Genomic DNA, 72,089 nt, shown 5'->3' on the forward strand with positions numbered 1-72,089 from the left:
TATTCATTACGAACTTCAAATACCAAATTTGAAACAGTTCCGGTGAATAATGTCGCCAAAATCATGAAAATACCGAATATCAGTAGGTACCGTTATATGGGGGCTATACGAAAACGTGGACCGACATGACCCATTTGCGAACTTAACCTGCGAATCTCAGTTTGTTCAAAATATAGCGTGATTACAACAGACAGACAGACGGACATCGCTAGATTGTCTTAGAATTTTACGCTGATCCAGAATATACATTTTTTGTAGGGTCTATTATGAATATTTCGAGGAGTTCCAAATGGAATGACAAAGTTAATATACCCTTCATAGAATGGTGGAGGGTATAAAAACCATTATTATTATTCATGATAATATCAAAAAATATTCTCAAAGATACCACAATTATGAAAAAATGCCCAAAAAAATCCACTATTATAAGAAATCCTTTTAAAAACATTCCCAAAAAGATCCGCTACTATAAGAAGTTCTTCGAAGAATGTTCAAAAAATCACGAAAACAAATACTCTTTTAACAATATTTATAGTCCTTCAAACAGTGTTCTCATATAATCCACGGTCATATAGACATTTTTAAAATATTCAAAATAAGTATATTTAATAAAATTTACAGGTATATATCATCTTTCAAAGAATGTTGTTAAAAAATAAAAACACTCTGATATCTGCAATTGTCTTTTTTTTGTTTGTTTCCCCAGCCATGTCGATAGTATTCATAAACAATAAGATTTGCGAATATGCGTATGTATGTGTCTTCCTCAATTAAAGTATCACCGCAGACATAATTAGAGTTTACGCCTGCGCCCCTTCAAGCTACAACATGTTTCCCGTTATTGTTTACAAGTTTGTATAACAGCTAAAAAAAACAAACATCAACACAGCTAACCAAACAGAAGTAACCAGAGTATCAACATCGAGCCGCGAAAAGCAGCACCACCCCACCCACAGCTATTAGAAGCTACGACCGTCGCCACCAAAGAGATAGTGTTGGAATCGAAATTACTTTTGCTATTCACCAGGTAGTGGTGCAGTGCGGAAAGTTGTGGTAATTGGAATTTACATTTATTCTCGTATATACGGTATGGGACAGATACATTTTCGGGCAATAATAGAAGTATTTATACCCTACGACACTATGTGTTCGGAAGTTTGATTGGTCCAAAAATTATGTAACACCTCGAAATTTTGGTCCCCGACATAGGAAACTGTATATGGATCTTTCTATCTATCCGTCCGTCTGTCCATGTTAATTTGTAGTCACGGTATAGGTCGCAATTATGATGTCTGTTAAGATAAATTTAATTAGCAAAGATACAAACCAATCTAAGTTTTTCTTCGGTTCAGAAAAGGTTTATGAAGAGAGAGAGAGAGAGAGAGAGAAAGAGAAATTTAAGAGTTTTTTTTAAATTTCAAAATTTCTGTAAAAAATTCAAATTTACAAAGAACTCGCTTAATAAAAAATTACGTTGAAGAAGTTTAAAACCCTTAACTCTATATTTAAACCCAGAATAGACAATATAACATGTAAAGAAGCAGTAAGCTCGGCCGGGCCGAACTTTCAATGCCCTTAACCATTTGGAACGAATAATGAAATTTTCGAAAAAAAAATAATAATAATAAATAAATAAAATCCATTAAAAATTCTGTTAAAATCTTAAAATTACCGAATATCGGAAGGTAGCGTTATATGGGGGCTATATGATATCGTCGACTATTCTTTTTCAGAGGGTCAAGTACTCACAAATAACTCTTTGTTTAGAATTTCAGACATTTCCATCGAAAAATGTGGCTAAAATCATCAAGATACCGAATATCGGGGTGTATCGTTATATGGGGGCTATACGATATCATGGATCGATATAGGCCATCTTCGAACTTGACCTGCCTGCAGACAACAGACAGACCTGTGCAAAATTTTAGCTTCCTATCTTAAGTCGTATTGACTGCTACGTGATTACAACAGACGGATGGGTCTAAAATTATTATTTCGATGAGTTACAAAAGGAAGGTAGGGGGTATGGAAATGAAGCGGTGTTGAGGCTGGGCACAAGTGAAAGAACTCGATGAGTACTTTCCGAATATATGGACCTTATAGGCAAAAACAGTTTCAGACTTAGGAATTTTTAGAATTTGCTGACAATCGATCGCTCAATTTGAAACGAATTGCCTATAAAAGGGTCCACTGAACAGAAACTAAGAATGAAACGGTTTTGAGGCTTGACACAGATAAAAAGTCTCGAGGAGTACTTTTTGAATATTTGCACCGAATTTTCTGAAAAATTATCGCTCAATATGAAATTGAAACTGGAAGTGGGTCAGAATAGAAGCCTGTTGTTTTTGGAATCGACAAAAAACAGAAAATTTTGTTGATTTTGCTTTTGGACTAGAGCCTAGGACAGGGCAGCAGGTCATCGGACAATATTTAGCTAGTAAAATAAGGCATAGCTTTTTTGTCAAAAAAAAAAAAGAAACATTTCTACTAAACCGAGAATATTTTTAATCCCTGCCAAATCACCTATGTATACATACATTAAAAATTCTGCTTATAAGTCCAGAACCGCTGGATTGATTTTTACAATGTTTATCAATTTTGAATAGTTTCTTGCCAGAAAAGAATGAAATCTAAAAAATACGCGTAAAAATATGACAATAAGAAGGTGAATATTTTTGTTATATTTCTTCGATTTTTGTCATATTTTTTATCGCATGCGATTTTTTCAATTTGACTTACAATTTTGAATTGTAAATTTTCTAAAATTTTACCCTCAGCAACACTAGGTGTTGACGGTATACCGATTGCAATTATCGTCCGATACTCTAACAAAATTTGCATGGAAGTAGGGCTTAGGTCAGAATTAAAGTCTAATGTTTTTGAAGAGGTACATTTATTGGTTCAAATGGACCAAAAAAGATACAATTTTTCTAATTTTGCAGTCGCTCTTCAAGTCATAATTAAAAATCGTTCGACACGGAATTTTTTATGAAAAGAGCGTTAAGGACAGGGCAGAAGTCTAGAATTTTGGTTGGATTGCATTTAGCTGTAAAATAGACCATAACTTTTCTGTGAAATTGTTTCGAATACCTTAAAACACGAGGGAGTGCGCAAATATTGTGCAAATGCGCCCCGATCAAAATGCTAATGGTAACATCTGGGAAAGGTCATATGACATAATTTCAAAAGCAAAATCTTCAAATTCAAATTTTTTTAACTTAAGTGTGCTTTAAACGTATTATTGTGTTGTAGGGTAACACATATTCGGCCCTTAACGTCTATAGCCTTTGCTTACTTGTGTTGGGGGTATTATAAGTTTGATTGGGCCAAAAATTATGTAACACCACGAAATATTGGTTCCCACATAGGAAAGAATATATAGGAAAGTATATATGGATCTTCCTATCTCGCCGAGCTGAGTCGATCTAGCTATGTATGTCCGTCCGTAAGTCTGTCCATATTAATTTGTAATCACTCTACAGGTCGCAATTATGGTCCGATCTTCACGAAACTTAAAATGTAGGTGGGGCTAAGGTCAGAATAGAACCCTATTTCTTTTGGAGTTGATCGCATAATAATATTGAAATGGACAAAAAACTGAAAAATTTCCAGATTTTGCAGTTGCTCTACAGTTCACAATTATAGACCAATCGAAGCGAAAGTTAGCATGGGGCTAGGGCTTAGGGCTGGGCAGAAGCCTTCTAATTTTGATGGTCATCGGATAATATTTAGTGGTTGAAATAGACCATAATATTTGTGATAAATAAAAGTCAAATTTTCCATTAAACCGCGAATATTTTTAAAGCCGGCGAAATAACAAATAGACGAACAGGTCAATATTGACCGTTATGTATATGCCGATAGTAAAAATATCGGATATATATGGCGAAATATATGCAATGTATATATAGAAAGGAAGGGGATGTTAGCTAGAATGCTTATATCTCCAGAATGTCTGGAGCGATTTTGACAAATTTTTCCAATTTAGAATGCCCTTTTGGCATAAAAGTATAAAATCTAAAAAAAATCGCATAAAAAGATGCCAATAATGATGTTAATATACATTTTGTAGTATTTTGTGAATTTTTTTATTTTTTCATATTTTTTATCGCATGCGATTTTTTCAATTTGACTTAAAATATTGAAGTGTATATTTTGTAATATTTTTTCACCTTACAACACAGGTTGGGGTTATTATATGCAGATTGCAATTATCGTCCGATCCTCACGAAAATTTTCACAATGGTAGGTTTGGGCTCAGAAGGGATAGGCCTTTTATTTTCAAAGATGTCTGCAATATATTTAGGGGTTAAATGGAACAGCAACTCAAAATGTTCCTGATTTTGCAGCCGTTATAAATGTCACAAATAGAAACCAAAGAACACGAAATCTTGCATGAAGTTAGAATTTAAGACAGCGGGTAGAATGGACCACTACTTTTGTGTGAAAAAATACCAAAATTACTGGAACTTCTGGCTTTATTGTCCTGATTTCGTTGACGAATATAGCCAAATATCGTAGACAAGCAAATCATATAGATGAGTCTAAATTTTGGAGACACAGAGGGGCCTCTTGCTTTTGGAGATGATCGCAAAATATTTTGGGGTTCAAATGAACCAAAAACAGAAAAAAATTCCTGATCACAAAATTGAAGCCAATCGACACGCCTGAAAAGATAGTTAAGCACTGGGAACAATTCTGGCATTTTGGATGACCATTGGATTATATTTAGCCGTAAAATGGACCACAAAAACTAACAGCACGACGGAGTGCATAAATATTGGGAAAATGTCCCTGATCAAAATGCTAAGGGTAATATCTGGGCAGTGCTCCGTGTCATAATTTCAAAAGCGAAATCTTCAAAAATAGATTTGGACATGAGGGGGCTTCTAACATATTGTAGTGTTGTAGGGTATCACATGGTCGGCCCCGCACGACGATAGCCTTTGCTTACTTGTTTTGGATATGTTTTCGGCTATAAGACAATTTTACTCTCTAACGAAACCCAAAGATACAAAATTTTAAAGTCTAAACAATATGCATTATTGAAAAAAGTTACTGTATACAACTGTAAGAATAGAATTGTAAAACTAATGACGTATACCATTTTTCGGAAAAATGTGGGGTTCAAAATCGTATTGCAACAGGTAAATTTTCCTCGTGCCAATATTTTGTCTCTATATTCATATTTCTTTGTAACGCATATCGTATCGCATATAAAGGGTTAAAACCTTTTGGAAAAATTTACTTATTTTCAGTAACTTATCTTTCCACACCATATGTAAATCATTCTCCACACAGCTTATTTCCCCAACCTCGTTCCACCAATACGCCCTTTTGCCAATATATGCCCATGGAATTGGTGTCTGAGGTGTAATCGGTTTTAACACAAACGACACCTTTTTTCGAAACTCCACAACCAAACAAATGCCAACGATAAAAAAGCAAATCTCTAAAACTAAAAAACAAATATTGATTCAATAACGTGTAGAAATCTGGGACATTTAGGCAAACAAACCAATAAATAGAACAGAAAAATCGAAAATAACAACAAGAGCAGCAAAAGCAGACCACAAGACCTCAACCAACGACGCCGAGGACATTTGCAGGTAAACAAACAACCCAACAAATGCTTTCAGGTGATTTCACAGGCAGACAGACAAAGTACGACAACCCACAATATTACACCACCATCAGCGAGCGACAGCTTTGTCCTGAAATTGACAATCTTATGTGGGATGAGGACTTTTAGCCAGAGTTGAAACACATGAACCTCAATTCAGACCACAGCCATACGTCTGCCAGAGTGACATCTAATGATTGCTGCCGCATACAAATAATAAAATTTATTTTTTGTCCGATCTTTTGTCATGTTAAGACCATTGACAACAACAGCCTCACCAAAAGCCATTTCAATCTCTGGAAACCATCAGCCTTTGTGGTCATGGCTTTTGAATTTCTCAACCTCCAGCCGTATCAGCAGTGCGGCTTAAAATCTGTTACGAGGGAGTTTAATATAAATCTGCCTCCTTTGCAATTCCACCACAAAAAAAAACCAGTAAGGAAAGCTCAAAAGTCGGGCGGGGCCGACTATACGATACCCTACACCACTATGCATATTTAGTAGAGCTCTCGTAAAAAGGTTTATACAGGGCATTTCAGAGCTCTATGAGATATTTGGTACAAAATCAAAATCTATCTAATTCTATCGTGCATTTTACGAACTATAGCTATATCTGAACCGATTTTCACCAAGTTTGATGTATTTGATTCTAGGCTGAATTCGGTCAGATTTGCCAAAACCCAGGACATTTGGGCTGATATTGGACATTTGGTGCGCAATCAACACGAAATTGGATGAATATATATATAGGAGGTATATCCAAATCTGAACCGATATTTGTAAAACGGAAAAAGAAGATATTTCTTGGCTGCATCTGATACCAAATATTATTCTTGTATCGTACATTTTTCGAATTTGAGGGACTTAAAGTACAAATCGGATGAAAGGTATATATAGGAGCTATAGCTGTATCCGACCGATTTTCACTAAATTTGATGTACCAATATTAGCCATTTGCTGCACATTTAATCCGAAATCGGATGAAGATATATTTGGGAGCTATAGCTATATCTGAAACGACTTTTACTAAAATTGGTGTCCTTGCTTCTAGGCTGAATTTGGCCAGATATGCCAAAATTCATGCCATTTCGGTTGATATTGGCCATTTGTTGCACAATTAACTCGAAATCGAATGAAGATACATATGGGTGCTATATCCAAATCTGAACAGATTCTGAGAAAATTAAAAGCGACTACTTTTGGGCTTTATCTGATATCTGGTACCAAATATCATTCCTGTGAAGAGTATATTACGAATGTAAGGGACTTAAAGAGCAAATCGGATGAAACATATATACGGAGCTAGATCTATATCTGAACCGATTTTTACTAAAATGTGTGTACTTGCTTATATTCTGGTTTCGGTCGGATTTGCCAAAATTCATGCCATTTGGGCTGATATTGGCCATTTGATGCACAATTAACACGAAATCGGATGAAGATATATATGGGAGGCATATCCAAATCGGAACAGATTTTAATAAAATTAAAATCAACTATTTTTGGGCTTTATCTGATAACTGGTACCAAATATCATTTCTGTGGAGTGCATATTACGAATGTGAGGGATTTAAAGACGAAATCGGATGAAACATATATATGGGAGCTATAGCTATATCTGAACCGATTTTTACTAAAATTGGTGTACTTGCTTCTATGCTGGTTTCGGTCGGATTTGCCAAAATTGATGCTATTACGGCCATTTGGTGGTCAATAACCCGAAATCGGATGAAGATATATATGGGAGCTATATCCAAATCTGAACCGATTTCGATAAAATTTAAAACAGCTATTCCTGTGCTCCATCTAATACCTGATACCAAATATCACGGTTGTGGAGTGAACATTACGAATGTAAGGGACTAAAACACTAAATCGGATGAAACATATGTATGGTTGCTATATCTGTATTTGAACCGATTTTCACTAAATTTGATATACTTGCTTCTAGGCTGAATTTGGTCCGATGTACTAAAATTCAGTCCATTTGGACTTATATCGGCCATTTGATGCACAATTAACCCGAAATCGGATGAAGATATGTATGGGAGCTATATCCAAATCTGAACCGATTTCGATAACATTACAAACAGCTATTTCTGGGCTGTACCTTATATCTGGTACCAAATATCACGGTTGTGGAGTGAACATTACGAATGTAAGGGACTAAAACACTAAATCGGATGAAACATATATATGCTTGCTATATCTATATCTGAACCGATTTTCACTAAATTTGATATACTTGCTTCTAGGCTGAATTTGGTCCGATGTACTAAAATTCAGTCCATTTGGGCTTATATCGGCCATTTGGAGCACAATTAACCCGAAATCGGATGAAGATATATATGGGAGCTATATCCAAATCTGAACCGATTTTCTCCAAATTTGTTGTATTTACTTTAAGGCTAATCTCGGTCACATGTGCCAAAATTCGGGCCATTTGGGCTGATATTGGCCATTTGGTGGTCAATTAACCCGAAATCGGATGAAGATATATATGGGAGCTATATCCAAATCTGAACCGATTTCGATAAAATTTAAAACAGCTATTTCTGTGCTCCACCTAATACCTGGTACCAAATATCACGGTTGTGGAGTGCATAGTAGGAATGTGAGGGACTTAAAGATCAAATCGGATGAAAGATATATATGGGAGCTATAGCTATATCTGAACCGATTTTCTCCAAATTTGATATACTTGCTTCTAGGCCGAACCCGGTTGGGTGTGCCAAAATTCAGGTAATTTGGACTGATAGTGGACATTTGGTGCTCATTTAACCCGAAATCGGATGAAGATATATATGGGAGCTATATCTAAATTTGATCCGATTCTCACCAATTTCAATAGGGTTCGTCCTTGGGCCAAAAAAATATTGTTTGGAAAATTTCATCTCAATCGGATAATAAATGCGACCTGCATTTTGTTCACAAGAATACATGGACAGACGGACGGACGGACGGACGGACGGACGGACGGACGGACGGACGGACGGACGGACAGACGGACGGACATGCATAAATCGACTCAGAAAGTGATTCTATGAAGGTTCTCAAAAGTAACTATGGGTCTATCTCGTTTCCTTCTCCATGTTACAAACAAATGCACAAAGACATAATACCCTTACCACTATGTGGTGTAGGGTATAAAAAGAGTGGTGTCGTCGTTATGCTTGACTTTTGGCTGGTTGTTCAATCAACCGCAAAATGCCAAAAAAGAGAAGAAAAACTTTTTTCAAAGTTTTATTTTCCCCCCTGTTATTTGTGTAATACTTGACAATGTGTTGAGGAATATACTAAGTCCGTCATTCGGTTTGTTACACTTTTAAATGAAATCTTCATAATTCTTCAAGTACAGTTTGTAATAATTCCGAATATTATTCCACGTTTTCGTATAGCCCCCATATAACGGCACCTCAGGATATTCGGTATTTTAGTGGTTTTAGTCACATTTTTTACGGATTTGTCCAAAAATTGGCGTTTGTAGTTTATAATGGGTTCTAGCTCCGGTGGAGAAACATTTCATATATACAGGGTGGTATAAAAAAAAATACAACAAAGTCCAACGCCATAATTTTTACTTTTTTTTTTTAAATTTACTTTTGGCACAAATTATGGTCTTCAAACAGCTAATGAAACCGTCACATGCTGCCCCAATGTTGCTCTGCGGTATTTTGGCCATTCCTGGCGAAGTGCTTGCTTTAGGTGATCGACACTTTGGTTTTTTTTAGTGCCAACCTTGCTTTCCAAAATACTCCAGACACAATAGTCAAACGGGTTGGTATCCGGAGATTTTGGTGGCCATTGTGCGCTGAAAATGAAGCGAGGAACCTCATTTTGTAACCATTCTTGGGTGGTGCGTGGTGAATGCTATGGTTCTGAGTCCTGTTTGAATGTCCAAGGTCTGCGGCCAAAATGTTTGCGAGCCCAAGGCTTTAATACACCCTCCAAAATATTTTAGCGATAATATTCGGCATTTATTGTGATGCCACGGTCGATTAATACGAGCGGAGAGCGACCATCGGCGGTTATGGCGGCCCACACCATCACCATGGCCGGCGCTTGAGTTCTGGTGGCCAACCGAAGGTGCACATTTTTAGCTGACCTCTTTGGCAAGTAAACACGATCATTTTGTTTGTTTACAAACTGCTGAAGAAACGAATGTTTTCTCATCGGAGAAACCCAAATTCGGCAGTTCACCACTTTCAGCCAAGCGAAGCAACTCTTTACCTCTTTTGAGTCTATTTTCTTTCCGTTGCGGTGTATGTTCTTGCACATTTTTAAATTTAAATGGCTTTACTCCGAGCTGATTTTTCAATATTTCCCTAATGGAATATTGAGATATGTCCAGCTCACGAACAATTTTTAGGTCACTGCGACGCGGGTTTCGATCAAGTCGCTTCTTTACTTTTCGAACCATTTCTGCCGATGTTGCTGCTTTTTCCGTCCATTTACTTGACGTCGGGCTACGCTACCAGTATCACGGTAACGAGCGATTATACGAGCCACAAAAGATTAATTCACATTTAAATGCTGGAGTGCTCTTACGATAGCTCCTTGTGGTTTTCCAGAACATTTTTCTGAAAAATGTATTTGTATCCTTGTAAAGAATATAATGAGCTATCACTGGAATAATTTTAACAGCTGTCGGACGAGTGGTGTGGAAATGAAAGCAGTCTGAAGTTGGTTGCAGATTTTTCATCTCACACTGTATATGTGTAGCTCCCTATTTCACCGAACTGAGTCGATCCATTCGTTCGTCTGTCCATGTTAATTTGGACGTCACGCTACAGGTCGCAATTATGGCTCGATGCTCACGAAATTAAAAATGGAGGTGTGACTAAGGTCAGAACAGAAGGCTATTGTTTTTGAAGATGTTCGCAAAATATTTGGAAGTTGAAGTGGGCAAAAGACAGAAAACATACCTGATTTTGCTGTTGCTCTGCAACCCACAATTATAAACCAATCGACGTGGAATTTAGCATGGAGTTAGAGTTTATGGCTGGGCAGAAGCCCATATTTGGACGGTGATCCGAGAATATTTAGCCGGTAGAGTAAATATTAATAAGTAGAAAGTAGAATATTTTTAATCCCGACCGAATCACAAATACATTAAAGGGTCACTTCTGACTACTGCAGTATTGCTAATAACTAAGATATCGGATATGTAGCAAAATATACCTTATTTGTTCTGAACCTCTTAACATAGTAAGAGGGTTTGGAATGGTCTTTTGCCAGAAAAGGCATGAAATGTATGAAATCTGAAAAAATCAGATGAACCAAAGAATTAAAATTTCCCTGATTTTGCAGTCGCTCTACAGGTCAAAATTGGAAACAAATCGACACGGAATTTTGCATGAGAAGAGAGTTAAGGACAGGGCAGAATGTAGCATTTTCGATGACCGTTGGATTGTATTTAACTGTAAAATGGATTTTAATTTTCGTGTGAAATTGTTTTGAATACCTTACAACACGACGGAGTGCCTAAATATTGGACAAATTTGGGCAGGGTATGACATTATTTCAAAAACGAAACTTTCCAAATTTGGACATAATATTCCAACGGAATGACAAAGTTAATATACCCTCCTTTCCAAGGTGAAGGGTATAAAAATTGTATTCCTTTTTCTGCATAAAATCTCTGAAGTGCATAAAAAATTCGTCGCATGCAAACTCCAAACAATATCTATACATATCTTCGTTCTCCCCTGTTCTCTTTTGTGCCTGCTATCCTAATGGCGGTAAACAAGATTTCTAGCGGTGGATTTGTTTCACTTTGACTGGAGCAAAAATCAATTGAAGGTAAATAAACTCCAATTAAATTTTTTCCCATCGCCAACTGCTGTTGTTGTGGTAAAGTGTTGTGCTGCTCTGCATGCTCGCTAGCTTGCTTCACAGACGTTGCAAACGGTTATTGTAACACCTGTAGCAGAGAAGAAATAAAAATAAATACAACAAAAGAAAACACTAACATTTGAAATTCTTAGCCACAAGGCTGGCAGACTGGCAACCATGTAGAAAGAGATTATGTGTGAGCTTATTTTTTTTTTTTTGGAAAATGGTCTCTTGGGATAGGATCTCAATTCGTTTTTGAAAATACTAAAATCTTGGTGTGAAGCTATGAGACTTTGGAAGCTTCCTCCAATTGAATTGGATTTGTAGGCGAATTGATTTTTTATCGTTTTGCTGGAGGTTCGTGTGTGTCTGACATTATTGATAGTGACAGGCTTTCGTGGAAAGGTTTAAAAAAAGGTTTAGATGCCGTAACTAATGGAATTACAATTTGAAAACCCAATTTGGAAAAGATATTTGTTAAAAACTAGCATAACAGGCATGACATCTAGTTATCAAATTAAATAATTGATGCACTGATGGCGTTCGAGAATATTGAAAATATTTTCGTCGAGTTCAAGCTCTTCTACGACTGTAAATTCATTACATTTTATAGGATCCATCACGTATCTCTGCCATAAGATTCTTAAATTAATAGAGGAAACTTTTTGTCGACCTCAGTACGATGCTCTAATTTTTATGGAGTAAAGAAGTTATGAGACATATTTATTATTGTATTGGATAATCACATCTCAATTTTATTATTTTTAATATGTAAATAATTCCTCATTTCACATAAATGTTTTCTGTTTCTTTCCAGGTACGTGGATTTTTTACTTTATTTCAACAAATATATTACGTAACTCTAATGGTAAGTTGGGTCTTGTTTAGTTAATTATACTAAACATAATATTAACAATTAAAAGAAACAAGTATCAGTCGGTTTTGCCGAGAGCCAATATTTTTTATTTTAATACCCTCCACCATTTGGTACAAATTTGACAATTTCCAAAAAAAAAAAAAAAATAATAAATAAAATCCGTTAAAAATTCTGTTAAAATCCTATACGACGACGTGGACCTGCATACGCAACTTTTGTCATAAGTTATTACAATATATAAATGCGAAACTTGAAGAAAAATCTGTTTATAATGTAGCTAAAATCATCAAAACACCAAATATAGGGGGTACCGTTATATGGGGGCTATACGAAGACGTGGACCTGCACAGACAATTTTCTGACATGGGCTGAAGTATCCATTACGAACTTCAAATGCCAACTTTGAAACGATTCCGGTAAATAATGTCGCTAAAATCATCAAAATACCGAATATCGGGGGTATGGTATATGGGGGCTATACGAAGACGTGGACCTACATGGCACATTTTCTGTTTTATGCTGCAGTATCTATCAAATATCTATTCAAATACGATTTCGTTAAATATTGTCGGAACGATTCCGTTGAATACGTGCACCTACACAGATTATTTTCTGTCTTAGGCTGTAGTATCCATTACGAACTTCATATGCCAAATTTGAAACAATTCCGGTGAATAATGTCGCTAAAATCATCAAAATACCGAATATCGGGAGGTAACGTTATATGGGGGCTATATGATAACTTGGGCCTACATGGCCCATTTACGATCTTAACCTGCCTACTGGCAAAATTTTAGCCTTCTATCTCAATTTGTTCAAAAGATAGTGTGATTACAACAGACAGACAGACAGACGGACAGACAGACGGACATGGTTAAATCGTCTTAGAATTTTACGCTGATCAAGAATATATATACTTTGTTGGGTCTGACATGAGTATTTCGAGGAGATACAAACGGAATGACAAAATTAATATACCCTCCATAGTATGGTGGAGGGTATAAAAATGTCGCAAATAGCATCAAATTTTAGAATGAGTTTAAATTTGTTCGGATTGGTAAACTTTGGCACGAATTATGACCTTCAATCGGCCAATGAAACCGTCACACGCTGCCCGAATGTTGCTTTGCTGTATTTTGGCCCATTTCTGGGGAAGCGCTTGCTTGAGGTGATCGGGACGTTGGTATTTTTTAGTGCCAACCTTGCTTTCCAAAATACTCCAGACACAATAGTGCAACGGATTGGTATCCGTGGATTTTGGTGGCCATTGTGCTCTGGAAATGAAGCGAGGAACCTAATTTTGTAACCATTCTTGGGTGGCGCGTGCTGAGTGCGATGGTGCTGAGTCCTGTTGGATTGTCCAAGGTCTGCGGCCAAAATGTTTGCGTGCCCAAGGCTTTAATACACCCTCTAGAATATTTTCGCGGCATTTATTCTGATGCGGAGGGCGACCATCGGTTGTTATGGCTTCCCACACCATCACTATGGCCGGTGCTTGAGTTCTGGTGGCCAACCGAAGGTCCAAATTTTCAGCAAATCTCTTTGGCAAGTAAACACCATCATTTTGTTTGTTTACATACTGCTGGACAACGAATGTTTTCTCATCGGAGAAATCTAAATTCGGCAGTTCACCACTTTCGCCCAAGCGAAGCAACTCTTTAGCTCTTTTGAGTCAAATTTCTTTCTGTTGCAGGTGTAAGTTCTAGCAATTTATGCAATTTCAATGGCTTTACCCCTTGTTCAATTTTCAATATTTGCCAAATGGAGTATTGCGATATGAATAGCTCACGACCCATTTTTCGGACACTGCGACGCAGGTTTCACTTCTTTATTTTCGGGTCATTTCTGCTGATGTTGCTGTTTTCTTCCGTCCACTTCCTTGACATCGGACTACGCTACCAGTATCACAGTAACGGCCGATGGTACTACACACAAAAGATTTATTCACATTTAAATGCTGGAGTGCTCTAACGATAGCCACTTGTGGCTGTCAGCCAAATATAAAAAAATCACACTATCGCGCTTGAATTCCATCACGAATAACTTTTTTCTGGAAAATTCCCACCAGAATGATTTTGTACGCCTGTAAAAAATATAATAAGCTTTCTCTGGCATATTTTTAACATCTGTCGGACGAGTGACTTAGAAATGGCAGTAGTCTGAAGTTGGTTGCAGTTTTTTCATCTCACCCTGAAATCGACAGAAGTATTCCATTTCCATGCTTCAACTAATACAATAAAAATATTGGTGTAGGTAAAATTACCATAGAATCGAACATTCATAAACAATTTTATACGAAATCATAAATTCCATATTCATATCTGGTTTCTGGTTGAGAGATATTTAGATATAGCAAATTGTATAGCATTGCCGACTTTTTTTCAGAGGTTATGACAGATAAAAATATTGAAAAATTTGAATTTTCTCAACAGATCTTGCGTTAGCAAAAATGTTGGTATTTGTGAAATTTGAAGAGAGTTGGATGTTTGTCAAATTCGTGAACCCTATTTGGGGGGATGGGGATCTAACAGATCTTAAGTTAATGAAAATATTGAGATGCACCACGTCTGGATGAAATCGGATGTTAATTTAGCGTTTTATGACCTTCATGGGTATTCGAAATGTTGTCCCTTTGTGGAGAGGTACCAGAAGGAGTGGACCGATATGTCCTATCTTCACAGCCCATCTTGTGTTAGTAGGAATAATGGTATGTGTGAAATATGAGGTGAATCGGATGCTTATTTCGGATTTTACGATAGTTTTAATTGTTCAAAACTTTCATCATTTGTGAGGGAGGTACCAGAAGGAATGGCACGATATCTACCATCTTTGTAATATATCTTGTGTTGATAGAAATATTAAGATGTGCCAAGTTTGAATGGAATGCGATGTTAATTTAGTGTATTATGAGCTTCAAAATTGACCCTTTGTGGGGAGGTACCAGAAAGAGTGGACCGATATATTCCATCTTCCCACCAGACCTTGGGTTAATAAAAATATTGCAATGTATGTAATTTGAAGACAATCGGACTCTTATGTGACATTTGATAATTATTCAAAATTTTGGAGGTTGTCTATTTTTGCACCTGACCTAGCACTGACCTTAATATTAAAATTTGCAAAGTTGGAGCAAAAACTGATTATCATTTGTCTTTCTGTGCACTATTTTTTATTTTTTTAATTTCGACGTTTTGTGAAGGATGTACTAGAAGGAGTGAACCGATATTGCCCATCTCCGAACTCGATATAAGTTTTATAATAATATTACGATGTACCAAGTTTGGACCAAATCGGATACTCCATTTGAGAGTTATCATGCGCATCAGCCAAACAGACAGACGGTCGGAAATCGGAAATCGTTAAATCGACTCCAAATGTGCTGAAACGAATTTGGTTCAAAGAGACTTTGGATCTAAAACCATTTTTTGATGAGGCACGTTTTGGCCGTATCAAATGATATAGGCTCCATGTAGCAATATGGCTGATGGTTTAAAAAAAAATTGTAGAGGGCTATATTGTATATTTGGTACCCCTACTTAGGATACGTTGCAATGTTATCCTTCACAACAACGATACGCGTGTCTACAATTTTCGAACGCTTCCCATCGTTCCTTGAAAAAATACTTTAACCAACAAAACTTCGAAATTCAACTTTCCGTACAATACAGGAAAACTCTCTAACATTTTCTTCATAGTATTGCATTTAATATCAAATTTATTTTTTCAATTCATTTTTATACATTATTTGTATTTAAATGATATTCCATATTTCTACTTATTTTCATTGTGTTTTAAATGTGAACGAAAAAAAAATAACATTTCCACCTCATGGACATTTAGACAGTTGTTGTTGTTTTTGTATCTCTTGCTGCTACTCTTCGCTGCAAGCCAAAACCTTGCCGATCGATAGAGGAAGAGGATGAATGTAGTAAGGCCATTGCAATAGCAATCGCAATATGGTTGGCCTTCATGCTGCATTTGAATGATATCTGCTGATGTTCAGTTGAGATAGGAAAACTTTTTCATATTTGATTTTTGTAGCGTTTTTGTTTTTTTTTTGTAGTTTTACAAGTTTGTGTTGTTGTTAATGTTTTCTTAAGATATGCAGATGTTCAATTGTTCTATTGTAAGTTTTTCTTTGGGTTTCGTTTTTTCTCTCCTTGAGTTTTTAGTTAAAAGCCATTATCATAGATTTCCAGTTGCCGTAGATACTGTCGGTGCGGAAAGAGCATAAAAAGAGATATTTTGTTAGGAAAGATGGCGAGCTTATGGATACATATGAAGGCCTTCCTTCGGTTGTCCGAGTTAAAGTTTTTTATGCATTTTTCTTTTTTTTTTTTTTTGTTTGGTTTTGTCTTCGAAAGTAAAGTTTAAATGCAAGCGAAATTTTGGTTTCACGTTATAGCGTATTATTTGTAATTTTTTATTTTGGAAAAAATTCCCTAAAGATAGGTTAAACCTAACATCAAAGATGCAGGAATTTTCAAATAAAAGAAATGCGCCAGAAAATCTGCTGGACTGATATTGGAATTTTTAAAAGAGGTGCATATGGAAGAAGCCGTATTTTTCACAATGTTACCAGACCCAGCTGTTTCCTAGGGAAAGACCTGTCAGTCTTCTATAAAAAGATCTGCCAGTCTTCTATGAAAAAAACCGGTCAGTCTCCTATGGAAAGTCCTATCAGTCTTATATGGGAAGACCAATCGGTCTTTAATGAGAAGACCCATTGGTCTTCTATGAGACTATCAAATGGGCTTCTGCAAAGAGATCCATCAGTCTGCTCTTCTATGAGAAGAGAAGACCTTCTGCTCTTCTATGAGAAGAGAAGACCATCTGCTCTTCTATGAGAAGAGAAGACCTTCTGCTCTTCTATGAGAAGAGAAGACCTTCTGCTCTTCTATCAGAAGAGAAGACCTTCTGCTCTTCTATCAGAAGAGAAGACCTTCTGCTCTTCTATCAGAAGAGAAGACCTTCTGCTCTTCTATGATAAGAGAAGACCTTCCTTCGGCTCTTCTATGAGAAGACCTTCGGCTCTTCTATGAGAAGACTTTCTGCTCTTCTATGAGAAGACCTTCTGCTATTCTATGAGAAGACCTTCTGCTATTCTATGAGAAGACCTTCTGCTCTTCTATGAAAAGACCTTCTGCTCTTCTATGAGAGGCCTTCTGCTCTTCTATGAAAAGACCTTCTGCTCTTCTATGAGAGGCCTTCTGCTCTTCTATGAGAAGACCTTCTGTTCTTCTATGAGAAGACCTTCAGTTCTTCTATGAGAAGACCTTCTACTCTTCTAAGAGAAGACCTTCTGGTCGTCTATGAGAAGACCTTCTGGTCTTCTATGAGAAGACCTTCTGCTCTTCTATGAGAAGACCTTCTGCTCTTCTATGAGAAGACCTTCTGCTCTTCTATGAGAAGACCTTCTGCTCTTCTATGAGAAGACCTTCTGCTATTCTATGAGAAAACCTTCTGCTTTTCTATTAGAAAACCCACTGGCCTATTATGAGAAGACTCATCGGCTATGAGAAGAGTTACTGGTCTTCTATGAGAATATCTACTGGTCTTCTATGAGACGACCCAGTTGACTTTGATCCTCTGTGAGACGACCCATTGGTATTCTATGGGAAGACCTATTGGTTAAAAAAAACAAAAAAAAAAAACAAAAAAAAAACATCGTCGTCTATGAGACGAAGATCCATTTGTCTTCTATGAGAAAAACCATCTGTCTTCTATGAGAAGACCTTCTATTAGCAGACGCAGAGACCTTCTATTAGAAAACCTTTCAGCCTTCTATGAGAAGACCTTCTATTAGAAGTCCCATCGTCCTTCTATTAGAAGACCCTTCAGTCTTCTATTAGAAGACCCTTCTATTTTCGATGAAGAGAAAACTCCTGTTTCTTCCTTCTACGAGGAGAACCGTCGGCCTTCTATAAGAATACACATCGGTCTTCTATGAGAAGACCCACCCGTCTTCTATGAGAAGTTCCATCGGTCTTCTATTAGAGACCCATCGGGTCATCAAAAGGCCCTTCAATCTTCTATGAAGAGAAAACTCCTCGGTCTTCCTTCTAAGAGAAAGCCTATCGGTCTTCTATGAGAAGACCCATTTGTCTTCTATGATAGGACTAATAGGCCTTCCCATGGGTCTTCTATGAGGAAACCTTCTATTAGAAGACCCTTCAGTCTTCTATTGCAATAACCTTTAATCTTCTATGAAGAGAAAACTCCTGCTTCTTCCTTCTGCGAGAAGATCCATCGGTATTATATGAGAAGACCCATCGCCCTCCCATGGAAAGGCCTATTAAAATAACCATTGCATTTTTTTGACTGCTTCTTCTTTGTAGTGATTTTTATGTTTGGTTCCTTGCCTTTGTGTTAATAATTTTCTTCCTTCCTTGTCCTTGAATATCCTACGTTTAAGATTATTGTCAAATATTTATCCCATAAAATAACTTTTTAATTGTTTGTTGGTGCTCTTCTACCAGTTTAAGTATTTCCCTATGAAAATTTATTAATTCGAAACACCAACAGAGGTAATATTTCAAAAATATTCCCCAGCATATACCGGTCTGTGCCCAAATGCACCCACCACCAGAGTCACATAAAACCATAATAAAGTGGCAGTAAAATTTATTTTGAATTTTTTTCGATACAACATTTAGGACAGCATATCACTCTCAAGTGTAAATATAATATTACGCCAGTGCTCAAATTTTGTTGGTTGCAATGGTCTTCTGGTATTTTTGGGGTGGAAGGGGGGTAGGGATGTGTCAACAATAATTCAATTTTATTTAAAAGAAACAAAAAAAAAAAAGAAATGAAGAAAACAAAATTTATATACCTTGGCTATTTTATGATCAAGTGTAATAAAATTAAAAATTTTCAGTACGTTGTAGGTGGGGGGAAGGAAAGGAAGACAGGCAGTGTCAAACCAGGACAAATTGCTAGAAAGAATGTTGGCAACAACAACAAAACACTTGTCCTGTGGAGAATTAACAGAAACAGAATTTTTTACAAGACACAACACAACGTCATAATTTATTGGTTTCTTTCTATTAAAGCTGTATAAAACAGCAGGAGTTGTAAAAAACCAATTTAAAGAACAATTCAAATTGCAAGGCGAAAGAAATTTGTCAATACATTTTAATAGAAATTTTGTTTTATTTGATGAAATTATTTGGCAAAATTGATTTCAAAAGGAAAGACATGTAAACAATTGAAAGATTTTATTCGTTTTCTTAATTTTATTAAAAATGGATATTTTTTTTAAAGGCAAGTGGAAAAAATTGTTGCTCCCCTCCCCTATTTCTGTATATCGTCCCTTCAGAATTTTTGTGCGACCAGTCGTTTTTGTTTTCTTTGGGGATTGTTTTTGACATGTTGTTACCCGAAACGGAGCTAGGAGGTGAGAGCGAGACCCTGCAACTTACAGCACACTATGTGTGGTGGTGTGAATGGAACACTAGCCATTGGTCATGGCTACCAATGGCATTTTTGTTTAATTTTCACCTTTTTTTTTTTGGTTGGTAAATTTACCAGTGCATGAAGTGGACCAACAACATTGAGAATAAATGAAAAGAAAACAATGTTTTTAATAAAAATTAAAAATGCCAAAAATAATAATAAAAACAATCAACTAAAATATTAAACAATGACGTGGTTGCTATATTCAGGGGGGATCAGAAGAATGTGGATAGTTTACATTTAATTAAGCATTAAAAAGTTGTGTTACAATGGATATTCTAAGGACAAGTACAATCAAGGGCTTTGTTGAGGATTTCAAGTGCTTATTTTGAAGAAGTACTCGAATGGAGCTTAGTTAAGGGATATTATTTTTTTGGATTATTTTAAGGAAGAGCAAATATGGAACGTAATTGTGGGGTACAATTTTGTATATCTCTATTAAAATTTAGTGAAAGTTTTTTTTTAGCATTATTTAGATCTTCACATTTTTCGATAAAAAGTGGAAATATTTTGCTCTGAGAAATACGATTGTTATGTTTACTTCCAAGTTCAATATTTAAGCCAGTAAAGAAAATCTTAAAGTCGGGCGGGGCTGACTTTATGATACCCTACACCACTTTGCTAATTTAGTAGAGCTCCACATAACAATTAAAAGTTTTTATGGGAGAATACAATCATACACGCTATGATTATAATTATAATTTAAAGTTCAAAGGACTAAATATGCCGAAGCATTTGTATCTTTTAAATTCGGAATTATATATCCCATTTGGTGCACAATTAATTTAAATTGGATAAAGATATATATGGGAGCTACATCCAAATCTGAACCGATCTCGATAAAATTTGGCAAAGATATTTCCGAGCTGTATTTGATATATTTCCCTGAATATCGTTGCTACGGAGTGCATATTACGGTTGTGGGTAACAAATATAAAAAATCGAATGAATAATATATATGGAAGCTATAGCTATATCTGAACCGATCTTCACCAAATTTGACATACTAGCTTCTAGACTCAATTCGGTCGTAAGTGCCAAATTCCATCCCATTTGGACAAATATTAGACGCTTGGTGCACAATAAAAGGTAAATCGACGAAGTTATATATGGGAGCTATATCCAAATCTGAACCGATCTCGGTAAAGTTTAGCAAATGTATTTCTGAGCTGTATTTAAAATATTTCCCCAAATATTATTGTTGCAGAGTGCATATTACGGAGGCGGTGGACAAAAATAACAAATCGGATGAACAATATATATGGGAACTATAGCTATATCTGAACCGATTTCGATCAAATTTGGCATTCATATTTTCAGGCCTTATTTGGGTGTATGTGCAAAATTCCATACAATTCGGGCTGATATTACTCGTTTGGTGCACAATAAATGGCAAATTGGACGAAGATATATATGGGAGCTATATCTAAATTTTAACCGATTATCTCTAATTTAATAGGGTTCGTCCTTGGGCCAAACAAATGATCTGTGCAAAATTTCATCTGGATCGGGCAATAACTGCGACCTGTACTTTGTTTACAAAAATACATGGACAGACGGACGGACAGACGGACGGACGGACATGCATAAATCGACTCAGAATGTGATTCTATGCAGATTATCAAAAGGAACTATGCGTCTATCTTGTTTCCTTTTGCCTGTTACAAACAAATGCACAAAGACATAATACCCTGACCACCTTGTGGTGTAGGGTATAAGAAGGCAGCTTCTTCTATTGACTATCTCTTGTGGCCGCAATCTTGTTATAGAAAACAATCCGGTTTTCCAATTGGCGTTCTCCAAAAACACCAATATTTATTGTCCTATTACTGGATACTGATAGAAGAAAGCAAAGACCGAACCATTTACTCAGGGAAGGCCAAGAGTCTTCTCAATAAAAATAAAGGGCTCTTCTCATTTAAAAGCAGGTGTCTTGTCATAAAAAGCAAGAGGTCTTCTCACTGATGATCAACAGACCATTATATGACAAATAAGCAGAGGCTAACGTCAGGCTAGCCGACTATGTAATACCCTCTGAACTATAATTTTCAGTAATGTTTCTGTATATTAACAAGTAAAAAAGCTGTAAATTCGGCCGGGCCGAACTTTGAATAACCTCCATCATTTGGAACGAATTAGGCAATTACAAAAAAAAAAAAAAAAAAAAATAAAATAAAATCCGTTTTAAATTCAGTTCAAATCTTAAAAATTCCGAATGTAGCCATATGTACAGGGTTACATAAAAAACTGCAACAAAGTCAAAAGCCATTATTTTTACATTTTTTTTTTTAATTTTATTGAGCGAAAGTAAAAAATATCGGAAATAGCATCAAATTTTAGTTCAAATCTTAAAAATTCCGAATGTAGTCGTATGTACAGGGTCACATAAAACAAGTGGAAAAGCAGTAAGTTCGGCCGGGTCGAACTTTGAATACCCTCCACCATTTGAAACGAATTAGAAAATTTAAAAAAAAATAAAATCCATTAAAAATTCAGTTAAAATCTTTAAAATACCTAATATCGGAAGGTTCCGATATATGGGGGATATACGATATTGTGGACCTATATAGACAAATCTATGTCTGGGGGTAAAGTACTCACAAAGAACTTCTTGTGTGGAATTTCATACAATTCCATTAAAAAATGTGGCTAAAATCATCAAAATACCGAATATCGGGGGGTACCGTTATATGGGGGCTATACAATATCGTCGACCGATGTAGCCCATCTTCGAACTTGACCTGTCTGCAGACAAAAGAAAGATTTGTGCAAAGTTTTAGCTCCCTATCTTAATTCGTTTTGACTGTAGCGTAATTACAACAGACGGACAGACGGACAGACATGGCTAAATCGTCTCAGAATTTTACGCTGATCAAGAATATATATACTTTGTTGGGTCTAAAATGATTATTTCGATGAGTTACAAACAGAATGACGAACTTAATATACCCTCCATACTATGTATGGTGGAGGGTATAAAAACTGCAACAAAGTCAAACGCCATCAATTTTACATTTTTTTTTGAACGAAAGAAAAAATGTCGGATGTAGCATCGAATTTTAGAATAAGTTGAAATTTGTTCGAAATGGCCACCTTTGTCACGAATTATTGCCTTCAAACAGCCAATGAAACCGTCACATGCTGCCCAAATGTTGATCTGCGGTATTTTGGCCCATTCCCGGCGAAGCGTTTGCTTGAAGTGATCGACACTTTTGTATTATTTAGTGCCAACCTTGCTTTCCAAAATATTCCAGACACAATAGGTCAACTGATTGGTATCCAGAGATTTTGGTGGCCATTGTGCGCTGGAAATGTAGCGAGGAACCTCATCTTGTAACCATTCTTGGGTGGCTCATGCCGAGTGCGATGGGGCTGAGTTCTGTTGGAATGTCCTAGGTCTGCGGCCAAAATGTTTACGTGCCAAATCCTTTAATACACCCTCCAGAATATTTTCTCGATAATATTCGGCATTTATTCTGATGCCACGGTCGATTAGTACGAGCGGAGTGCGACCATGGGCTGTATGGCGGCCCACACCATCACTATGGTGGTCGCTTAAGTTCTGTTGGCCAACCGAAGGGGCACAATATCAGCTGACCTCTTTGGCAAGTAAACACGATCATTTTGTTTGTTCACAAACTGCTGGACAACGAATGTTTTCTCATTGGAGAAAACCAAATTTGGCAGTTCTCTACTTTCGGCCAAGCTCTTTGAGTTTATTTTCTTTCAGTTTCGGTGTAAGTTCTTGCACTTTTTGGAATTTCAATGGATTTACCCCGAGCTCATTTTTCAATATTTGCCGAATGGAATATTGCGATATATACAGCTCACATTTTAACCCAAAGATGACTCTTCATATGGGGTCTTTTGGGTCCTTTTTGCCAAAATACATTTGTAACACATTGAATAGGGGATTTTAGAATGTCACAATATTTCACAAAAATGAGCGCCAGAAAATTTCACTAGGGGTCTCAGAGTCACCCATAACTCAAACCTGGACCTGAATGCCCAAAAATTTAGATTATTTCCAGTTTATAGGGTTAACATGAACATTTATTTAGATATTTCGGCGAAGCCTTACATTTTAGGTATATAGTGTCGTTGGCAACATTACCGACAAAAATATGGAAAATATTTCTGCAAAACACCTTAACCCTAAAATAACTCTTGGGGTCCTTTTACTAAAATACGCTGAAAACTCATTGAAAACGGGTTTTAAGAAGCCCCAAATATTCCACAAAAATATGCGCCATGAAATTCTACTATAGGTCATGGAATAACTCAAAACTCGAATCCGCACCCGAACTCTAACAACTCAGAATATTCCCCGATTTTATGGTTAACATTTTGCTTTGGGATTTCAACGAAACCAAGTATTTTAGGTACATAGTATTGTTGGCAATATTACTGATACAAATATGAAGAATATTTCTGTAAAACACCTTAACACTAAAAATACGCTGAAATCTCAAAAATATGCACCATTAAATTCCACTAAGGGTCATGGAATAACTCGAAGCTCGAATCCGTAACTAAACTCTGAAAATTTAGAATATTCCTCGATTTTAGGGTTAACATGAATATTTGCGAGGAGATTTTAACGAAACTAAGCATTTTACGTATATAGTGTCATTGGCAATATCATTGTTAAAAATATGAAGAATATTTATGTGAAACATCTTTACCGAAAAATGACTCTTCATAGGGGTATTTTTGGTTCTTTTTGCAAAAAAAAAAAAAAAAAAAAAAAACTCAAACTAAATAAAATAGATCATCAATTAAAAAAAATAAGTTTTTCTAAATTTAGATTTTTTTCCCAATTCGCTGCAACTTTTCAACCACCATTAGCTAGTGTGGGTTGTCTCTATATTCAGTTGATAAAGCTTTTTATACCCTACAACACTATGTGTTGGGGGTATTATAAGTTTGATTGGGCCAAAAATTATGTAACACCTCGAAATATTGGTTTCCCATATAGAAAAGTATATATGGATTTTCCTATCTCACTCTACAGGTCGCAATTATGGCCCGATCTTCACAAAAATTGGAGATGATCGCATAATATTTAGGGGTTGAAATGGACCAAAAATTGAATTTTTTTCTATTTTTGCAGTTGCTCTACAGGACGCACTTTTGGACCAATCGAAGCGGAAGTTAGCATGGGGCTAGAGCTTCAGGCTGGGCAGAAGCCTTCCAATTTTGGTGGTCATCGGGTAATATTGAGTGGGTGAAATAGACCATAACATTTCTGTTAACTAAACTTCAAATGTTCCATTAAACCACGAATATGTTTAATCTTGGCGAAATCACAAATAGACGAACAGGTCAATCCTGACCGTTACGTAGATGCCGCTGGTAAATATATCGGATATATATAGCGATATATATAAAATACATATTTACAAAGGAAGGGGATGTTAGCTAGAACGCTTATATCTCATAATGGCTGGACCGATTTTGACAAATTTTGTCAATTCAGAATTCCCTATTGGCATAAGAGAATAAAATCTAAAAAAAAAATCGCATAAAAAGATGTCAATAATGGTGTTTTAATAGATTTTGTAGTATTTTGTGATTTTTTTTTATTTTTTCATAAATTTTATCGCATGCCATTTTTTCATTTTGACTTATAATATTGAAGTGTATATTTTGTAATATTTTTTCACCTTACAACACAGATTTTGGTTATTATATACAGTCTGTAATTATCATCTGATCCTCACAAGGGTAGTGTTAGGCTCAGAAGGGCTAAGCCTATTATTTCCAAAGATGTCCGCAATATGTTTAGGGGTTAAAATGGACCAAAAATAGAAAAAAATTCCTGATCGCACAATCGAGACGCCTGAGAAGAGAGTTATGGACAGGGAATAATTCTAGCATTTTGGTTGACCATTGGATTACATTTAGCTTTAAAATGGACCACAACAAATAAGAGCACCACGGAGTGCGTAAATATTGTTCGAATGTCTCTGTTCAAAATGCTGAGGGTAATATCTGGGCAGTGCTCCGTGACATAATTTCAAAAGCGAAATATTCAAAAAGGGACATAAGGGGGCATCTAACATTGTAGTGTAGTAGGGTATCACATGGTCGGCCCCTGTAGCCTTTGCTTACTTGTTTTTGTTGTCAATATTTAAAAAAAGGAATTAATTTCGAATTATTGTCAGTAACATTACCAAAGACACTATGTATCTAAAATGCAAGGATTTCAGGATGTCAATAATGGTGTTTTAATAGATTTTGTAGTATTTTGTGATTTTTTTTTATTTTTTCATAAATTTTATCGCATGCCATTTTTTCATTTTGACTTATAATATTGAAGTGTATATTTTGTAATATTTTTTCACCTTACAACACAGGTTTTGGTTATTATATACAGTCTGTAATTATCATCTGATCCTCACAAGGGTAGTGTTAGGCTCAGAAGGGCTAAGCCTATTATTTCCAAAGATGTCCGCAATATGTTTAGGGGTTAAAATGGACCAAAAATAGAAAAAAATTCCTGATCGCACAATCGAGACGCCTGAGAAGAGAGTTATGGACAGGGAATAATTCTAGCATTTTGGTTGACCATTGGATTACATTTAGCTTTAAAATGGACCACAACAAATAAGAGCACCACGGAGTGCGTAAATATTGTTCGAATGTCTCTGTTCAAAATGCTGAGGGTAATATCTGGGCAGTGCTCCGTGACATAATTTCAAAAGCGAAATATTCAAAAAGGGACATAAGGGGGCATCTAACATTGTAGTGTAGTAGGGTATCACATGGTCGGCCCCTGTAGCCTTTGCTTACTTGTTTTTGTTGTCAATATTTAAAAAAAGGAATTAATTTCGAATTATTGTCAGTAACATTACCAAAGACACTATGTATCTAAAATGCAAGGATTTCAGGATGTCAATAATGGTGTTTTAATAGATTTTGTAGTATTTTGTGATTTTTTTTTATTTTTTCATAAATTTTATCGCATGCCATTTTTTCATTTTGACTTATAATATTGAAGTGTATATTTTGTAATATTTTTTCACCTTACAACACAGGTTTTGGTTATTATATACAGTCTGTAATTATCATCTGATCCTCACAAGGGTAGTGTTAGGCTCAGAAGGGCTAAGCCTATTATTTCCAAAGATGTCCGCAATATGTTTAGGGGTTAAAATGGACCAAAAATAGAAAAAAATTCCTGATCGCACAATCGAGACGCCTGAGAAGAGAGTTATGGACAGGGAATAATTCTAGCATTTTGGTTGACCATTGGATTACATTTAGCTTTAAAATGGACCACAACAAATAAGAGCACCACGGAGTGCGTAAATATTGTTCGAATGTCTCTGTTCAAAATGCTGAGGGTAATATCTGGGCAGTGCTCCGTGACATAATTTCAAAAGCGAAATATTCAAAAAGGGACATAAGGGGGCATCTAACATTGTAGTGTAGTAAGGTATCACATGGTCGGCCCCTGTAGCCTTTGCTTACTTGTTTTTGTTGTCAATATTTAAAAAAAGGAATTAATTTCGAATTATTGTCAGTAACATTACCAAAGACACTATGTATCTAAAATGCAAGGATTTCAGGAAATCTGAATCGGTAAAAAATAGTTCCTTACATTTAGATTACTTAGATATGCTAACTTAAAGACACCGGTACACGTCTATTCTATTTTTAGTTCTCATGTCTCGATCTACTGGATTTTTTACTCTAAAAAATTTTCAGTGAAAAATGTTTAATAAAGACAAATATGTGATTTAATTGTGAGACGACAAAAATGTTTCCATTCAGTTTTGGTTGCAAAATAAATTGAATAAGCATTATTGAATATTTGCAAATAGAATTTTCATTCAATTCAATTTAATTTATTAAATATACAATTTCGATTATAAAATCAGTAGCACTTTGTGTAATTATATTTGCTCACTTGGAAGAAGAAGAAGAAAAAACTCTTTTTGTTCGAATATTGTGCAAAACCACAAATGGATAATAAGTGAAGAATACGATGGTAATGCTGATGGATGGTGAAGATGGACAAGAAGATGTTATTATTGATTATGTTTGGCTTGTAAAATAATCAGCTTAATGTTATTATCATCTTTAATTTGGACAAACTATATATTGCCTGGCCATTGATGGACTGTTTCTTCCCCTCTCCCACCAATTCCGGCAATCAGATGGTCTCTGCCAACAACCAGCTGTGGGTCTGTGGCAACAGCAGAATGCCATTCTCCTATTGTATTCAATTGTCTAGTTGGAAAAACAAAGTATGGATGCTTGTTATCTACGCTTTATGCTCAATCAAAGAGATTTGGGTTAAAAGCTTTTTGCTTACAAAAACAACAAACCGAAAAAATAACCTAAAGTGGAACATTCGAGCGATGAGTAAAAAAAACAAACCTAAGTAATTTCAAATTACTTTTGATCAATCAATTCGTTGTTTTTCCTCTCATCCATTTTGAAGTTATCTGTGTGCTGCTATGTCTTCTTCGTTTTCTTATTTTTTAATTTCCATTGTCTTATTTTGACTTCAGTGGATGAGCTCCACCCCGGCGGCCACTGTAGCATCTTAATCAAGAGCGTTAATTTAATTAGTTTATCATTTGTTGTGTTTTTTTGTTTTTGTTGTTGTATTTCGCTAATATCGAGCAGTGGAGTAGTTGTATTGTTTTTTGTTCTTTAAAATTTTATGCTACTCTTAATGGATTAAACTAAGCTAATTGGTCTTCAGGGGAGGGAATGCAGAAGTCTATGACAAAAAAAAAAAAAAAAAGAAGAAATATGTGGTAGCGCAAGAAAAAACAGTAACAGAAGAGGAAGAAGAAGAAGGATAGAGATTTAGATATAACAAATTAATTAGGGGATCTACCAATTAATTAATACTGTACCCATTACAAAAACACAAAAATAATCAGATACGCTTCAGATATTAAGTCTAGACAAGGAATCGTTTATCTATAAATGTAATTAATTGGTTTGGCATTTCACTCAATACAAAAAAAGGTTCTTAAGTGTCCGGTTAAAGTAGTTTTAATTATATGGGAAATAACAAGTAAAAAAGCTGAAAGTTCGGCCGCGCCGAACTTTGAATACCCTCCACCATTCGAAACGAATTTGGAAATTTTCAAAAAAAAAAAAAAAAAAAAAAAAAAAAATATATATATATATATATATATATATATATATAAATATATATATATATATATATATATATATATATATATATATATATATATATATATATATATATATATAAAATCCGTTCCAAACTATGTAAATTTTAAATAACCGAATGTAGCCATTATATTAGGGTCTATGCGACGACATGGAACTGCATAGTGTAGTGTGTTTGATTCATCCATGTTGCCATACCTTCCGTATGACAACGTATCATACTGGTTTACATATTTGTCCAAGTTGGCATACCTTCTGTATCCAACTAATAGTATGCTTTTACTCAAGTTACAATACATTCAGTATGTAACTTTACACCCTCACTTTATTGAGGTATGTTGTCCGCACTGCTCCGAGATAGTAAGCGTGCATTATGCTTACTAAGCGTTTTCCCACGCTCACTTTATTCTTCATTTACCTTAAGTTAATTTTTGTAAGATAATATTATTTCAGTTCTAATTTGAATAAAGTAAGGGGAAGTCGCATTTTGCGGCTTCCCCAACAAAACCAAAAGAGTTTTCATTTCATGGCGATCCTGCCAAACAAAAAAAAAAAAACTTTAAAATCTACAAAAGTGGTGCACCGTGTATAATGTGATTTCGGATAATCTATATATATTAAACGCTTAAACTATGGACCAGCAACACAGACCGTGCCAGCTCGTAAATTATAAATAGAAAAAAGAAAGAAAAATGCCTCGGGTTTGCAAAAAAAAGACAAAGAAACAATTGATTTGATTAATGATCCTTGTTTAAGTATCAATCGAAAAAGGATTTAACAACAACAACAACTATATGTGAAATTCAAACAAACAAACCAAAAAAAAAAATGATTTACAAAAAGATGAATGCCAAAAAAGAAAAGAAAAAAAAATGAATCATTTGAATATGAGAAAGCAGAAGAAAACTTTGCTCAGATAATATCAAACAAAACATAAAAAAAAAAAATCTTCAAAAAACAACGAGAAAAAAAAAACCTAAAAACAACACAAGGAAAAAATAAGAAAAAAAAAACGATTTTTTTTTGCTAGTTGAAACAAGATAAAAAATTGAAAAAAAGTAAATTCAAACACAAAATAAACAACTTTAAAAAATCCACAAAAAATCGTAATATGCCATTTAAAAAATAACTTAAAAATGGAAGCAAAAACCAATACAAGGTTAAAATATAATTTTTTTAATACAACAAACAAAAAAAGAAAAACATTGACATAATAAAACAAAAGCTGCATGTGACTGATTCTGACATTCTCTATTGTGAACAACAACTATCAGCGAAACACCACATAAACAAACGGGGTCTTGAGATTTCCGAATACACGTATGTGCAGAAACCAGTAATGAATGAAAAGTTAAAAGAGAACAAAAAGGAGCTGTGCACTTTCACTCTCGCAATCTCCTGCCTCTCATCGAGAAAGAAATTAATCCAAAGAGAAAGAAATTAATCCAAAAAGAAATTAATCCAAAAAAAAAGCAGAAGAAAGGATGAAATTGGCGAAGGAAGAACAGTGAAAAAGTAGAGAAAAGGAAAGCGTTCGTCTTCATATTCCATATATTGCAGATAATTTTTACAAACAAATACCATAATGCCAGAAATTCGCAAATGCTGTATTGTGGGATGCCTGTCGAGTTCTCGAAGAAATACACCAACGATGTGAAAATCTATGTCTAAGAAAATAAACAAAACAAACAAGCAACTACAATAACAGGTAACCCCCTTTTGTTTTTAAGAAGTGCAACAAGGATAATATCGACCACCCACACTAGCAGAAAAATAATGTCCCCTTAAAATTATTATTGTTAAATATTAACTTAACACAACAGCAATACAGATTTTAGTTCTAGCATTAACCAAAAAACTGCAACAACAACCCCTATACATTATTAAATGCAAATAATTAAAACAAAACACTTATATTTATATAATATATACCACGACAACAAAGGCAAACTATATAAAAAAAAACAACATTTAAATATTTATTGTTTCCATTCTGTTTTTGTTTACATGCAATATTTTTGGCGGTGCCTCCGAATTTGATAACATATAATCGGGGATACTTGAATTGATTAATTACATTCAGACAAATTCAACTCAAACATAAATATCATCAAATCTATAAAATCTTTATCAGCTTGGTTTTACATTGTTAAACAATGGGTGGCTCAGAATCTAAAATAGACAAACCGAATGCCAATGTAGTAAATGACATTGTGCTTAAGGTTGAGCATCCTACTATTTACCTTATTATAATTATCGCTTAACTAGCCGCGCAACTACTGGTAACTCTTTACCAGTTGCATAAAAAGACATTGCGAAAATATTATATCAGGGCTGCTTCAGTCGGAAACGGTCTTGATAAGGTTTAACGACCAAAAGAAAGAAAGACCAAACACAAAAAGATAAAAAATTAACAAGCGTGTCAGACATTCCTAGGGTCTACGAACCACTAAATGCAAAGGAGGTAAAGAAAAGTGTTCGCCTAAAGTTTTTTCTCTCTGGTACAACTCCAAAGTGTATCCTTAAATACGGGAGAAAAACTTTAGAAAATGTAAAGATTGATGACCTTATTACTAATGGAAGCTTTGATCTAAGTCAATTCATTCCTAGGTTGGAAAAAATAACCGGTAATAAGGGAATATTCAAGTTGCAACTCTCATTAAATGAGGATTTATTCAATATGATTCGAATCAATGATTTCAAAAACTGTGCGAACCAGTTATTAAAGAAACTAACAATAGCGTTAACGCCAAAATTAAAGAAAATATCTGCTGACGAGCAGAAAAGAAAACTCCTACAAACGTATCATAATGACCCATTATACGGAGGTCACCCTGGCATCAAAAGAATGTCAGAAAAACTCCGCAATAAATATCGTTGGAAAGGAATGTCTAAAGACATCAAAAACTATGTTAAAAATTGCAGTAAATGCCAAGAGAACAAGTCCCTTAAAAGGACGAAAGAACCTATGTGTATAACGGAAACGCCAGCAAGTGCCTTTGATATTCTCGTTATTGATACAATAGGCCCATTTATTAAGTCAAACAGCGGTAACGAATACGCAGTAACAATAATATGTGATCTCACCAAGTACCTGGTAACTATACCAGTACCCGATAAAACGGCAAAAACAATAGCTACGGCAATATTTGAAAACTTTGTACTTACATATGGACCAATGAGAAAAGTTTTAACTGACAGAGGAACTGAGTATAAAAACCAGACCCTGCAGGAACTTTTTAATATGTTGGATGTGAAACATGCTCCCTCAACAGCATACCACCATCAAACAGTTGGATCCATAGAAAGGTCACATAGGACATTTAATGAATATATTCGTTCTTATGTGTCATTAGAACGAACGGATTGGGACGAATGGCTTAAATATTTTACATACTGTTTTAATACTACTCCATCAACAATCCATGGTTATTGTCCGTATGAATTGGTTTTCGGCAAAATTCCAAATATCATTGATTCTATTGGTTTTAACACTGTAGATCCACTTTATAATGTTGACTCTTATGAAAAAGAAGTGAAGTACAGACTCCAAATGGCAAGACAACGAGCTGCCAAAATGATTACTCAATCAAAATTCTCCAATAAATTACAATATGACAAAACGGCTAATCCTTTACACGTACAAATAGGAGATTTAGTACTAGTAGAGAATAATGGCGGCCATAAATTGGAACAATTATTCAAAGGCCCCTATTCTGTCGAAAATATAGATTCTAATGGGAATTGCACGCTGTCATCGTCGGACAGAAAAAGTATTGAAGTACATAAAAACCGTTTAAAATTGTTCAATGCATTAAGCAATAACTTGAATTAAGAACAAAAATATTGAAAATATTGTTTTTTTTTAACTGCCTTTTAAATATAACTCTGCCTCTAAAATATACGTATATATAAATTTAGCATATACATACAATAAATTATAAAACTTACATAAAACATAGATAACTGGCCAGTACCTATGAAAATATAATAATATAATACATAGTAATAATATAAAAACATACATATATATAGTAATACATAGTAATAATATAAAAACATACATATATAGTAATACATAGTAATAATATAAAACATACATATATATAGTAATACATAGTAATAATATATAAACATACATATATAGCAATAATCTAAATCTACTTTAGATCATTTAACTTTTCAATTCGACTTAGTAAACTAATATATAAGAATACATCTATTAATTAATAAAAAAATATGTATATATGTAAAATAATGAAAAAAAAAACATATTAAATCACTTATATTAAAATTTAAGATCCCACAACAAAATTTTATAAAATTATATTTGAGTTTTACAAATCATAAATTATATTTTATAGATATCGTTTAAGTTCAAAAAAATTTTTTTGCTATTTTTCGTTATTCTCATGTAATAATTTTTATTTACTACAACATATATTATAGAACAAAAATTGTAACCGTATTAAATAAGTAAAGTTAAATATATATGTAAGCATTAGTCTTTATACAAAAAAAAAAAAAACAAATATGAGTAACTTGTAAACATTAAACGTAATTTTAAAATAAACCAGAACTAAATTTAAATAATGCCAGCACTGACTGTTAATTGTAAATTTATGTGAATAAAATTCATGAATTATAAAATTATACGAATTAAACTCAACTAAGAATAATCAACTTAAACCGTTGATTATTCTTTGTTAAAAAGGGAGGTGTAGTGTGTTTGATTCATCCATGTTGCCATACCTTCCGTATGACAACGTATCATACTGGTTTACATATTTGTCCAAGTTGGCATACCTTCTGTATCCAACTAATAGTATGCTTTTACTCAAGTTACAATACATTCAGTATGTAACTTTACACCCTCACTTTATTGAGGTATGTTGTCCGCACTGCTCCGAGATAGTAAGCGTGCATTATGCTTACTAAGCGTTTTCCCACGCTCACTTTATTCTTCATTTACCTTAAGTTAATTTTTGTAAGATAATATTATTTCAGTTCTAATTTGAATAAAGTAAGGGGAAGTCGCATTTTGCGGCTTCCCCAACAAAACCAAAAGAGTTTTCATTTCAATAGGCAACTTTTGTCATAAGCCATTACAATATTCAAATGCGAAACTTGAAAAAAAAATCGGTGAGTAATGTAGCTAAAATCATCAAATGGGGGTTATTGCAAAACGTAGACCTGCACAGACAACTTCTGTCATAGGCGGTAGTATCCATTACGAAATTCAAATATCAAATTTGAAACAATTCCCATGAATGATGTCGCTAAAATCATTAAAATGTCGAATATCGGAAGGTGTCGTTACATGGGGGCTATACGAAGGACCTGTAGGGACAATTTTCTGTCTTATGCTGTAGTATCCATTACGAACTCAAATACCTAATTTGAAACAATTCCGGTGAATAATGTCGCTAAAATTATCAATATTCCGAAAATCGGAAGATACCATTATATAGGGGCTATACGAAGACGTGGACCTGCACGAACAATTTTCTGTCATAGGCTGTAACATCCATTACGAACTTCAAAGACCGAATTTGAATTTGAATCCGGTGAATAATGTCACTAAAATCATCAAAATGCCGAATATCGGGAGGTGCCGTTATATGGGGGCAATACGAAAACGTGGACCTGCACAGACAATTGTCTGTCTTAGGCTGTGGTATCCATTGCGAACTTGAAATGCCAAATTTGAAACAATTCCGGTGAATAATTTCACTAAAATCATCAAAATGCCGAATATCGGGAGGTACCGTTATATGGGGGCAATACGAAAACGTGGACCTGTACAAACAATTTTCTGTCATAGGCTGTAGTATGTAGCATGACGAACTTCAAATTCCAAATTTGAAAGAATTCCGGTGCATAATGTCGCTAAAATTATCAATATATCGAAAATCGGAAGAATCCCTTATGTGAGGGCTATACGAAAACGTGGACAAACAATTTTCTGTCATAGGCTGTAGTATCCATTGCGAACTTCAAATACCAAATTTGAAACAATTCCGGTGAATAATGTCGCTTAAATCATCATAATACCCAAAATGGGGAGGTACCATTGTATGGGGGCTACACCAAAATGTGGGCCTACATATATATATATATATATATATATATATATATATATATATATATATATATATATATATATATATATATATATATATATATATATATATATATATATACTAGCTGGCACGGTCCGCGTTGCCGGCCCGTACTTTTTGTCTATTATGCATATTTGTCAAAGCATAATTATTCAAAGATATGAATGATATAGGTGTTCGAGTACTGGTCGATTAAAAGGCTTTTTAAATACCTGTACCCATATTTAAGCCGTGGGCTTCAATATTTAAACCGTGGACTTCAAAGGTGTGGATGTGCTATACAAATCTATTAAAATGTATATATCAATCTTATCCCCATTTAAGGGATCAAATTAATTTTTAGTATGGTAAAAATCGTGGACTTGCGGGGGTACTATTATAGGGAAAAATTCTAAAATTTGTAGATATGTTCAAATTTTTGTGTAAGATTTTCACCCCCAAATACACATTTTTAGCCAAATCCTTTGAAATATGGTAAATCTGGAGGTACTTTTATATGGGCATTACTCCGAGACATCGACCTATATTGAAAACATTCTTCTAGCCCTTATAATCCAATATGACAAATAGAGACCAAATCAAAAATATAGCAGAACAACAACAACTGAAAAAAATTTCGCGTGATTTAAATGAGTAAAAATAGTTTTATCCACCATATTTTTCATCATAGTATAATTCAATGACGATTCAACAAATATTCGGTCCCGTGCTAATTTCATATATTTGTAATTTGTTCATGTTTCCACAATTTATTTCATATAGATGTATATCCCAAATATACGTTTCCAACCAATATTGTCTTGGGGGTTACAAATCCAATAGAATACAAAATTTTATTTTCTGACTACACATTATATGTGAAAGTGGACTTGGGTATACTCCAATGTGGGGACTTTACTTAAATAAATTCCCATGTGGCAATTATCTGTATGATGGTTCCCTAACCCCTTAGAGACAATGATGACAAATATGGGCCAAGCAATGAAAAAAGTGGCCAAGACCCCAAAAATAGCTTAAATCATATGATGGTTATATAAATATGAAATCGGGATGTACCCTTATCGTGAGTTATGATCGATATCATGACCTGCAAAAGTGGTTTAAGGTATCTTGAATGTTTGTGAAGAATTTCTGGAAGGATAGAAATCCTTTTCTTACTAAGAGTCTCATTCGCTCTACTATTTTCCACCCTTTATATTTGGTATTTTACTGATTGTACTCCCAAAGAATTTTGCATTGGACGGATTATTGTTACATGAAAGAAGTAGGTCCACGCTTTGAAATGAGCTCCATTTGGCTTTTTCTGTAATTTTTGGTTGTTTAAATGTGTTCGCATCTTCCATCTGAACCACGATGTCGGCCCTGTAATCGAAAATTAGATGTCAGTTAACATCGTATTTCGCACTTATTTCATTTTTTTTTTTTTTTTTTGGTGAAAAATTGTATATTGTGAAAAATTATTCTTTATTTTGTTCACAAAAAATCCACTGAATTCAATATGATAATACAAATTGAAAAAAATGACAAAAGAAGAATAACAAATTGAACAAATCTTCAACCTGTTCGCTGATTTATTACAGCAAATGTTTAAAGACCATTACTATCATTTTAAAATTCGATTCCACTGAAAATTTTTTCGATTTTTTCCCGATTTGAGAATTTTTTTTTAGCTATTTTGACAAAGTAATTATTTTTTAATTAATAATTATCTTTCTTTTGGTGTGACCGCGTTAAATTATTTCGATATCATCTATTCCGTTTCGCCACCATATAATTCGGTACTACGCTTCCATGTAACCCGCCATCAATTTCAGTTCTCAATTTATCAAGTCAATTAAATAAATTGGTATAAATATTCGAATTCAAAAATAAAATTTAAAAAAACACTACAAATGTACATTAGAAAAAAGTAAGTCAAAATGGAAAAAAATCATGCAAAATAAAACATTACTATTGTACATTTGAAAAGTCAAAATGAAAATGTTAATATATCACATTTTTACGCGATTTTTCTGGATATTATCCTTTTCGGAGAGGAGACAACTCCGAATTTGTGTGAATCGTTAAAATCAGTCCAGCTGTTCTTAAGTTATAAGCGTAGTAACTAACACAACTATATATATATATATATATATATATATATATATATATATATATATATATATATATATATTGAATTTGAATTCGGTGAATAATGTCACTAAAATCATCAAAATGCCGAATATCGGGAGGTACCGTTATATGGGGGCAATACGAAAACGTGGACCTCTACAAACAATTTTCTGTCATGGGCTGTAGTATCCATGACGAACTTCAAATTCCAAATTTGAAAGAATTCCGGTGCATAATGTCGCTAAAATTATCAATATATCGAAAATCGGAAGAATCCCTTATATCAGGGCTATACGAAAACGTGGACAAACAATTTTCTGTCATAGGCTGTAGTATCCATTGCGAACTTCAAATACCAAATTTGAAACAATTCCGGTGAATAATGTCGCTTAAATCATCATAATACCCAAAATGGGGAGGTACCATTGTATGGGGGCTATACCAAAATGTGGGCCTACATATATATAAAAAATATATATAAAAAAAAAAAAAATTTGGTCTTCTATAACATCCGTTGGTCTTCTATAAGACTACATATTTTTGTTCTTTAAGTGTATATATATTAGTCGCCTTAGTTAATTATTGCTGCTACATTTTTAAACTAAAAAAAATTTTATGTTTTCTATTTTCAGGTTAGTTTTCTATTCCTTAATTGAGCTCAGTAAGTTATGTGTTGAAATGCAATTTATATCGAAATATATATTACTACATAGTATTTAAATAAATTACCAATATTTAATCTTGCATTTTAACTGTTAAGTCGCTACTAATTATGTCACATCGTTGTGTGCGGCTTGTTAATGCTGTGGTCAATACTATTTAAAATTGTTTAATACTTGGAATCCTTTCAACTGCATTGGACAGGACGATGCTGGCCAATATCAAACGCTCGCGCACACTCACGTCACACACACACACACACCCTGGCCATTGATTGAATATCAATTAATTTTTAATCGAATTTTCGTTTTTAAATGCAATCATAATTTTATGTGTAAATAAATAAAAAAAGGCGAGCAAATATATTTTTGCTGACCTGTATAATTACATGGTACCAGCCAGCCATTCAGCCAGCCAGCCGGTCATTCATTTGCTCCGGTCCTTTCTTCGGTCCATTTTATGGCCGTCAATGAAATCAGTTTAGCCGGCTTTTAAAAAGCATTTTATTCGTTCGCTGGTAATTGTAGATTTTAATTAAAATAAATTGAAATAATTCCCATGGACATTTGCTAAGGCGCTTTTATGGCTGCATTTCAATTGTGAAATTAAGAAGGGCAAAATACTCTATTAGCGCTGCGTAACAGAATTGTGTGTAAATTTTAAATCAATGTTTTTTTTTGAAAATGTTCAGTATTTACTGGTCGATTATTATTATATTATTAATGACGTTTATTTATTACTGGAGAACAATTATGATGTTTACCAGGAGGTAAGCCCGGGAAGTTCATGATTTTCAAAGGAGCCACCTATCCTTGTCAGTTTTCTGATTTGTGTTTGGGGATATTATCCTAAGTAATAACGCCTATGTTTTTATATCCAAAATACGAACACGAGCTCAATACATAAGGACAAAAAAGAAAGGAAAATACAATTTCTTTGGTGTTTTTTTAAATTTTAACAACTGCACCTATAAACTTTTCCTATGTTTGTCCTTGAGAAATATTCCATGATTATCCAGGACTTAGACCTCATAGACGACATTCAAACAAAATACGAGATTATAAATCAGCTATTCCTTAAAAGTATAATCATACAAATCCATAATTATTGCTCTGAAATCCCTTGTAAAAAAATAATTCGGAAATCTTTCTTCCAAATCCATGATTTCCTGACATTAAAGCCTTACAAAAATAGCAACTGCTCACCATTTTTTCAGTACCAGTTCGGTAACACTTTATCCATATTCAAGTGTTTTCCTTTGTCGCAAAGGATAATCAAACAAGAAAAAAAGTTGTAAGTTCGGCCGGGCCGAGCTTTTAATACCCTCCACCATTTGGTACAAATTTGGCAATTTCCAAAAAGAAAAAAAATAAAATCCGTTAAAAATTCTGTTAAAATCTTAAAAATACCGAATGCCTATACGACGACTTGGACCTGCATAGGCAACTTTTGACATAAGTTATTACAATATTTAAATGCGAAACTTGAAGAAAAATCTGTTTTTAATGTAGCTAAAATATACGAAGACGTGGACCTGCACAGACAATTTTCTGGCATGGGATGAAGTATCTATTACCAACTTCACATGCGAAACTTGAAACAATTCCGGTAAATAATGTCGCTAAAATCATCAAAATACCGGATATCGGGGGGTACCGTTATATGGGGGCTATACAAAGACGTGAACCTGCACAGATAATTTTCTGTCTTAGGCTGTAGTATCCATTACGAACTTCAAATGCCAAATTCGAAACAATTCCGGTGAATAATGTCGCAAAAATCATCAAAATACCGAATATCGGGAGGTACCGATATATGGGGGCTATATGATAACTTGGACCTACATGGCTCATTTACGAACTTAACCTTCCTACTGGCAAAATATACAAAATTTTAGCCTTCTATCTCAATTTGTTCGAAAGATAGCGTGATTACAACAGACAGGCAGACAGACAGACGGACAGACAGACAGACTAAATCGTCTTAGAATTTTACGCTGATCAAGAATATATACACTTTGTTGGGTCTGACATGAGTATTTCGAGGAGTTACAAACGGAATGACAAAATTAATATTCCCTCCATAGTATGGTGGAGGGTATAAAAATGATTACTTATTGCTTCAAAAATTCTTCAACCTTTCGTTTTGAAGATTATCGAAGAGCATATTAATTAAAGCCTTGCACAATGGTTCCACATCCAAGTTTTCTGGCCAAAATTATTTAAATGTCACTTCGAGCCATATCTAAATCCTAGAAACCAACAATGATATTGCTTCCGGATTCAAGCTCTATCCATTCACTCAGCGGCAAATTTTCTCAAATGCACATCCTTCTTTCAAACCTATATAGCACCACAGTATCCTCCATACCAAATTTCAGAATTCTAGCTCTAGATTTGTTCGAATTTTTCGAATTGGTTAACTTTGCACGAATTATGGCCTTCAAACGGCCAACGAAACCGTCAGACGCTGCCCGAATGTTGCTCTGTGGTATTTTGGCCCATTGCCGGCGAAACGCTTGCTTGAGGTGATCGACTCTTTGGTTTTTTTAGTGCCAACCTTGCATTCCAAAATACTCCGGACACAATAGTCCAACGGATTGGTATCCGGAGTTTTTGGTGGCCATTGTGCGCTGGAAATGAAGTGAGGAACCTCATTTTGTAACCATTCTTGGGTGGCACGTGCTGAGTGCGATGGTGCTGAGTCCTGTTGTTTTCTAACTGCTGGACAACGAATGTTTTCTCATCGGAGAAGACCAAATTCGGCAGATTACCACTTTCGGCCAAGCGAAACAACTCTTTTGCTCCTTTGACTCTATTTTCTTTCTGTTGCAATGTAAGTTCTTGCAGTTTTTGGAATTTCAATGGCTTTACCCCGAACTCATTTTTCAATATTTGCCGAATGGAATATTGCGATATGTTCAGCTCACGAGCCATTTTTCGGCCACTGCAAAGCGGGTTTCGATCAAATCGCTTCTTTACTTTTCGAACCATTTGTGCTGATGCTACTGTTTTCTTCCGTCCACTTCCTTGACCTCGGGCTACGCTACCAGTACCTCGGTAACGAGCGATGGTACGAGACACAAACGATTTATTTACATTTAAATGCTGGAGTGCTCTAATGATAGCCACTTGTTGCTGTCAGCCAAATATAAAGAAATCACACTATCACGCTGGAATTCTATCACGAATAACTTTTTTTTCTGGAAAATTCTCACAAAAATGATTTTGTCTGGAATAATCTTATCTGTCACAGGAATAATTTTAACAGCTGTAGGAGTAGTGGCTTTAAAATGACAGCAGTATGAAGTTGGTTGTAGTTTTTTCATCTCACTCTATGTATAGATAATTTAAATTGTTGCTGCCTTTGTAGCCCATTTTAAAGCTTACGTTTAAATTGTTACAAAGCCTTCAACCGGAGCTTTGTCACAATACATTTTTGTTCATCCTACCCATTCTATATTCACACATTTATTCGTTCAATGCCTTTGTCGACATTTATATTTCGTTTAACGTTTTTTTCACACAATTATTCCACAGAATATACAACAAACATATTATTTAATGTTTTTTGTTCAAAACGCTTCTGTACATTTTATGTTATTTAAAAAAAAAGGATTCCTGATTCAAAATACAGGGGAGAGAAAAAACATGGCATTGGATAAACATTCCATGCATATTTATACATATGTATGTATATCTCTATGCACGCATGTTAAACTTTAAACCCGCATTACAAAACGGGCTGTTTTTTTTTATTGAAACTGCCATAAAAACTCACTTTGATTACGAGAAATAAAAAACAATAAAATAAAATGCGTATTATGGAGATGTGTTGTATTTTCTTTAATAGAATATAACCTCCAACGCCGCCACCATCACTGCTCATGTGCATATTGCTGTTTCTTGTTTTTTGCGTTTTTTTCCGCCAATTTCCTTTGTGCAATGAAATTGTACACAAAAAGTTTTTAATACAAAACTATTGATACGAAATTTATTGTATACAACGAGTTTTAACCAATTTTTCTGCTGATAGTGTCGGTGGTTTTTGTGGAGTTTTTTTCAGATGTATTAAAAACAATTAAAAGGCAGAGTTGAGCGTCTGATACGATTTTTATAGGCGCTGCGTTATGAAAATAATACAAAAGTTTTCAACCGAACTAGGTAAAACGAAATCCAGGTCATATATACGTAGAAGATGGAAGACTAAAGGTATCCTAGACATATAGAAAACTTGCCATAGGTCTTGTGTATGAAGAATATCTTCTACAGGTCTTGTTTAGCCTCTACAGAAGACATCTGGAAGGTCTTCCTCTACAGGATCGTCCAAGTATAGATCACTTGTAATATTTCTTCCGTGTAAAGAAGACGTCTCAAAAATCTTCTGAGCACAAGAAAAACATCGGTATAAAGATGACCTCAAAAAAGTTCTTGACAAGATCTTTTATGTACAAGTCCCGTAAAAAATCCTCTGTATGCAAGTACACTTGTAGAAAACGCGCTGTTCTGCAGCGGAAACTTCAAAGATGTCCTCTAAGTACCGAATACCTCGAGTGTCTTGTCCTCCAGAGGGTCTCCCTCGAAAAGAAAAGTGCCCGAAGGGCTTCTGCATTTAGAAGTCCTTTAAAAGATCTTCACTAGAAGTCCTTCAGATTGTCTCTTTCAGAACATTTCTATGAGTTCCTCTCCAGTAGGCCTGCAAAAGTTATTATCCATATTGAAGACCTCCAAAAGTTCATCGACGTCTAGAATACTTCTAGCAGGTCTCCAGCATCTTTAAGACCTGTTGATGGAAAATCCACAGAAAGTCTTCCAGGTACATAATAACACCCGAGTCTCTTCTCCTGCAGAAGGCCTTCTCCATAAAGAAGATCTGCAGACGGCCTTCTCCACATAGAAAATCTTCAAAAGGTCTTCTCCAGAAGACATCTAAAAGGTGTTCATCAGAAAATTTCCATGAGTACCAGAAGACCTCCAAAAGTTCTTATCCGTCTAGAAGTCCTTTAGTGTCCTCAAGAAGATCTTCCGGCTCCAGAAGTTCTTCACCGTCTAGAAGAAGTTTTCAGCCTGTTAAAGACTGTTACAAAGTCTTCCCCATCTAGATAATCTCTATATAAGGTCTTTAGCGTCAATACGACAACGAAAAAAGCTATTAAGCCTCCAGAAAACCCCGAACCGGACCTTTCGAAGGTCTTTAAATTCTGGAAGATCTCTTAAAGTTCCGCAACGTCTAGACGACATCTTAGAAATCTTCAGCCTGTAGAAGACCTGTGGAACGTCAACTTCCTCTAGAGGGGACCTCTAAATGGTATTCTCCGTCCAAAAGATCTCGAGAAGTTCTTCAGCGTCTAGACGACTACTTAAAAGTCTTCAGCATGTAGAGGACCTCTGGAAGGTTTACTGCGTCCGGAAGGCCTCAATTACCTTCAGAGGGGACCTCTAAATGGATTTTTCCGTCTAAAAGACCTCGAAAAGGTCTTCAGCGTCTAGGAGGTTATCATTGTCTAGAAGACCCCTGGAAGGTCTTCATGGTCTAAAATAACTCTAGAAGGTCTTCGCCGACTAGTAGGTCTTTCCTGTCTGTGGAAGGTCTTTAGCGTATGGAAGGTTCTCAACTCTTAGACCTATAGAAAGTCTTCAGCATCTAGAAGACCTCCAGGTAGGTATTCGGCGTCTAGAGGACAACTAAAAAATGTTCAGCTTCTAGAAGATCACGAACAGGTATTTCACCGTCTAGGAGACCTACATCCAGAAGACCTCTTGACGGTTTACTTGCTTTAAAGGGTACTTGTAAAACTTATTCTCCGCCTGAAATAACTCGACCATGTCTCCATCGTTTAGAAGACCTCTAGAAAGTCTTCCCTGTTTCGAAGACCTTAAGAAGATCTTCACCCTTTAGAAGACGTCAAGTAGGAATTTTCAGAATGAGAGACCTGAAAAGGTTCTCTATTTCTCTTTCTTTGATTTTTATAGTTTTTCTGTTACAGCAGTTCCTTCTTCTTCTAAATTTGTCTGTTTAATTTTCCTAAACACTTCCTTTGTTTTAGCCCTCGCATCTGTTATTAAACAGTTATAAATTTTCAAGTGCCCTTTTTTAATGTTTGCAAACTTCAATGATGTTGCATGCGACACAATAAACTTGCAACATCATGCATTCACTGAAGGGTGAAGGGAGAACACACCCTGACAATACACTTCATTTGCAACAACATTTTTATGGCGAATTGCATTGTTAACTTGCTTCTGGTTGGCTTAAGTTTCACGCTTCAAACTTGGACAGATTCATTGGAACAAATCGCTTATTTTCATTTTCCTAGAAATCGGTTGAAAAGAAAAAAAAAAATACAACAGATACCAGCTATAGAAATGGCAGGAGGACACCAAGAGACACAGAGAGAGAGAGAGTGAATGGATTTAAAATTGGATATTGACATTTATGCAAACTATTACAGAAATTTCCACATTTGTCTGTGTATGTGTATGTTGTGACCTCTTTTTTTTGGTCTTGCTTGCAACATTTCCAATATTTAACAAAAATATGTTGGCTTAAATGGAGGGGGGGTCCGTTGCAAGAAAAAGGAAAAAATAACATTTCTCTCGAAAAACATAAAACAGCCACTAGAATGATTTCATTTTAGTTTGGCTTGCTCTCCGCTCATTTTTTTTTTTTTTGTTAACCAACTGATACCACGGAAGTTTGCGGATTTACATATTGGTTGTTGGTTGGTTCAATGGACTGGTTCTGAGGAAAACACACACAAACTTCCAGCTGTACGAACAAGCGTAACAACATTTTTGTAAATCCTTAAACTCTCAAAAAAAAGTTCTCTGGATGTGGTTGCACCACTGATTCATTTCATTTATAAAATAAATGTAAAATGTTAAGTGATGGGCAGGGGCAGGGGGTCTCGGTGATTTAAATGGAAATCAATAGATAAAAACTGTCATTCGTTGTGATAAAGTTTTTTTTTTTTTTCGGTTTTCCCCTCCACTACATCATGGCTTTCACCGTATCACACAGAGGGAGCCAGAGACAATTGGACCAATAAATGTCCATTTCTGTATTGCTCATTCCGTTATTGTTGTTGCTGCTGTTGTTTTTTTTTTGCCTTGGTGTCATTAATTATCCTATATCCTCATTGTATGCGGTTGATGGTGTGGTTGGTGGGCTGGCTGGCTGACTGGGAGGGGGAAGTGTTTTTGAATAAAACTGTCAATAACAATTTATGTAGCCAATAAAATGCAATGTATTTGTATGTGTGCAAATTTGATTTGTTCAATTTTAAACAAATTATTGAATACGAGAGAAAAAGATTTATATGTGTCAAAGTTTGTGTAATTTCTCGAATACCGATTTTAATTTATTTCAAAGAATAAGGGAATATTGAAGCTTTTGAAATAACGAAATACTTTGGAAATAATTTATAAAAATGTTGATAAGTGGAAGTGAAAAAACAATGGTAGAAAAGATGGAATCCTTTGGATTTTTTCTGGTCATTTCATGTCATTGTATGTAAAAATAAATGAAAGAAAAGATTCCTGTAGAAAAAGTGGGAACGAATATAAGAAACTCACAGCATTTTATTCTCTTGACATTTTTCTTCCTTTTCCTAAATACATCAGTCCTCATAAATGGAATTAATATCTGGAGGTACATATATATATATATATATATATATATATATATATATATATATATATATATAAATTGAGATAACAGTAATATTGAGATAAAAAATAGTGCAACAAAATCAAACGCCATAATTTTTACATTTTTTTTTAAATTTTATTGAATCAAAGCAAAAAATGTCGAAAATAGCATAAAATTTTAGAATAAGTTTAGATTTGTTCGAATTGGTCACCTTTGGCACGAATTATGGCCTTCAAACGGCCAATGAAATCAATACACGCTGCCCGAATGTTGCTCTGCGGTATTTTGGCCCATTCCCTGCGAAGCACTTGCTTTCCAAAATACTCCACACACAATAGTACAACGGATTTGTATCCGGAGATTTTGGTGGCCACTGTGCGCTGGAAATGAAGCGAGGAACTTCATTTTGTAACCATTATTGGGTGGCGCGTGCTGAGGGCGATGGTGCTGAGTCCTGTTGGAATGTCCAAGGTCTGCGGCCAAAATGTTTGCGTGCCCAAGGCTTAAATAAACGCTCCAGAATATTTTCCCGATAATATTCGTAATTTATTCTGATGCCACGGTCGATTAACACGAGTGGAGAGCGACCATTGGCTGTTATGGGAGCCCACACCTTCACCATGGCCGGCGCTTGAGTTCTGGTGGCCAACCGAAGGTGCACATTTTCAGCTGACCTCTTTGGCAAGTTTACAAACTGCTGGACAACGAATGTTTTCTCATCGGAGAAAACCAAGTCGGTTCACTACTTTCGGCCAAGCGATCTACCATGGCTTAAACCTGAGCTAATTTTCCAATATTTTTGTTAACCCAATATCTAGAGAAGATGGAATATATCGGTCTACTCCTTCTGGTATCTCCCCCCACAAGGGATCAAAATTGTGAAAATCCATGAATCTCTTAAAACGCTTAATTAACATCCGATTCCATTCAGACCATTCAATATTCCTATCCATACACGATCTGTTATAAAGATGGCAAAGATCGGATTCCTTTTCGTATCTCCTTCACAAAGTTAAAAGTTTTGAATAATCAAAACGATTAAAAAATCTGATATAAGCATGCGGTTCTCTTCATATTTCTCTCATCCCATTATTTCTGCGAACCCCTTCTGGTACCCCATCCACAAAGGGTCACAATTTTCAATACTTATATTAGTCATAACTTGCGAAACAAGTCAGCGATTCTTTACAATTTTTTATATCTAAATATTTATCTCAACCTGAAACCTGAGATGAATATGGAGTTTATGATTTCGTTTTTTTATGATTTTTGTTTTTTGATTTCTTGAAATTTTGCCCAAACCAATATTTCTTTCTGTGTTAGATGAAGTGTGAAAATTGAATACTTCGGTCCACTATATCTGGTACTTCACGCACATTTTAACATTTTCTAAAAATTATCACATATCTCATATAAAGCGAAGGAAGCTGTCGATATAGTCCAAACCTGCCACGTCGCAATATTTATATCATATTTATTTAGGTCCAATACGAAATGGACAATATTGGCCCATTCTCCTTCTATGGAGGGCCAACAGTTTGAATAATCATAAGAGAAGTCAAAATATTTTTAAATAATCGATCGTTGGATGGGTGTATACATCTGTCGGCAAAACCATATGTTTTGATATGATTTGTTTTTTTTTTTTGCTCACAGAAGTCTCCCGCATTTTGTATAAATAAAGTTTTAAGGAAATGAAACATAAATTAACTCAACAGTTGATATTAATAAAACAGACTTTATGTTGCTCTTTCAAATCCAATTAAGATAGGCTTGAAAGCTCTTATAACTACGAGGAAGGAATAAATAAAAAACAACTAAAAAAACATTAAGTTCGGCCGGGCCAAACTTTTAATACCCTCCACCTTAGGGTAAAGGAAACATTAGAAGAAATTTGACAACAACCATTAAAATGTCGAATATTACACATGCAATGTTTCGCCAACGGAGCTAGAACCCATTATGACCTACAAATACCAATTTTTAGACCAATCCGCGAAAATATGTGGCAAAATTTATCAAAATACCGAATATAGGGAGGTACCGTTATATGGGGGCTATACCAAAACGTGGACCTATACATGCAATGTTTTGCCACACGCTCAGGAACCCGTTATGACCTACAAATACCAATTTTCAGACAAATCCGTGAAAAAATGCGGCATAAATCATCAAAATACCGAATATCGGGAGGTACCGTTATATAGGGATTATACCAGAACGTGGACCGATATATCTCATTTTCAATACCAACCATCCCAGACACCATACAAATTGCTCTGCTAAATTTTGGCGCTCTACGTCAAATAATGTGGGCTGTATCGTGATTTCAACAGACAGACAGACAGACGGACATCGTTAAATCGACTTAGAATTTTATGCTGATTAAGAATATATATACTTTATGGGGTCTACGACAAATATTTAAGGATGTTACAAACGGAATGACAAAGTTAATATACCCTTCTTTCCAGGGTGGAGGGTATAAATATTATATGTGTAATTATTAAAAGTGACCTTTAGACCTACTATTTGGTTAAAGAGACTTTCAGTTAAATAATATTTGTAGATTTCATGATAAACTTATTCCAAATTAATATAATCGTGTTAATATTTAAGAACTGGATTTTTGGTACAAACATATTTGTGAAAAGGACCGATATTTTATTATCAAGATACGAATTCAAATTCAAAATACCTTGCAAAGACAACAACATTTTTTGCACCAAATAGTTATTGATTTTTTCAAAAAAACCCGCATCTGCAAGTCATTGGGCTGTCAGCAACACAAAATTTAATATTTCATTCATTGCCAGACAACTGTCATGCACATAAATTTAAATATTGGCATTTATGTCTTCATTACAAAGCTTTATGCTGTTTTAATAGCATGCAAATTTTCGGGAAAACTTTGTGCATAAATCTTAAAAAAACAACAAAAACCAACAAACATGAAAAACATACACAGTCCACTTGTGGCATTAACAATAATAATAGTAATTGTGTAATAATTTACGCCTGGCGAGCCATTACGATAATACATGTAGCCAAGCAGACACCGTTAACTGGCAACAGTTGTGGTCAATAAAATAGTAAAATTGCTCATTAACTGAAACCAAAAAAAAAAAAAAAACTTTTTTTATTAAAAAAATTAATAGGCAGTCTATAAATGGCTAGTTAGTGGTAAAAATTAAAATCTTGTTAAGGGCGTTATTGATGGTGGCAGAACATATATATACTCATGTTTTATTTAAAAACAATGCAACCAAATATAACTTAAATTGTATTTAGTTGTTATACCCTACTCCACATAGTGATAGGGGTATTACTAGTATGTCTTGGTGCACTTGTTTGTTACATGGAGAAGGAAGCGAGATAGACCATGTATTCTTGTGAATAAAATTCAGGTTGCATTTATTATCCGATTGAGATGAAATTTTGCAAACAATATTTGTTTGGCCCAAGGACGAACCCTATTGAAATTGGTGATCATCGGATCAGATTAGATATAGCTCCCATAAATCTTCAACCGATTACGGCTTAATTGTGTACCAAATGACCATTAATTTGGTACATCCCACCGAATTCAGTCAGCTCCCATATATATGTTTCATCCGATTTGAGGGTTTAAGTCCCTCACATGCGTAATATACACTCCAAAAGAATGATATTTGATAGCGGACATCAAATACTGCTCGAAAATACCTCTGTCATTATTTATAGAGATCGGTTCAGATTAGGATATTGCTCCCATATATATATCTTTATCTGATATCAGGTTTATTGTGCACCAAATAGCCAATATCAGGCAAATGATCTGAATTTTGGCAGATCCGACCGAATTCAGTCTAAAAGCAAGTGCATTAAATTTGGTGAAAATCGTTTCAGGTATAGCTATAGCGGTTGAAAGATTTAGAAGATTTTCCATAAGAATTTTAGTTTTATTTAATTCTTTGGTTCCTCTTCTATTGAGTTTACGATCTCGTCACTTGGGTAAAAAATGTTTTTTGTCATATAAGTTATTTTTCAAATAACTTCTGGGGAGGATATCCCAGACAAAAAACCAGGGAACTGATGAGGATTGGTGGCTCTTTCCGAAACCTAGGTATTCCCTGCCTTACCCCCAGGTAAACATTACCATCGTTCTCCACTAATAAACAAACGCTGTTTTTATAAAAATATAGCTTCCATATATATGTTTAAGTCCCTCAAATTCGTAATATGCATTCGACAACAATGATATTTGGTACCAGATATCTCATAGAGCTCGGAAATACCTCTGCCAAATGTTATAAAGATCGGCTTAGATTTGGATTTGGATATACGTTCCATAAATATCTTCAAACGATTTAGAGTTTATTGTGCACCAAATTACCAACATCTGTAAATAAGTCCTGAATTTTGATACATCTGGCTCATTTCAGTCTAGAAGCAAGTATATCAAATTTGTAGCAAATCGGTTCAGATATAGCTATAGTTTAAGACCTCACATTCGTAATATACATTCGACAATAATGATATTTGGTACCAGATATCTTATACAGCTCGGAAATACCTAAACCAAATTTTATCGAAAACAGCTTAGATTTGGATATAACTTCCATATAACTCCCTTAATCCCATTTCCGGTTTATTGTGGACATAATGGCTAATATCTGCCAAACTGGCGTGCATTTCGAGACGTACGTTTACAATTTGTGCAACTCGGCTCTGACATATATATATACCCTACATCACAAGGTGGTCAAGGTATTATGTCTTTGTGCATTTGTTTGTAACAGGCAAAACGATATAGACCCTTAGTTCCCTTTGATGATCTGCATAGAATCACTTTCTGAGTTGATTTATGCATGTCAGTCCTTCTGTCCGTCCGTCCGTCCGTTTGTCCATGTATTCTTGTGAACAAAATGCAGGTCGCATTTATTATCCGATTGAGGTGAAATTTTGCAAACAATATTTGTTTGGCCCAAGGACGAACCCTATTGAAATTGGAGATAATCGGTAAAAGTTTATATAGCTCCCATATATATCTTCGTCCGATTTGTCTTTTATTGTGCACCAAACGTGTAATATCAGCCCGAATAGTATGGAATTTTGCACATACAACTAAATTAGGCCTGGAAATAAGTATGCCAAATTTGATCGAAATCGGTTCAGATATAGCTATAGCTCCCATATATATTGTTCATCTGATTTGTTATTTTTGTCCTCCGCAGCCGTAATATACACTCTGTAACAACAAAATTTTGGGAAATATATCAAATGCAGCTCAGAAATACCTTTGCTAAATTTTATAGAGATCGGTTCAGATTTGGATATAGCTCCCATATATAACTTCGTCCGATTTACCTTTTATTGTGCACCAAACGTCTAATATTTGCCCAAATGGGATTGAATTTGGCACATACGACCGAATTTAGCCTAGAAGGTAGTATGCCAAATTTGGTGATGATCGGTTCAGATATAGCTATAGCTCCCATATATATTGGTCATCCGATTTGTTGTATTTGTTACCTACAGCCGTAATATGCACTCCGTAACAACGATATTCAGGGAAATATATCAAATACAGCTCAAAAATATCTTTGCCAAATTTTATCGAGATCGGTTCAGATTTGGATATAGTTCCCATATATATCTTTATCTGATTTCAAATTAATTATGCACCAAATGGGCAATATAAGTCCGAATTTAAAAGATACAAATACTTCGGCATATGTAGTCCTTTGAATTTTAAATTATAATTATAATCATAGCGTGTATGATTGAATTCTCCCATAAAAAAACTTTTAATTATTAAGTGGAGCTCAACTAAATTAGCAAAGTTGTGTAGGGTATCATAAAATCGGCCCCGTCCGACTTTAGGACTTTCTTTACTGGTTTTAATATAACCCTTCTCCAAGTCATGTCCTCTATAGCAAACTATAACTGCTCTAAAGCCATTTGTTGGTAGGAGGCATCTACTTGAAATAAATTCTTTTGTTAAGGAAGCTCTACTAAATATGCATAGTGGTGTGTGGTATCATATAGTCGGCTCCGCCCGACTTTTAAATTTTCCTTACTGGTTTATTTTCATTTCGTGCATTTAAATTCAAATAATTTTAGCGCCTTCATAAAGAGAGCAAAAGATGCATAATATCTACCATAAAAACACATGGCTCCCGGTTGCTGCAATTAAAAAACTATTTAAAAAAATCTATTCCAGCCATCGCCTGAACGAAGAGGCAAGGCAACATAACCCAAATGCATGCTAATAACCATATTCCATTCATAGATGATCCTCATCGTCATATCATTCGCATTAGCAACACCAGCCGCATGAAGTACCAACAACAAGGCACACACAGAAATTTGAATATTTTTCTTGTTGTTTTTGTTACTTTTTTTACTAGCTAACTGCAAAAACAACAGCTAGCACCAGTTGCATTCGCAATTCCACTGCTCAAAATTACACAGCAGCTAACAATGGTGGTGTGCTGTTGCCGCCGCCGTTGCTGCTGCTGCTGCTCTCGAGGTGCAAAGTATTAAGTGCTGTTCGCTGTTCTCCCGAGTACTGCAATTGTAGTGGAGATGCAAGTACCGAAAAACAACAACAACAAAACTACTTAACTATAAAAGTAATTTATAATTTTCATCATAACGACTGCATTGAATAAAAACAATGCAATTTATTAAAAAAAAAAAACAAACAACACAACTGCAAACAATTAGTTTGCCTCCCTATGTGGCTGAATTTCCACATCGTCATCAATTCATGCATTGCAAAGCCCTAAAAGTTTGTCGACGGCAATATTAGATTCGTTGCGACAGCTGTAAATGTAGCGCACAAAAATTTGCAGGGCAAAATAATTTTGAAATAGCAACAAAAAACTTTAAAAGTCTAATGAATGAGGGAAATTCTATTGGTCAATATTGGCCAAATTAAAATTTAGGGTCCATAAAGAATCCTTTAGAGGGATCAATATCTCTACTGACTTCTTCTGTGGAGTCACTGCTTTTTTTGTGAGTCTTATTAATAATTTTTAATAATTAATTTCAACGAGTCCACTCAGACTCCTTTCTTTTCAAACTCCTCTCGAGGAGTCTATTCAGGCTCCTTTAGTTAAATCTATGAAAACTCCTTTCAAGACGGATTAATTTCAAACAGCTTTCAAGGAGGAATCTTTTAAGATTCCTTGCAAGGAGGAGTCTATTCAGACTCCTTTTGGTGAGTCTATTCAAACTCCTGTTGGCGAGTCTATTCAATCTCCTGTTGGCGAGTCTATTCTGAATCTTGTCGTGGAGTTGGTCCGGACACCTGTCCTGGAGCCGGTTTGGACACCTTCATTGTAATCCATTCGGACACATTTCGTATAGTCTATTCACATTCCTTTCGAAGGTTCTATTCAGACTCCTTTGGAGAAGTTTATTGAGACTCTTTTCGAACAGCCTGGGCAACCTCCTTTAAGAGTCTATACAAACTCTTTTAGGAGTCTGTTAACACTCCTTTCGAACAGTCTATGCATACTCCTCTATTAAAAAATCATTAAGAGAAGTCTATAAAGACTACTGTTGTGGAGTCTATGCAGATTTCTGTTGAGGGGTCTATATAGTCTCCTTCGGGGAGTCTATTCAGACTCCTGTCGAGGAGCCTATTCAGACTCCTGTCGAGGAGCCTATTCAGACTCTTTTCGAGCCCTTGGGACCTCTTTTGATGAGTCTATTTAGACTTCTGTCGAGAATTCTATTCAGACTCCTGCCGAGGAGCCTATTTAGACTCCTTTCAGGGAGTCTATACAGAATTCTTTGGACCTTTATAAATACTCCTTTAGAGGGGTTCATACAGACTTCATTAAGACTTCATTCTTACAGACATCTTTATAGGAGTCTTTTCAGACTCCTTTAGAGGAGTATTTTGAGACTCATTTAGAGGAGTTTTTTCACACTCCTTTAGAGGAGTCTTTTCACGCTCCTTAAAAGGAGTCTTTTCAGACCACTTTAGAGGAATCTTTTTAACTCCTTTGCAGGAGTCTTTTTCAAACTCTTTAAAGGAGTCTTTTTAGACTCCTTTAGAGAAGTCTTTTCAGATTTCTTTAAAAAAGTATTTTCAAACTCCTTTAAAGGAGTCTTTTCAGATTCCTTTAGAGTTTAGAAGACTGCTTTGCAGGAGTCTCTTCAGAATCCTTGCGAGCAGTCTATACCGACTCGACACATGCTTCTTCAGAGGAGTCTAATGAGAATATTATCGAGGACTCTATTCATTACTTTCCAAGAGGCTATTCAGAATTCTTTCAAGGAGTTTCTGTACTCCCGTGTACTGCAATTTTGAAACTGCTTTCGATGAATCTAATAGAAGAAGAATTCTTCAGACTTTCTTCAAAGATCTGTATAGATTTTTCACAAAGGGTATTATAGAATCCTTTAAGAGGTCTATGCCGACTTCTTTTCAGTAGTTTATTCTGACCCCTTTAGAGGAATCTTTACCAACTCCGTAAGAGAGTTCTATACGGACTACTTGAGAGCGGTCTATACAGACTATAGACAAATTCCCTCCATAGGAGGAGCCTACAAACTCTAATTGACGAATCTTACCTAACTCTTTTCGTTGAGTATACGTATCCTAATTTCAATAAGTCTGCAGAAGTACCTTCAATGGAATATAGCCCTCTTTGCAGACTCCTTTACTGGAACTTTATAGGAGTCCATAAAGCACCCATCATAATCATCTATAAGTACTCTATTATAGTTGCTTATGAGGTTGACTTGGAAGGACCCCATGAAGGTCGTTCAAAGTAGCCGATATGAATGTTATTCTTTTTGTTACGGCACCATGCATGAATATGTACCGATGCAATTAAGATCCTGAAAGGAATCGTATAAAGGCTCCTTTCTCGAATACCACATATACTCCTTTGTCGAAGCCTGTAGAGACCATTTTATGGAGGCTTTACATACTCCTTTATCGGAGCCATTTAGGGGGAGGGGGGGGGCTGTAAAATCTCCTGAATGGGAGATTTGTAGGTGTCGACAATGGCTAACTTATGGAAACTTATAATGACGTATTTATAAAAACCTAAAAACCTATTTATAAAAACCGAAGAAGCCTATTACGACTAAAGGAAAAACTCCTGTATTTAAAGAAGGGTTAGGTAAGAGTAAGCACGCATTCCATTACTGAGCGTAATTTTATCCACACTCACAAACAAGGCCATTTAAAAAAATTTAATCAGAGAGTAACAGAATTGGGAGAACATAAATGTGCGACTCTCCGTCCGGTCCTGATTTCAAGACTTCTTAACACGAGATGTAAAAACTTCTTCATATTAAAATATCCCCTTAGAGGGAGCCTATAAAGTCTTTTTTAATGACTGTATTGTGGGTGCTTGCAAAAATAATTTACAGGATCCAAAAACGACTCTAATGTTGCAGTCGGCTAAAACATCTTCTTCGGAATCTGAAAAGACACCGCTTACCTATGAGTTGATTTCCTCAACTTGTTTTTGGCATCATTCTTTCACAATTACTATTTCGCCCACCCTCTGTCTCTCTGCCTTTGCTCCAACATTCGTTTTTCCACTGACATCATGCCCATAGTGTAATGCCCGATAATATCATCGGTTCTCTTGTACTATTCTATTATTAATGAATTCTGTTCATACAAATAACCTAATTAAATTAAGTGGTCAAAGGCCTCTTTCGGCAATGTTAAGCGTTTTGCAGCCATGTCATGCCATGCTATCCACACATGCATTTACTGGAAAATGCGTAGCCGATGCGGGTGAGGGTCAGGCCAGTCAGATGCCAGTGGCATTGTAAAATATGAATTGTGTTCCACAAAGTTTCAAATACTTGAAAGACAAGAGAGTGTTTGTTTGTTGTAGACTCGTAGACGACATTTCACCCTCTTTCGATCGAAGTGTGCAACGAACAGCTCAAAGTGCAAGTGCAGTAGCATTTTGAGGCAACAAATTGACTTTCTCCCCTTCCTTTGCTTTGAAGTGCTTGCAATTGCCTGAGTCTATATCGTGTGTGTTTCAGCGTGTGGGTGAGTTTGTTATTCTACTCGATGGTTATTGTTGTTTTGATATTTGAGGGTGATGTTGAAGATGATGATGATGATGATGATAACACAATGATTATAAGAATGAAGATAATACTATCATCAACAGTGGGGGCGGAGGTGAAATTCTTTTGTCTTCAATTGCAGACAACAACAGTAACAACGAATACAACAACAAGAATGTAAACATGACAAGTTAATAATAATGTTGTCAGTGTAATGCTAGTTTATCATTTTATTGTTGTTGTTGTTGTTGCCGCTGTTGTTCAGATAACAAGTGGTGGAAATTGTGGCTGCTGCATTTGATGATGTTGCCAATGTTGTCATTGTTAAAAGTACTTGATATCCATAAATCTAGTTCGAATATCAGCATCGCATTGTAGGTTAGAAATCTGATACAAGCTCATGTGTGGGTAGAGGGTTATGGGATAGGTATGACATTATGGATGTAAAAGAGAGTCTTCGTAGAATCTTTTGAAGGAGTCTTTATAGACTTCGTTGTAGGAGTTTTTACAGACTCCAATGAAGGAGGGAGTCTTTTTAGAATCCGGTGAAGGATTCTCAATGGTCTCCAGGGAATCCTTTTAGATTGCTATAAAGGAGTGTTTGCAGACTCCGTTAAAGTATACTTTCTAAACTCCGTGAAAGGAGTCTGTATAGACTCCGTAAAAGGAGTCTGTATAGACTCCGTGAAAGGAGTCTGTATAGACTCCGTGAAAGGGGGCTGTATAGACTCCGTGAAAGGAGTATGTATAGACTCCGTGAAAGGAGTCTGTATAGACTCCGTGAAAGGAGTCTGTATAGACTCCGTGAAAGGAGTCTGTATAGACTCCGTGAAAGGAGTCTGTATAGACTCCGTGAAAGGAGTCTGTATAGACTCCGTGAAAGGAGTCTGTATAGACTCCGTGAAAGGAGTCTGTATAGACTCCGTGAAAGGAGTCTGTATAGACTCCGTGAAAGGAGTCTGTATAGACTCCGTGAAAGGAGTCTGCATAGACTCCGTGAAAGGAGTCTGTATAGACTCCGTGAAAGGAGTCTGTATAGACTCCGTGAAAGGAGTCTGTATAGACTCCGTGAAAGGAGTCTGTATAGACTCCGTGAAAGGAGTCTGTATAGACTCCGTGAAAGGAGTGTGTATAGACTCCGTGAAAGGAGTGTGTATAGACTCCGTGAAAGGAGTGTGTATAGACTCCGTGAAAGGAGTGTGTATAGACTCCGTGAAGGAGTGTGTATAGACTCCGTGAAAGGAGTCTGTATAGACTCCGTGAAAGGAGTCTGTATAGACTCCGTGAAAGGAGTCTGTATAGACTCCGTGAAAGGAGTCTGTATAGACTCCGTGGAAGGAGTCTGTATAGACTCCGTGAAAGGAGTCTGTATAGACTCCGTGAAAGGAGTCTGAATAGACTCCGTGAAAGGAGTCTGAATAGACTCCGTGAAAGGAGTCTGCATAGACTCCGTGAAAGGAGTCTGCATAGACTCCGTGGAAGGAGTCTGTATAGACTCCGTGAAAGGAGTCTGTATAGACTCCGTGAAAGGAGTCTGTATAGACTCCGTGAAAGGAGTCTGCATAGACTCCGTGAAAGGAGTCTGCATAGACTCCGTGAAAGGAGTCTGTATAGACTCCGTGAAAGGAGTCTGTATAGACTCCGTGAAAGGAGTGTGTATAGACTCCGTGAAAGGAGTGTGTATAGACTCCGTGAAAGGAGTGTGTATAGACTCCGTGAAAGGAGTGTGTATAGACTCCGTGAAAGGAGTCTGTATAGACTCCGTGAAAGGAGTGTGTATAGACTCCGTGAAAGGAGTCTGTATAGACTCCGTGAAAGGAGTCTGTATAGACTCCGTGGAAGGAGTCTGTATAGACTCCGTGAAAGGAGTCTGTATAGACTCCGTGAAAGGAGTCTGCATAGACTCCGTGAAAGGAGTCTGTATAGACTCCGTGAAAGGAGTGTGTATAGACTCCGTGAAAGGAGTGTGTATAGACTCCGTGAAAGGAGTCTGTATAGACTCCGTGAAAGGAGTCTGTATAGACTCCGTGAAAGGAGTCTGCATAGACTCCGTGAAAGGAGTCTGTATAGACTCCGTGAAAGGAGTCTGCATAGACTCCGTGAAAGGAGTCTGTATAGACTCCGTGAAAGGAGTCTGAATAGACTCCGTGGAAGGAGTCTGTATAGACTCCGTGAAAGGAGTCTGAATAGACTCCGTGGAAGGAGTCTGAATAGACTCCGTGGAAGGAGTCTGTATAGACTCCGTGAAAGGAGTCTGTATAGACTCCGTGAAAGGAGTCTGAATAGACTCCGTGAAAGGAGTCTGAATAGACTCCGTGAAAGGAGTCTGCATAGACTCCGTGAAAGGAGTCTGCATAGACTCCGTGGAAGGAGTCTGTATAGACTCCGTGAAAGGAGTCTGTATAGACTCCGTGAAAGGAGTCTGTATAGACTCCGTGAAAGGAGTCTGCATAGACTCCGTGAAAGGAGTCTGCATAGACTCCGTGAAAGGAGTCTGTATAGACTCCGTGAAAGGAGTCTGTATAGACTCCGTGAAAGGAGTGTGTATAGACTCCGTGAAAGGAGTGTGTATAGACTCCGTGAAAGGAGTGTGTATAGACTCCGTGAAGGAGTGTGTATAGACTCCGTGAAAGGAGTCTGTATAGACTCCGTGAAAGGAGTCTGTATAGACTCCGTGAAAGGAGTCTGTATAGACTCCGTGGAAGGAGTCTGTATAGACTCCGTGAAAGGAGTCTGTATAGACTCCGTGAAAGGAGTCTGCATAGACTCCGTGAAAGGAGTCTGTATAGACTCCGTGAAAGGAGTGTGTATAGACTCCGTGAAAGGAGTGTGTATAGACTCCGTGAAAGGAGTGTGTATAGACTCCGTGAAAGGAGTCTGTATAGACTCCGTGAAAGGAGTCTGTATAGACTCCGTGAAAGGAGTCTGTATAGACTCCGTGAAAGGAGTCTGCATAGACTCCGTGAAAGGAGTCTGTATGGACTCCGTGAAAGGAGTCTGCATAGACTCCGTGAAAGGAGTCTGTATAGACTCCGTGAAAGGAGTCTGAATAGACTCCGTGGAAGGAGTCTGTATAGACTCCGTGAAAGGAGTCTGAATAGACTCCGTGAAAGGAGTCTGTATAGACTCCGTGAAAGGATTCTGTTCTGCATAGACTCCGTGAAAGGAGTCTGTATAGACTCCGTGAAAGGAGTCTGTTTAGACTCCGTGAAAGGAGTCTGTATAGACTCCGTGAAAGGAGTCTGTACTCTTTTGGACTCTTCTCAAGGAGTCCGGTCAAGGAGTTCAGAGCCATTGTAAGGCTCTGTTTCGACTCCCTCAAAATAAATATTTGCCCCATTTTGCAACATTTGTATAAGTTCTTTCCACATAACCCTCTCCATTGCCAATTACTCGCTGTCTACACACTTTTGTTTGCCAATGTTCAATACGTTGATGGTTTTTGTTCAATTTGCATTACAGTTATTATGTGAATGTGAATGATTATGACGCTTCAATGAGAATGTGTCATTTAACTGTCGTTGAATTGTGTCGGATTGTGTAGTTGTGTTCAAATGATGGCGAAATAATTATGAAGTGTGTCTGCCAATCAGTCAGTTTGTCAGTCTGTCTGGCCCATATTCATAGCGCCAAACAACCAGTTAGTCAATCATCAATCAGTCTTTTGTTATCCTATCCCTGCGTGTCTGGCAGTCATTCTCCCTATCTTCCGGTTGCATTTTCCAGCTCTTAATTGAATTATATCAAATTAAAGCAATAATTTCATTTGGTTAAATGAAATATGTGAACAAGTTTTGAAATTGTTTTGAGTGTGTAAAAATGTTTAAATTCACCACTTTTCATCAATCATCCTTAATTTTGGTAAATGGAAGAGTATCATTGAAATTGTACAGTAGATGTGATAGGGGAGGTTTATGAATGTTTGCGAGTATTGTGAGGAAGTAGCAATTCTTCGGAATTCAATTTTCGAATTTATTTTATTGGAACATTTGTGATTTTGGTTTGGCTTAGTTATTCAAGAGGGAGTTTTCATCAAGGTGTATGGCATAGAATATAACGAATTTTTAAAGAAATATTTAAAGTGAAATCTTCGAAAAATCTTCTAAGATGACAATAGTCGAGTCTTAGTTTTTAATTTTTTACCTAATCTTTCCTATGTATACTAATTTCCAATTTTTTTGCTTTCAGGTACGTTAATTAATGACTTTTAAATTGAAAAAGTGTACGGTGAGTGCGTTTTTTTTCCATATGCATAAAAAATTATTTATTAAAAAATATTTCAGCAAAAAAAGTTAGAAGCAGAACTAATTGTTAGCGTTTTTTTGTTTAGAATTCCGTTGCAAAGTGTAAAATTTTTATGACAGCAGTAAATTATTATTACTCTCCATGAAAATATAATTTACAAATATTTTTAAAAAACAATAGCCATAACTAATGGCCAAATATAATCCATTATATATATTTTTCGCAATAATAGTTAATATTAAAAAGGATTTAATTTATGAATATTTTGAAAAAAGTGTCTCTTTACAGGTCATTGAATATCATTGGAATATACGTAAATTGTAAAGTTGGCGGAATTCGCAATGATATTACCAGTCAAGGGTCAGTTAGGCTAGATATTTATGGGTATAACCCCCTACAGTAACCTTTTCTCTGTATTAATTTCAACTCGGGTGATATGTTCTGCTATTTGGAAAATAAAATGTGCAGCGGGAAACTATGGCATAAAAATTAAAATTATATAAGTCGTAACACATAGCTATTCATATAATAAGTACTGGAGGAAAGCCAGATAAATTGTCTATCAAATCTGCAATAGAAAATATTAAAGACGGAAAATATGAATCTAATTTGCTATTGAGAGACTCAAAAGAGAAGTAACAAGTAAAAAGCTTTAAGTTCGGCCGGGCCGAACTTTTAATACCCTCCACCATTTGGTAACAATTTGGCAATTTCCAAAAAAAAAAAAAAATAATAATAAAATCCGTTGAAAATTCTGTTAAAATCTTAAAAATACCGAATGCTTATACGACGACGTAGACCTGCATAGGCAACTTTTTTCATAAGTTAATACAATATTTAAATGCGAAACTTGAAGAAAAATCTGTTTATAATGTAGCTAAAATCATCAAAATACCGAATATCGGGGGTACCGCTATATGGGGGCTATATGAAGATGTGGCTCATTTTTTGACTTAGGATGTAGTATCCATTTCGAACTTCAAATACCACACTTGAAACGATTCCGGTAAATAATGTCGCTAAAATCATCAAAATACCGAATATCGGGGGTACCGTTATATGGGGGCTATATGAAGACCTGGACCTACATGGCTCATTTTTTGACTATGATGTAGTATCCATTACGAACTTCAAATACCAAATTTGAAACGATTCCGGTAAATAATGTCGCTAAAATCATCAAAATACCGAATATCGGGGTGTACCGTTATATGGGGGCTATGTGAAGACGTGGACCTATATGGCCCATTTACGAACTTAACCTGCCTGCTTTGTTCGAAAGATAGCGTGATTACAACAGACACACAGACAGACAGACGGACATGGCTAAATCGTCTTAGAATTTTACGCTGATCAAAAATATATATACATTGTTGGGTCTGACATGAGTATTTCGAGGAGTTACAAACGGAATGACAAAATTAATATACCCTCCATAGTATGGTGCAGGGTATAAAAATCGTGGTGGAGAAAACCAAAAGGAATGTGAAAAAAGTATTAAGTGATTGAACGCTTTAAACGAGGTTATAAACAATTCAATCAAATAATCCAGAGTTGGGAAGAATTTAATAAAATGTCCTCTGTAGAGGAGCTCAGAGCATGTCATAAAAATGTTTAAAAAAATACGAGACGAAACTGAAAGGAGACTTACTAATATCCATTAAAACAAGACTAAAAGATTGCTTTAGAATGCTCTATGGCGGCTTGATTATAGAACAATTCTTTGGAATCCACAGTTGAGAAGTTCAATCGGTGCTAAAAAGCCTTTATAGTCCAAAATTGAACACTTCAAAGAATACTGGTTAAAAGTACAAAACTTCTTTGATAATTCACGATTGTGAGTTCAATAGGCTCAACATAATCTTCTAAAAAAAATAAAATGATTAAGCAGCCTGAGACATACATGTCTATAATTTCAGAGATGCTAGGATAAAAAGAGTTGAGGAATTTAAAGGAGCGAATGAAAACCAAATTCTTTAATAAATCTAAAGGTTATAAAAAACTTGTTTTTGATCTTTAAGGGCGGTTGTCTCGACTACGAAAATTGTTATCTAGAAAAACTCGAAATGCCTAAATAAATCTATGTTTGAGCTGATCAAAGGAGTCTGACAAATTCCTTACGGCCTGAAAGGCGACTGGAGACATTATGTAAAAAAGAAACCGAAGATAAGTTCTTATGTTAAGCCACAAAAAAAAAAAAAAAAAGAAAGAATAATAATAATAAAACAGTAAAGAAAGTCTTAAAGTCGGGCGTTGCCAACTTTATGATACCCTACACCACTTTGCTAATTTAGTAGAACTCCACATAACAATTTAAAGTTTTATGGGAGAATTTAATCATACACGCTATGATTATAATTATAATTTAAAGTTCAAAGGACTAAATATGCCGAAGCATTTGAATCTTTTAAATTCGGACTTGTATTGCCCATTTGGTGCAAAATTAATTTGAAATCAGATAAATATATATATATGGGAGCTATATCCAAATCTGAACCGATTTCGATAAAATTTGACAAAGATATTTCCGAGCTGTATTTGATATATTTCCCTGAATATCGTTGTTACAAAGCGCATATTACGGATGTGGGCAAAAATACAACAAATCGGATGAGCAATATATATGAGAGATATAGCTATATCTGAACCGTTCTTCACCATACTAGCTTCTAGACTCAATTAGGTCGCATGTGCCAAATTCCATCCCCTTTGGGCAAATATTAGAAGTTTGGTGCACAATAAAAGGCATATCGACGAAGATATATATGGGAGCTATATCTAAATATTTACCGATTATCTCCAATTTCAATAGGGTTCGTCCTTGGGCCGAACAAATGTTGTTTGCAAAATTTCATCTCAATCGGATAATAAATGCGACCTGCATTGTGTTCACAGGAATACATGGACGGACGGACGGATAGACGGACTGTCATAAATCAACTCAGAAAGTGAATTTATGGAGATCCTCAAAAGTAATTATGTGTCTATCTCGCTTCCTTCTCCATGTTACAAAAAAATGCACAAAGACTTACCACTATGTGGTGAAGGGTATAAATATTTAAAAGATCTACGAATGAGGTCCTGAAAGGTGGTTTTAAAAATACTCAAATTCATTCACTCAACGGCAAATTTAGTACCAATTATTCGTTTTCCAACAATTATTGTACGCATTACCAAATCCATCTCCTGCACAAACCTATATACCAACTGTGACCTCTATATCAAATTTTAGAATTCTCGTTCTATCTAAAACTCTTTAATAAATTTATTCCCAAACTTTACATACAGTTATACTACGCATCTCCCAAATCACCCCCTTCTCACAGATACCAAGAGTGGTATCCATATCAAAGTTTTCTACATTTCAATCTCAGATACCAATAGTGACCTTTAATCAAATTTCAGCACTTTAGATCTTTTATTTCCCCCATTACCAAATTTAGTACAATTTACACAGGCAGCTCATTTCCTCAAACTCCAACAAAAAAAAAAAAAAAAAAAAAAAAAACCAACAAAGTCAAACGCCATAATTTTTACACTATTGTTTTTTTAATTTTATTAAATGAAATCAAAAAATATCGGAAATAGCATCAAATTTTAGAATAATTTAAGATTTGTTCGAATTGGTCACCTTTGGCACGAATTATGGTCTTCAAACGGCCAATGAACCGTCACATACTGCCCGAATGGTCCTCTAAGGTATTTTGGCCCATTTCCGGCGAAGCGCTTGCTTGAGGTGATCGAAACTTTGGTATTTTTGTGTGCTTTCCAAAATACTCCAGACACAATAGGCCAACAGATTGGAATCCGGAGATTTTAATGGCCATTGTGCGCTGTAAATGAAGCAGGGACCCTCATTTTGTAACCATTCTTGGGTGGCGCGTCCTGAGTGCGATGGTGCTGAGTCCTGAGGTCTGCGGCCAAAATGTTTGCGTGCCCAAGGCTTCGATACACCCTCCAGAATATTTTCGCGATAATATTCGGCATTTATTCTGATGCCACGGTCTATTAATACGAGCAGAGAGCGACCATCGGCTGTTATGGCGGCCCGTACCATTACCATGGCCGACGCATGAGTTCTGGTAGCCAACCGAAGGTGTACATATTCAGCTGACCTCTTTGGCAAGTAAACACGATCATTTTGTTTGTTTAGAAACTGCTGGTCAACGAACGTTTTCTCATTGGAGAAAACCAAATTCGACAACTTTTTAGCTCCTTTGAGTCTATTTTCTTTCGCTTGTGGTGTAAGTTCTTGCACTTTTCGGAATTTCAATGGCTTTACCCCGAGCTCATTTTTCAATATTTGCCGAATGCAATATTGCGATATGTTCAGCCCATGAGCAATTTTTCGGCCACTGCGACGGGGGTTTCGATCAAGTCGCTTCGTTGATTTTCATACCATTTCTGCTGATGTTGCTGGTCTCTTCCGTCCACTTCCTTTATGTCGGGTACGCTACCAGTATCACGGTAACGAGCGATGGAATGAGACACAAAAGATTTATTCACATTTAATTGCTGGAGTGGTCTAATGATAGCCACTTGTGGTTTTCCAGTCAAATATAAAGAAATCAAACAATCACGCTTGAATTCCATCACGAATAACTTTTTGTCTGGAAAATTCTGATCAAAATGCTTTTTTACGATTGTAAACAATATAATGAGCTGTCACTGGAATAATTTTAACAACTGTCGGACGAGTGGCTTTGAAATGACAACAGTCTGAAGGCGGTTGCAGTTTTTTCATCTCACCGTCATTGGGTATTTTTTGAAGGCAATGATATAATATTCTGAAATTTGATATACTGATGGAGCCTGTGTTTGAGGTTTGACGGTGATTGGAAATCCGTCCTATATTTGTATGAAAAGTACTAAATAATAAAAGGGACAGGGCTTGAATCTTCAAATTTAATGTGTTTTAAAATTGTATGAAATGTACTAAATAGTAATAAATTTGGTCATGTTGAGGAGCTGGAATCCTGGAATTTGATATTGAGCTCTCTGTTGGTATCTGGTGGAGGTTTTGTGAATGCGTAGTACAATTGTTCGAAAAGTAGTAGGTTAAGTTAAAGGATGCGTGGTTGTTTGAACTACCACTCCAATCGTTATGTTCTGTTCTCGAACCATTTTTCGGCCACTGCGACGCGGGCTAATGTTGCTGTTTGGATTTTATAATACCTCATAGCTCCATATATTTATAAAATTCGAATCATGCATTTGCTGACTCAATAGAGGCCAGAAAAATTCCATGACTGAATGTCAAAGGACGATTTTTTTTTTTTTTTTTTTAAAAAAAGCGTTTGAGACTCTAAAATTTTGGATTGTTCATAGCACCATTCATATGTGCATTTCTAATCGTGTTTGCAAATATATTCCCACAAATTCTTAAAACATTTCCGCATAATTTACATTTTTGTAATACCTTTTTTATTTAACAAACATTCATTGCATAATTCTCAATGAATTTTGCCTATTTCATAATTTTAGTTTATTTTCCGATATTATGTATTGTAAAAATCTCCATGTTCGTCATTATTGTTATTGAACAAGCATCCGATTATTATACGGTCATGTATCGTATAATATCTCTACACAATTTGTTATTATTGTATTGTTCAGATTTTGTAAATATTCCCTCCCGGCTAGGCATAATTAAAATGTTAAATATTTCGTCGCTGCTTTAATGATGAGGCCTATTGCGGCGACAGCGTCGATGGGCGGCTGTCTGTTTTTGTGAGTTATTTCTACGGCTGCTACCACCACCCGATTCAACCTATAGCCTCTGGCAAAGATGATTTGCACAAATCTGTTTAAAAATTGAAAAACAAAAACACTAACCGGTGTTTCGGCATTTGCCTTTTTCTATTTTATCAATTTTTGACGCTTGAATAACAACAATGGCAGACAATGTAAATTTGTGTTATTTTTTGTTTTGAATTTGAATTTTTGTTTTACAAAACCCATTCGGCAACAATTGAAAAAAAAAGTGAAGATGAGAAGGTATTTTTTCTGAGCTTTGAGAGCTAATTTGTTAAATGTCTGTTGACAGAAGAGAATAGATTAGGTACAAATTCAGGTAATTAATTAATAGAGAATATTAATTTAAAGAGAAGGAGATTTTCTGAGAAATACGATAGCGCCTTAAATTGTACAATAGCCTATCTGGGAGGTGGGGAGCTTTAAATCTTGTGTTAATGAAAATATTGAAATGTACCAAGTTAGAATGGAAACAGATGTTAACTTCGCTTTTTATGAGCTTCATGGATATTCAAAATGTTGACCCTTTGTGGGGGAGGTACTAGAAGGTGTGGACCAATATATCCCATCTGCACAGCAAATTTTGTGTTAGTAGAAGTAATAGGATGTGTGAAATATGAAGAGAACTGGGTGCTTATTTCGGATTTTATAATCGTTTTGGTTATTCAAAACTTAGATTTTTGATTTTTGGGGGAGGTACCAGAAGGAATGGTCCGACTTCTACCATCTTTATAGCAGATCTTGTGTTGATGGAAATACAATCTGATGTTAATTTCTCGTTTTTTGAGCTTCGTCGATATTGTAATTGTTGACCCTTTGTGGGGAGGTACCAGAAGGTGTGAACCGATATATCCCATTTTTACACCAAACCAGACCAGGGTCAATAAAAATATTGTGATGTGAGAAATTTGAAGACAATCGGACTCTTACATCACATTTTATAAGATTTATAGTTTTTCAAAATTTTGACCCTTTGTGGGGTAGGTACTTAATAGAGTGGACCGATATTTTCCACTTTCGCACATAGCTTAGAACTAATTGAAATATTAGAATATGCAAAGTTAGAGCAAAATTGAATTATCCTTTCTCTTTCTGTGCATTAATATATATTTTTGGAAAATTTCGACCTATTGTGGAAAAGGTACCAGAAGGAGTGAACCAATATTGCCCACATCCGAACTCGAACCAAGTTTTATAAAAATATTACGGTGTACCAAATTTGGTCCAAATCGGGTACTCCCTTCGAGAGTTATCGTGCGCAGCTAGATCGACTCCAAATGTCCTGAAACAGATACGGTCTAAAAAGACCTAGGGTCTAAAATCCTTATTTCGATAAAGCACGTTTTGGCCGTATCAAATAATATATACCCTGAGGGTATACAAATCTGTACCCCCCACAAGACCACAGATGTTTACATTGTGATGTGCCTTTTTCTTAACAACTTTCCCCTGAGTTTTTCTTTGCCTTTAATTTTGTTGATTTCACAGCAAAATACTCTTGTCATCATATACACATTATTGTCATTAATTTTTTTTCTAATTATTATAAATTGAAATAATAATTCAATAAATAAGTTAATTTATGCAATACAATAAAAATACATGAATAAATACATATTATTCTAATTATTGTTGAACCCACAAATTGCAATACAAATGCTTCCAGTTTTTTGCTAAATTAATTTAAAACAATACCACCCACAATTATTGTTATCCCCATTCACCGCGACACACTTCTTCGTCCACACACCACATTTTCACGTGACGCTTAATAATAATCACAACATGACACCTAACAGCAAATAAATATGTATGTGTGTGTACGTTTGTGTAAATATTCCCAAAAGTTTTATAAACACAACAATGCGGTTTTCAATATCCTAAGTCAACTCCATCATAGTATATACGCGTGTGTGTGTGATGTATATTGTCTAACGTATCAGCGGAAGTGTGATATATTGCGGTTTTGAAATCAATTCATTGGCATGGAAAATTTATTTATTAATTTAATCATTTTTATTTGTTATTATTGTTGTTAGTTTGTTTTTGTTTTTTTTTTTTTTCAAATATGTTTGCCAGTGGGTGGCATTCCACGTTTGCTGTCAAGTCAATTAGCTAATTAAGATCATCATTTGATTCGAATGTTTGAAGTGAAATTTTTTGTAAGGAAAATTGTTTTTTTAATAAATATTACCGCCCGCCAAGGGTAATAAAAATATGTGGTGAGAAAACAGATTTTACCCTGCAGAGAGGTATGGACATATATATATTTATATTCATACAGGGCGAGATAAAAAATTGCAATAATTTCAAACGCCTTCGTTTATATATATATATATATATATATATATATATATAATATATATATATATATATATATATATATATATATATATATACTCCAGACACAATAGTCCAACGGATTGGTGTCCGGAGATTTTGGTGGCCATTGTGCGCTGGAAATGAAGCGAGGAAACTCATATTGTAAACATTCTTTCGTACTGAATGCGATGCGTCCTGTTGGAATGTCCAAGGTCTGCGGCCAAAATTTTAGCGTGCCCAAGGCTTTAATACACCCAGCTCAGCTCAGCTCACGAACCGGCCATTGCGACGCGGGTTTCGATCAAATCGCTCTTTACTTTTCGAACCATTTCTGCTGATGATGCTGTTTTCGTTCATCCACTTCCTTGACGTCGGGCTACGCTACAAGTATAACGAGGTACGAGACACAAAAGATTTATTCACATTTAAATGCTGGAGTGCTCTGATGATAATAATAAAATAATACTAATAATAATAATAATAATAATATATAATAATAATAATAATAATAATAATAATAATAATAATTAATAAATAATAATAATAATAATAATAATAATAATATAATATATATATAATAATAAATAATATATATAATATAATAATCTAATATAATAATACTAATAATAATAATAATAATAATCTAATATAATATAATAATAATAATATAATAATAATAATAATAATAATATAAATAATAATATATAATAATATAATAATAATAATAATAATAATAATAATAATAATAATATATAATAATAATATAATAATATAATAATAATAATAATAATAAAATATAATAATATAATAGTAGTAATAATAATAATAATAATAATAATAATAATAATAATAATATAATAATAATAATAATAATAATAATAATAATAATAATATAATATAAATAATAAATAATAATAATAATAATAATATAAAATAATAATATAATAATATATAATAACATACAACTGAGGACTTCAATTATGCTATATAAAAATAATTAAAAATCCAAAACAAATCTCAAGCGAGAAGCTTGAAAAAAAAAAAAAAACATAAAATCGCAATTGATGGCCCTACTAAGGGTTAGAGAAATTGCCTCTAATAAATGCTCATCTGCTTTTAGTTTTTTTTTTTTTTTAATATTTTGTAAATTTAAGATACCAGGCAATAACATTGCGGTTCGGCCTAAAGGAGAATACATTTTTACCATACTTTAACCAAATTGTAGTGAGGATTATGTTTGTGTACCCTGTATGACAATCTGTCATTTAAAGGTCGCGAAGATAAAAATCAGGCATCATATGGGCCTATTTTTTAGTACCTAAAAAAAGTTTGGATTGGATTTTCATAGCTCTATTTTTAACTGTATAAAAATTAGGTATTTCATGTCCCCTATTTAGAAATTATATTTTTTTTGTGTGTAATAAATACCACATCTGTCGACGAAAACAAACATTTTTAAATAGAATTTATTTTTATAATTTTGTTTAATACAAAAATTGTATAACAAATTATAAAAATTCTAACATTATTAACATTTATTTATTATCACCACACCATTTGTGTAAATATTTTTGCCGCCTGGATTATTTCAAAGTCAGTGAAGCTGATGATGGTTTTTAGTTGGCTACCACAACCACACACACTACCACTCTAGCTGTTATGTGTTTGTGTTGTGATAGTTTTGTGTGTGTGTGTGGGTATTTGTTAAATGTTATTCCAATTGTTGTTATTACAGTAAATTATTTAACTAAATAATCATAGACATGCATATAGTATAATTTAATTCTATTGTGGTATAATTGGCATATGTTCAATTAATTATGATTTTTTTTTGCTAAAAATTATAACAAAAATGTAATTATATGTATGTGAGTGTAAACGATATGATTTCAAAAAGGTCGAGTGGGAAAATTGGTATATGTTAAATAATATATTTCAATAATATGAACACAATGGATGTTTTGTGCGAACTTTGGGATATTGCCAATTGATTGATTGATTTCTAATTCTGTGAACTTGTTGCAACTGAATTTTTTTAAATACGTTAATGGATTATTTTGAGTTTTTAATATATCTATATGGTATAATTTTTTTTTTGTTGTAAAACTGTTTCCAAAATTCAAGTTTCCTAAATTTCCATTACCAAATAATGCAGAACTTTTTGGCCGTCAGAGTCACTTAGAAGATAATATATTTACCCGCTACTTGAACAAGTTTGTGAAATAAGATGAACAAGCATTTGTTATATTTTGTACAAATATATTAATTTTTGTTGTTGTTGTATATTGTTGACCTGTTATATTTATTTTACTTATTTGGTTAATAGCTTGGCTTAAGGTCATTAAAAAACTATGTTTTTATTTTTGAATTTTTCCTTTTTTATTCATCCAATATTTCGATTTCCTCCGGAAATCATCTTCAGGGATCTGTTTTACAAAAAACACAAATTACAAACTGATTTTAACAATATATAACTCAATAAATAACATACATTCTTAAAGTAAAAAGCTCGTCTATTGAGTTTAAATGTCACTATCAAACTAAGTTTTCTTTCGTCGGTGTTTATGAACTAGGCTTCTGTAAATGTGAGCACAATGGTCTGTATCAGTTTTATAATTAATTCGTTTGTCATTTGGTAAACTTATAATATGTAACATTTCCAATGTAAATCGTCTTTTGTAATTATTTTCTTGTGCTAATATGTCGACGGTTTTAAGGTCGGGTTTATGTCCTGTCAATGTGCAATGGGCAGCTAAAGCAGTCTTCTGTTCGAGAGGCTTGTCACTTTTTTGATCCGATTTATGTCCGGAAAGTCTAGTTTTTAATTTCGTCTTTGTCGTGCCGACATATGACTTTTGGCATACGTCAGCGTCGTCCCCATTACATGTTATCCTATAAACTACATTGCACTTGTCCTCATTCTTAATTTTAGATTTTGTTTTACTAAACAGACTGTCGACATTATTACGAGATTTAAACGCTAATTGATAGTGGTCCTTATTGTAGATGTTTGATTTACCAAGTCTTTCTGAGAATCCCGGGATGTAAGTAACAGCTTTATATATCTTTTCTTGTCTTGCCTCCTTTATTTGGTCCGTTTTTGCGTGTATAATTAGGTCGTCAATGGTGCTTTTTGGAAAATCATTTTGGCTTAATATGTGGCGTATTTTCTTTCGTTCTCTGAGTGGAATTGTTCGTCACTTATATTGAAAATCCTTTTGATAAAATTAGTCGCTGTGTTTATTTTATTCGTCGGGGGTGTTTAGAATAAAGTTAATCAATCGTCCTGACGCTGTTGGTTTTTGGTACCAATCTAATATAAGTTTTCTTCCTTGTCTGATTATTATTGAGTCCAAATAGGGTAGTCTGTCATTTTTCTCCAGTTCGTGTGTAAATTGTATGCTCGGGTTGAATGTATTTAGGATATTTAATGTGGTGTTGATATCCGATTTCTTCATTATACAAAAAATGTCGTCTACGTATTTAGTTACTGCTCTCGGCTTTGTCATCAGTTTTTCTAAAGAAGCGTCCAATAATTCCTCCATTACGATGTCAGCAATGAAGCGGTGTCGTGGTTGGGCACGAATGAAGCGGTGCATTGTTAATATTTTATTCTCGGTTTAAATGTAGAGTTAAGGGTTTCAAAGTTTTTCAACGTAAATTTTAATTAGTTTTTTATTTAGCGATTTCATTTTAAATTTGAAATTTGTAGGGAAAATTATGAAATTTGATGAAAACTAATATAATTTAATTTACCTTTAATTTTTCTCTGGTTTACTACTGCCTCTCTCTATCTCTCCCTCTCTCTCTTTCTCTCTCTCTCTTTATTAACCCTTTGCGAACCGGAGAAAAATCACCTTGGTTTGTGTCTTTGCTAATTAAATTTAAATTTATCTTGACAGACATGATTCTAGCTTAAGCCGTTTTGTCTTCACTTGATTTTCTGTTTGTGATTTTCTGTCAGTCAGTCAGTTATTTCACTACTTTTTTACATATGTAGATTGGTGGGAATGGAAATCTCATTGGAAATGGACCTTCATGGAGGTTTCTTCATAATCACTCCCATAATAATCACTCATAATCACTACCTTATATTAATACCTACCATAGTAACTCCTATTTCAACATGTCATATGAATCAGCATTTTCTAATTCGAATTAATTGAATTAATTAGACATTTTAGTTCAGACATTTAAATACTTTATTCTTTCCACATACATATAT

This window comes from Musca domestica, unplaced genomic scaffold (genome assembly GCF_030504385.1).
Source record: "Musca domestica strain aabys unplaced genomic scaffold, Musca_domestica.polishedcontigs.V.1.1 1, whole genome shotgun sequence".
In the NCBI taxonomy this organism is placed as follows: domain Eukaryota; kingdom Metazoa; phylum Arthropoda; class Insecta; order Diptera; family Muscidae; genus Musca; species Musca domestica.